General features: G+C 42.4%; 2 protein-coding genes across 2 annotated transcripts; both read right to left on the reverse strand.

The window, feature by feature from the left end:
- Window positions 1-14,704: 14,704 nt before the first annotated feature.
- Window positions 14,705-15,333, reverse strand: LOC6578615 (probable salivary secreted peptide). The gene is made up of 2 exons (XM_002004487.4): window positions 15,093-15,333; window positions 14,705-15,030 (listed from the first exon to the last, which is right to left on the reverse strand). Exons 1-2 carry the CDS (start codon window positions 15,264-15,266, stop codon window positions 14,848-14,850), a joined length of 357 nt encoding a protein of 118 aa, XP_002004523.1. The 5' UTR covers window positions 15,267-15,333; the 3' UTR covers window positions 14,705-14,847.
- An 11,042-nt stretch (window positions 15,334-26,375) lies between these two features.
- LOC6578616 (tyrosine-protein kinase RYK) lies at window positions 26,376-54,923 on the reverse strand. The gene is made up of 11 exons (XM_002004488.4): window positions 54,052-54,923; window positions 46,006-46,973; window positions 41,126-41,253; window positions 40,812-41,049; window positions 40,569-40,737; window positions 40,336-40,493; window positions 40,123-40,265; window positions 29,779-30,200; window positions 29,576-29,716; window positions 29,213-29,509; window positions 26,376-29,122 (listed from the first exon to the last, which is right to left on the reverse strand). Exons 2-11 carry the CDS (start codon window positions 46,127-46,129, stop codon window positions 29,011-29,013), a joined length of 1,932 nt encoding a protein of 643 aa, XP_002004524.1. The 5' UTR covers window positions 46,130-46,973; window positions 54,052-54,923; the 3' UTR covers window positions 26,376-29,010.
- Between the last annotated feature and the right edge of the window lie 17,166 nt (window positions 54,924-72,089).

A 72,089-nucleotide genomic window follows, 5' to 3' on the forward strand; every position in this document is an offset into this window, starting at 1 on the left:
GTTATGAGTCAAGGAAACAATATCAATAAGAAAAGCTTGTTTTTTGGCCAATTTACATATATATTTAATCAATTTCTTTACACCTTCATATAAATTCAGGTGTTGCATGTGGAAAATTTTTGTGAATCTATATTAAGCTCTTATCTCGATACTTTATTACGATATCCACTTACATGACATTCAAATGTTGAATGCACCTTGGCCGCCATTTTGTTTGTAAGTGTTGGAAAAGGCTGTTTTTATAATACATTAAGAGCTTATTAGCATACAGCTTGAAATTTGGCATTGTGGAGTTCATATAGTGAGAGATTGAATTGAGACTTGATGATAAAAAAGTATTTTCTATACAGGTCTATAGGTCTAATTGTTCGATAGTTAGTTAAGGCAGCAAAATCTATTTTATTTATATTATTACAGTTAAGCTATGGCTTCAAGCCTTCAATCAAGTAATTTTAAATGATGAACTAGCCTGGTATTTTTATTATTCTGTAATTTGGCTTCGTAAAAATTATAATTTTGCAATAGGTATGGAGTATGCTTAAAGTATATTTGATATAGGTAATACGAATCAATAGCAGAGACAATCTACCTCTCTCCGTTTATCGTCTTTCCAGCCTATAAGGATATGCTGCAATGAGGTTCAAGATTTATATGGTCTTAGAGATCTGTTAAGATATGCAGTTCAGGCTACAACTTGAGCTGAATGCCTTACCCCTAAGACTATAACTATAGAATGAATTGTTGGCTGTTTGATGGAGTCCTTCGATTAAAGATAATTCAGATAGATAATGCAAAGAATAATCGAGCTCCACAGACAGTAAAGTAAGCTAGAAGCTAAAAAGCTAGACTTCTTAACTCAAAGCGAACTTCAAAAAGTCTTTTATTTAATAGATATCGTATTCGGAAGCTATAGCTACTAAAATATAATTGTACCTTATGACCAAGTTTTACTATAATTAATTTTTTCATATTATAAATAATATCAATAATGTTACTTTCGCTGCAGCTAACTTCTCATCTACCTTTCAATAGTTACTTGAATACCTAACTACCTCTAAAAACTGTCTGGATCATCCATGCCCAATCTGAAACTTTCCATATAGCCAATACTCAATTTTCTTAACTGTACAAAGCAATAAAACTCAAATGCCGTCGAGAAAAATGTTATTTGTGGGCTTTCTAAACTTTTGTGGAAAAGTTGTACGTAAAAGTTAATTGATTTATATTTTTGACATTTTCCATAGAGCTGAAATGGTGCTGGATGGAGTGGCGTGAGGGGCACAATGGAAAAAAGAGAAGGTGCACCATAAAAGTTGCAGCTCCAGAGACCTTTTCGTGACAAATGCCGGAAAGTCGACGTCGGCGTATTTTTTGTGCCTTTTGCTTCGGCTGTAGCTGTGGGACTTGAGAGTTTTGCAAAAGTTACTTAATCATGAGCTTCAATTAGTGCAGCTATGTGGTACAGTGGGTACCCAACAGCGACGAACGGCGGCGGCAGTGGCGGCGGCTGCTGCCGAACGTTTCGTGCCAAGAGCATATTTTGTCGATGAGGCGAAGGCAAAAATAAAAATGGAGTGTCACGGCTGTCGCACACAAGGCAAAGGCAACAGCAGCAACAAAAGAAAAGAAAAAAAAAGCATAAATGAAATATATAAAAAGAGAGGGCGGGTAAAAGAGAGGGTGTGTGCGTGTGTGTGTGTCGTCAGCAGACACAGCATTTGTGCGCTCATTGTTGCTGTTTTTGTACACGCGCGGCAAATTGGCCGCTTGGCTCGCTCTGTCTCAACGAGCCGCTTCCGCCGCTGCCTTTGTACAGAGCGACACCCACTCGCCGACTGCCGACTGGCAAACTGGTGAGACTGTGAGACTGGGCCCCAACCGCTAGCTTAACCGATTGCACTTACTCGCACGCTTGTTCGTGCTCGCGCGCTCGCTCTCGCCCTCGCTCTCACTCATACTCGCTCTCTCGCTCACGCTCTGTCTGGCTGTGAAACTCCACCTCTGGCCCCTTGGGAGCCTCACACTCTGTCTATGCAGCTCTCTGGCATTCGGCTTGCACTCGGGTTGTCTGTTGTGGCTTTGCTTGGCATTCGTGCGGTGCGCTCGCTGCTCGGCGCTCTGTTCGGCGTCTTTCATCAGCATATTTTCGTGTTTATCGCTGAGTGATGAAAATTATGTTGATGACGTTTGCACACACAGCAGACGACGACGACGACGGCTTTGTGGCTGTCTCTCAGTCGCTATGTCTGTCTGGCTGTGTGTGTGTGTGTGCGCTTTGCACGTCGTCACCTCCAGCATTCTGCCCACTCTTCCCTCCTCTCTCCTACTCTTTCTCTCGCTTTGCCCCTAGCGGCGACAACTAGCGAAAGTTTGTGCTAAATTGGAACATCAGCATTTTGCTTCTGTTTATTTTCATGTTTGCTTTGCCTTTGCGTCAACGTCAGCGCCATCAAAAGCAGACACAACTACAAAAAAAAGCAGGCCTATAAACAACGGTTAAATCATTTAAATGCAGTTATTTATTTTGTCTGTACATATGTATGTATATATGCATGTCTGTCTGGTTGTATTTGCATATTTTTATTATTCATATTCTGCTGTTTGACCTTCGGCATTTTCAGTTTTGCCGCTTATCATTTGCGTTCTCTTTTTGCTTTAATTTTGCACTGCATCGCATTGCGTGTGTATTTGTAATTATTTATTTATAGAAGCCTTTACTGTCAATCAACTCTACTTAGTATATTTTATATGTAGGTATTTAGTATACTTAAAATTGTAATTAAATAAGCTTGGATGTTAGTCATGGGTATTTGTACTATACTAAATCCAACAGCTTATTATTATTTATATATAGAAAATGCTATATGTATATAATATGTATAAGTCATACACAAGAATATCTTCATCATCTATCTATAATTCAGTGCACGTTCCTACTAAATTTAGACTGAATATTAGATTTATCCATACACACTTATCGAAAACAACAGGTATAGGGAATAGAAAGTAAGTAATATGCATATTTTCACCCATGAAAAATAATGGAGGCTGTTGGACTTAATACATCTCTCGCTTTATCTATGTTTTCTTTTAGCTTCTGTTCCTGCATAAATCTATTAAGTCTATATAGTTTCTACGATTATTTTACATTCATAGTAAACCAAAACCCCTTATAACATTTCGAGCTAATAATATCTAAATTTAAAGTAATCTATAACAAAATGGCGCTGCGATTGTAATACAGTTATAGCACTCAAATATATGATAAGAGTACAAGAATCAACCAAGAGAATCTAGTTTAGTTAGCTTGAATCGATATCAAATTATGACTTTAGTGTTTCACAGTCCATAAAGTCCATTCAAAATCATAATCTTTAAAGTTTATTTCCATTCGCTGAGTAAATCATTTGCCATAACAAGAACATTATCAGAAGAACGAGTCGCCAATGCCTTGTGGTATGTGTATATAATATTTCGTAGATATATTTAGGGACTACTTGAATACATGTATGTACATATAGTTTCTCTTTTTATAGATTTGTTATCTATGAATAATTTATAGTTTTCAATTATTTATGAGCAATTGTATATCGTGCTATTTTTTGAAATGATGTAAAGGATTACATCATCTGGTTCTTTGAGAATTCTTGGGGTACTATGATATGTTTCGATATTTTTGACTAATTGAAGCTTGATAAAGTCTAAATAGTTCTTCAAAATGACCAATATTATGGAAAAGGATCTCAAAACAATCTCTTATCTTAACTTTGGAATAATTTTAAATTCTTTTCTCCATGAAATTTCTGAGGTATTCTGCGTATATCCCAAAACTTTCACTTGGGAAAAGCGTGAATTTCTAATAGAAACTTAAACTTAATTTCTAATTATCAGGGTTAAAAATAAATAATTTTTAAAGACTTTTTTATTTAACGATGCAAGATTTATACAAGTTAGCTAAAGATGGATAGATAAGAAGATTAGGATCCCAGCTGCAGCTTTTGGTTATCTGCATAGATGGCAGACATTCATTATGTGCGAAACAGCCAAATAAATCAAACGATTTATGGCCCTAACAAAAAGAGTTAGCCAACTTTTCAGACCAGACTAAAAACAATGGAATAAATGCGCCGCAGTTGCCAAACCTTTGATAAAAGCAACAACAACAACAAAACAATAATCGAAAATAATAAAAATAGTTTAGAGGCTTGTTTTTGCGTCTTGCTTTTATTATTATTATTATTATTTGTTCTTGTTTTCGGTTTTGGCTAACTTTCGAGTTTCGTTCAATTACGAACCTGAACGCGAGCCGCAGCGATTGAGAGTGCCGAAAACGTTGGCAATGCGCTGTTGCCGTTTTTCAGTCGCGGCACAGCCAAAATGAAGCAACAACAGTACACACTTTCACACACACACACACATACAGACAGCACAGCAGCGCAGAGCCAAGCATAACAAAAAGTGGCGCGCTTATAAAATTTTCCGCGCTTTTCTGTTTTGAATCAAAATCCGCACTCACACATACACACACACAGCAAGCGAATCCGAAGCAGAAGAACAGTATTCGGGCGCGCAATCGTACGCTCTCGTGCTCACACTCTCTTGCGGCGAATTCGTCAACGACCGCTCTCTCATTCGAAATTCGAATATAATATTGAGTTCGAATGAAGTATCTTGTCAGTCACTGGTGCTGCCGATTGCAACGTCACGAAAAAGGTCACACACAACACATACATTATACACATACACACATCGCTCGAACGTACGAACGCATTTTACTATAATTCAGTTTTGCGTTTGCCGTTTGCGCTGTTGCCAGACTTCATCATTACGCAGCATGGCGAAAATTCAGTCGTCATTTGTAGATTGTTGCTGTTTGCCAGTTTGTTGCCGACAGCGAACGTCGTGGAATGGGAAAAGGTAAGGGTGTCGGAGAAGGATGAGGGGAAGGGGATAGGCAGGAGGATGGCGCGGCGCTGCGTTGCGAATGGCGCCATTTATGGCGATTATTAAGTTAACGCTTCTATTGCTGCTGCTGCTGTTGCTCTTGTTGGAATATTTGATGAGTTTTTTTTTTTATGGTTCCACGCTGCCTCTCCCTAACGGCACTGTGTGTGGTGCACACGCCCACACACACAAGGCGTCATAATGAAAAGTGTCGCCTATCAAAATCGCAATTACGTTCTTGCTTTGGGCCCTTGCCCATTATCGTTAGCTGGCGCTGTTTTTATGACTTTTCATTTAACGTTCTGTGGCTGAAAATGCGTTTGTTTATTACCGACATCTCTGCCTCCCTCCTCGCCCCGCCCTTCGCTTCGACCATGCACTCTCATTTATTTATAATTATTTCAACGAATGCCTTTCGAAAGATTCGTTCGGCTTCGTTTTGCGGTTCGCTAAGTGATAAATTTAATTATAGCATTTTTGCGTGTCGCTGTGGCATTTCGATTCCGAGCGTTTTGTTTTCAATTAAAGGCTGAAACAAATATTTAGCCAAACGGAATGTTAATTAAATTAAGTTTTTCGATTTAAGGTTATTCGCTGTCTGCTGTCAGCTGCCTTGCAGCTGTGACGTCAGTCATTAGCTTGATGCGACGCCATTTTATGTAAGTCGAAAGCATTGAAAGCAGCAAATGATGCGTGTGTGCTACTATTATAACTGTATTTACACAATACACTTTGTGCAGGGGGAGTAGAAAGTGAGCGGCAAGGCGAATTGATGACGCGTCGCAGCTCGCAGTGACAGCGCCGTGACAGCGCAGCGACAGCGAATTATGATTATTGAGTGCGCTCATCCTCATAAGCTGACATCAGTCACAGCGAATCCACTGATCGAAGCGACGCGTCGTTCTGTACAGCTAGGATATGAGGCTGTCTCTGTTGCTCTTAGTTGGTGCGATGAGAGCTTTATAGCTGCAACTGGTTAGATTCTTATAAGAATTTCCAAAGTAGACTTACATTTTTTAAGTTCTTAGAGTTATACAAGATATACAAAGATAGTGATAAATTATATTTACATATGTTTTTAGCATTAAAATTTAGATAATTAACGTAAACACTCTCAATATATTACTCTATTCTTGCCTCTCTTTAAATCTTTCCCACTCTATAGCGATAAGTAGAACCACGCCTAATACGAATTTGTCGAAAAACTCAGTTGCTAATAAAATGCCATGAAATATGCAAACCCAAAAGTATTGAAGGCGAAAAAAGAAGAAGAGAATTTGTAGTTTTTTGCTACCGTGAGCCAGTTGCATAGTTAACGGCACTTTCGACAGCTCATTTCATTAAAAATGGTGATTTGTGTGGCAAGCGAAGTGCCGCCGTGCAATAAACTAAAAAGCCCAGGCGGACGCAGAGCCTCAACGGCAATGGCAACGGCAACGGCAGCTTCAGCTCCGGATTTTGTCTGTCAAGAGCTGTGAGTCACAGCAGCAGGAGGCAAGGGCGTGGCAGGTGTCATGGTTCTGCCGTTGAGGCCATTTTATTGCCAACAAAAACGAGAAAAAATGAGAACGAAAGCGAAGCGGGGAGTGCGAAGCAGGATGAAACACGACTTGCAGCAGTGTCTCTGCTAATGGCTAAATAATTGAGTGATAATTGATTGATTGTAACTCGAATTTGATTTACCTGCACGAAATGTTCTGCCAGCAGAGGTATTTCTTTTGAAAGGGGAATCGGATGTGGGAACTGTTCCATGTGGATGAGTGTGTGGAGGAAGATGTGTAACTAAATATATATATTTCTAATGCTATTCAAATAACAATTAGAGAGAGAAAGAGAGAGGGAGAGAGACAGAATATGCGAGTGATAGAGCGAGGGTAAGAGAGACTTATAGTAAGGATGGATGGGAAGAGAAAGAGAGACAAACAGATGGAAAGAGATGGGTAGAGAAAGATATATACCCATATAAAAAGATAGGCAGTGAGAGTGAGACAAAGAAATATAAATAGAAAGATAGATAGAGAGAGAATAACATACAGTACAAGCTCATATTAGGGAGAGAAAGATTATAAGGCAGAGGGACAGAGTAAAAGAGAAGGAGATAGAGAGAAATGAGACAAATAGAAAGAGAGGTAGAGAAGGAAATATCTTTTTTGAAAGAGAAAGAGACAGAGAGAGAAGGAGAGAGAGAGCGAGAGAATGAAATGATAGAGAAAGGGGCTAACATCTGAAAGTGCATACACAAAGATATAGAGATGAAAATACATTCCTATACGAGCAGAAGTAACAGAGAGAAGATGAGATATATAGAGAAAATAAGAGAGAGAGAGAAAGAGAGAGGGAGGGAGAGAGAACTGGCTGATTTCTGTTGTACATTTTACATTCCATCATTATTTAGTGTTCATTCAGTTCAGGATTTGCAATTCCAGTTGGAATTTGGTGTTTCCAATAAACTTGCCCAACCACAGAGAAGGGAATGGGAGAATAGGTGCGCAAAAAGTGATTACCAAACAATTGAAATGAAAATGTTTATAAATTCAGTCACGTCGCACATCAACGAACGCTTAAATTCATTCGCTCTCTTGCGGCGCAAGAGAGTGAGCTGCTTGCGAACCGAAGAGCCACATTGAATTTTGCTTCGCTTTGCGAGTGAAGAGAGCGTGCTAACCGGTTGCCGAAGGCTTGACGATGACAGACGAACGACCAACAATGCACGATTCGTCGGCAGCTGAACGCAAAACACGACCAATCCGTGGCGAGCCGAATCGTGCGAGCCGAAGCAGGCAAACGGCTGGCGATTGGGCGTTGCCTGCTTTGGGCTGCGATTCGGCCAAACGTTCGGGTTGTTCGGGCGTGGCCAGGGCCCAATGCATTTCGTTCGAGTGCAAAAAGGGGGCGAGTTTCTGTTTTTGTGCAGCGTCGTAACAGGAGTAGCCAGATACGCACACCCATACGCAGGCATGCATACACGAACACACGCACAGACATACATGAGTACACTTAGATTGTTTGTATTGATTGAGAAGTTTGACTGGTTTGACTAAGGAAAAACTAGAGCTAAAGGTAAAGCAAAAAGTTAGTTTGATATGAAATTAATGGCAAAGCGAAGTAAGTGAATGGTATAGATCTGACTTACAGTTACAGCAAGTCAAAGATATCATAGAGCGAAACAGTTGACCAAAGTACAGTCTCGATTTGGCAATTTGAAGCGTTGCCAAAGATTAAAGTTAGCAAAACGGGAACAATAATAGAAAGAAGGAGAGGTAGAGGCAGAGCAAGAGTTGGAGAAACCCTCATTACTCATTATGAAAATGACACAAAGAAGAAGAGGAATCAGCAGAGAAGCAAAAATAACCATTCAAAATCAGCCATATGGAAAGATATCTTTTTCTTTTTTTTCTTTTTCGAAGCGCTGCGCAAACAAATGGAACGTGTTTATGGGCGAGCGGAAAGAGCGGCGCAAAGCAGGGAAGAAAATAACACAGCGCGAACGGGCTGAACAAGGGAAAATTCCAAGTCGCCTAGGCAAGCAAGCGAGTGTGTATGTGCATGGGTGGATTTGCCTGTGTATGTATGTATGTATGTGTGTGTGTGTATTAATATAGCTAGCAGAAACTCGAGAATTCATTTTTATTTGGGGTTGATTCGTTAATGCGTGGGCGCAGTTAGAGGAGAGGTGGGGGGATTGCTCAAGTGGGACTATGTACTCGAACAAATTACGGGTTTGCTTTATGTAAATGCACGCAAGACTTTTGTTTGACTTGTGATTTATAAGCGGCGAGCGCACATGTGTGTGAAAAGCCATAGTGTTTGTTTGCTCAAATTAGCAGAAATGCGCAATAGACCAGCTAACAAGCTGCGCTAACTGTACATAAGTGAGCTGCGACTCTTTTAATTTCGGTGTTGCATTATTTAATTATTTTTGGCTTTAGCATTTTTACAGCCTTAAAATCAACTGACGCCATTTTTGATAGATGAAAAAGTGCAGCGCTGTCTGGTTGAATTTTCGGCTAAGTACTAGGCGCCACCTATCAGGCGAAGCAGGCAGTATGCGCTGTGTAGTTGAGTTGAGCAATTGTGAACAGCGCATATGGGTTTGCGTCTCAGCTAAGTGAGTTGTTGTTTTTCTACGCTAGGTGTAAAGCTTCTTGGGCATGAAGTTGGCTGCGTTTAAGTTTAGTTAAGTTAAGTTGCTGTACAAAAGCGCGGCAATTTGAAATTTCTTGAACTGAACGAATGTAGTGACTAGCTTAAATTTAAGTAAATTTCAGTTGATATTTTTAAATTCTGCATAGAATTTCAGTGTTATGGTCATGTAGGACATTTTAATTCGATATTCAGCTATTCAGTAGCTGTTTTTGTAGCGAATTGAATATTGCATTGTTTTCTCTTCACTTTAAGCTAGTAATTGAAATAGCTTGTGTGTTTGTCTGTTTGCCAGCTTCTGTTGCAACAATTAAATTCACACTAAGCCGCTCCAGCCGCACGACTCGTTCAAATTGCATTCAATTTATGGCCTTCGTGTTGCCAAAGTACTCGAATTTCACGATTTACACATTTATGGCAATTGTATTTCAAAGGCTGTCCCCTCTCTCTATGTGTGTGTGTGTGATTGTGTGTAAAGGTGTTTGTGTGCACACACCTGTAATCCGGGACAATTTATGTTCGGGTATTATCTACAAGTAATTGCCTTTCGATTTTCATAAAATTTCATTTGCAGCCAGCAAAGGCCCAAAATTTCAATGCATATTTTATGCCCAAAAAGGAGAGATGAAAAATCGCTGTTGTTGTTGTTGTTGTTGTTGCTGAGATAAGTTGACTTAATCACTTTTGGCATGCAAATAAGGCTGCATGCAGCATGGCAACTGTGTGGCGATAAATAACGACGATTCTAATGACAGAGTTCAGAGTTCACAAAACGTTTCCCTGGCAAAGTTTCTCTTGTTGCCACTCATCAATATTGATTGCACTATGTGTGTGTGTGTGTGTTTGCTAGTGTATGTGTGTGTGTGAGTGTGTGCAGGTGCCATGCTATTTTACAATTTTCGGCACGAATTTGTTATGCCACAAATCCCCAGCAGCGCTTGTCAAAACTGTGTTGCCTGTTGCCTGTTGCCAGCTTGCCACGCTGGCCAGAAGTGTGGCTGAGAACGGATTGGCCAACGCCCCCGCTTGCAATCAGCCAATCAGCCAATCATAAATAGTTCATTACGTTTGCACCGAGCTGGCAAAGGGGCCAGCGCAGCACAGTGGGGCCAGGCGTGTGTGAAATGCGAGATGAAAATTATAAAAATATATGTTCATAATATAATTGAATTAAGGCTTGAATAAATTTGATATTTTGTTTTATTTTATATTATATTATATATTATTATTGGTTTATAAATGATTTATATATTTTATGTATATTTTATATATTTATATGTTTTTATTTATTTATTTTATTTTATTTTTAAATATTTATGAATTTATATATGACGCTATAATTTATCGTATGAATCATAATTATTTACTTAATTTAATTATAATTTATATAATACTTAATAATTAAAATACTAGCTTAAAATGTATACGATATTTATTAATATATTTAAGAGCTTTCAATTTTCAACATTATTTACAATAATAAATAAATAATAATATATAATATATAATACAAATTCGTTTCTTATTCTAGGTTAATAAGGAGACATCTATAATATTGATATCGATAACAGCAATTTGCTTTATCAAGCATAAATATATACTAAAAATCAAGTTCTAATAGCTTCGATATATTTTTGATGTCTTTTATAATAATCTTATAAAATATACGTTCCTCATAAACTTAAACTAATGTATCAATAGCTAGTGTTATCGATAACAGCAAAATGCTGAAAATTTAAATTTATTTTTTATATATATTTCTAATTCAATTTTAAATATTTAAAAAAAAATTAATTTAAAATTTCTCCATACCATTGTGTTTGTTCCAGTGTGCCGCTGCCAAGTTTTGACGATTACAGTTGTGGGACAGCATAGAATAGTAGAGCAGGAGCAGAGAAAGCTTGTTGGGTGTTTTGGGAATTTGTAGCGCATTAGAGAAACATTTTCGAGTCAGGCCAAGCGATGCGATGCGATGCATTGGCATTAATTTATCCAGTTTTGCAGATTGAACGGCGCAAACTGTTTGGCTTGTTGCATATTTGAAGCGATTGCAAAGGCGGCGGCTGCCCCACGTGAGATGAATTCTGTGGTGGGAGGAGGCGTGGGGACTGGTGGGGGCGCTGGCACGTAAACAGCTGAAAGCAGATTGTGAGAACGTGCTGCGAGTTCAATAATAACAAGTCCGTTATGGCTGATGCCAAATTGCTATTTATTAAAAATCAATGTGGCTGGCAACAAAATCAGCAGAATTTAACCAGGTGGCAAGCTGGCAAGGTGGTGTGACATGCTGGTGGCAACTGTGTGGCATGGTGTTGCTGTCTCTGTCTGCCCCTGTCTGCGTGTGTGTGCGACATCTGCTGAGCCTCGGGGCCGCAGTGCGGTCCGTGTTGCTGCCATGCTCCAATAACTGTTGCAGCAACACCCACACACACACACACACACACTCCCGCACACACACACACATGCAGAGCTGGCCACATATGCCAGTGGTTGTGGAGGCAGCACCGGCATCTGGTCAGCCAGGCGACATTTCCGGGTAGTTTGAAGTAATTGCTTTGCAAGCTGTTGCCCTGGACATGAACGCAACGATGTCGCACAAGTCTGTTGCACAGCTGTAGCCAGACCCCAACCAAGGGGGTGGGGGGACTTTTGGGGGGGTAGAGCTGCAAAGGGAGCGGCGGACGGGTGGTTGGCGTTGTCGTGGTCAGAGCTTAGCCAGCAAGCGGCTTAGGCTGGGCAGTCGAGCCAACTGACTGCGGCCCACGCGGCGTATGAGAAATTTGTCAAGTAAATTGCGCTGCCAAAGCGAATTTGGCAGCCAAGAGCTGGCAGCTTAAGCAGCGAGGGCCAATCGAGCAGTTTGGCGTAATTGATTTGAATTGAATTGAAATGAATTGATATGTTCTCTCTGAAGTATTCTACATAACTTTTGATTAGTGTTATTTATATACGGCATCCATATCAGGAAAGAGCTGACTGCTTGGGTGGCGAGGGACAATCGAAGAGTTTAGCGTGAGTTTGATATTAATACAATCGAATGGATATGTCGGTTGGGAAATTGTGCTCGACTGTGATTTCGGTTATTTTTGATTGAAAGAGCTTGCGGCTCAAGCAGCGAGGGCTGTTTGTTAAGTTTCTCGTTATTCAGATTAATTGATATGTAAATTCGAATTTTCTGCAGAAGTATCATAGAATTTATTGGTGTTTTAGTTAAAAGTTAACAGTAAAAGCTTGGAACGAGGGTTGCTTGTTGAGTTATACGTAATCAATTTGATTGAATATCGAAGTTGACAATTATCGCCTTAGTGCTTTAGCTTAAAGTAGATAGCAACGAGTGCTGGCCTAGGCAGAGAGGGCTGCTTCTTGAGTTTGTCATAATTATAGCTAAATTGCTGTAATAACAATTAACTAATTGTTGTGTTTGCCTTGAATTGATTTTAAAGATTTTAATCTTATCGATTTATCAAACTAGTTTAAGTTAATCTCATACATACATATGTACATAGTAGTGACTCTCTTAAAAATTGTAGATTGTACCACATTTTACTTACTGCCCTCGCCGAATATCTACGTGACTCTGAATGCAATTTTTTGCAGTTGTTACAGCTCGACGGGGCATGCAAGCTGTGCATTTTCTTTGCAGATTTTTTTTTGGCCCAAACTGTTTTTATATTTCCAAAGCCCGCCAACAGATGGCGTGTGTGTGTGTGTATCCGTGGCAGCATCCGTAAACATATCCGGCAACGGCTTTGCATTGCGAGCCGCGCGTTTTGCATATTAACTAAGTGAAACATTTCGTTGACAACTTTTCAAACATTTGTGCGTCCTGTGCAAATATTTACCTACATGCAAGACAAATACCGTTAGACAGAGAGTGAGCGAGACGGGGAGAGTGGGAGATAGAGTTGTCTTCGATTTAGGGTCTGTTTTTTTTTTTGTCGCCTCAAGACGTTCGAAATTGAAATTTAAATTCGATACAAAATACTTTGGCATAGAACATAGCCCAAATAAAAAAAAAAAAAAAAAAAAAAGGAAAAGGAAAAGGACTTCGGGGCGCATCCTTTTGACCGTATCGCTTAACATTTTCCTAAGCAGCATTTTTATTTATCACTCGAGCGGGAGGGGAGGCCGCATACAAATTTCAAATGAAGCAAGGCCAATAAGTCCCTCCCCTTCAGCTCCATCCGCTGCTGCTCCCACTCCTTATGTCTGCTCCAGGATTTGTGCAAAAACAGCTAACTGAAAGAGGGAGAGGGCGAGTGTGAGAGAGAGAGAGAGAGCGAGAGGGAAAATAACGAAATGTGCTATACGCCAACATATTTATTAAATATTGAATGTTTTCCTTTGCCAGCTGCCTGCAGGCGCACCCAGCATATCCTGGCTTCATCCTCGCTTCGTTTTTTTTTTTTTATGTTTCGTCTTCTATTTTCGTGTCCTTTATGCTTGCGGCAAGCAGCGCAGCGCACCCTCAAAGCCAGCTCGACCGAGAGGGGCTTTCATACATATTTCTTGTATGCAAATGTTTGTTGTCGATCAACGTTGTTGTTATTGTTGTTGTTGGCAACCATCATGCCGCATTAGTGAGTCATTTGGGCGAGAGTCTTTATGGCTAGATAATAATACGATGACAATTCGTGGCTAGCCATAAAAGACATCAAATGCGCCCATCATAAGCCATCAGATGGTCCACACAGCAGTCGCAACACTTTGCTATGCTCAGATATCAGTTATAGTTGATGCAATAAAAGATTGCGAGAGAGAGAGAGAGAGAGAGAGAGAGAGAGAGAGAGGGAGAGGGGGAGAGAGAGATAGAGAAAGAGGGAGACAGAGAGACAGAGAGAGAGAGACTGGGAGAAAGAGAGAGACAGTGAGAGATAGAGAGAGAGAGACAGAGACAGAGAGAGAGACAGAGTGACTGGGAGATACTCTGCATTTGCATTTAGAAATTTCTATGGTCTTCCGTAAGCAAAACAAAAGCAGAGCAGAGCACTCGCTCTATCTGGATGTTTCTAGACAGAGATAAAACTGAGGAACTGATAAACTTATGCATATCATATCACTAGAATATATGTATATCAGCTTAAATTTTAGTATATATGTTTGTATATTTACCATATAAATAAATTAAAACATTTCCCTTTAGTTTATGTGCGATATATGTGTATGAGTGTGAGTGTGTGGATGTCGATTTGCGGTATTGCTTTTAAGTAATATGCGGGCCAGAGTATTTTCTAGTCGGGCACTGTTAGGTTAAGCAACCTTCTGTCAGTTAATTATACCCTGGACCCATTTGAAATAGGAAATGAGGGTATAACGGTTTTATCTTTATTTTTTAAGATAGAAGATTTAACGAAAATCAAAATATCGCAAGATTTCTTAATAAACTGATTCTTACGATTTATGCGATCGGTTTTGGTGATAACAATATAGTAAAATATAATATAGAATTCCATTGTGAATGTATTCAGAGTATATATATTACGACTGTGAATTCTCTTGAAACAATCCTCATACAGAAAGCTGAACAAGTATAGTCAAATATATAGCCGAAGAGCGAAAGAGATAGAGAACGAAAGTGAGTGGGATAGAGAGAGAGAGAGTGTGAGACTGAGCCATGTTAAATGCAATTGTAGTTTTATTTTTAGTTTTTAGTTAATTTTTTATTATTTTTTTTTTTTAAATTTGTTTTCTACCTAATATTTTGATTGCGAGTACATGGGAGTTATTTATCGGGAACATCGATCGAGTCACTTGAGACATTTATTTCCTTTTGCCATAGATCTCGACGGTGGAGTCGATGCCACGGCTGACCTGGCTGCGCAGATTGATTTGCGCATAACGGTAGCCGGGGCCGCCGCTCCACAGGCTGGGCGTGGCACCGGAGGTGTTGCGGAAGTTGTCGATCACATTGATGAAGCTGATCGTGTAGTTGTTGCTGGTGCCCTGCATAAAAAGCTCAGGGTTAAAATCGGTTGCACTTAGCATACTCCGGTCGGGCTACTTACGGCACGTGGGTAATCGATATTGACGCTCCAGTAGTTGTTCTTGAGTGGAGCACGCCTCTCGTTCTGGCGGGAGAGTAGGATATCGGTGTTGTTGCGCTTGCCCCAGCTGGAGCTGAAGGCCTGGCTGGCGGCGAAGACGGCCAGCAGTAGAAGGCAGCTGTATAGGAATTTCATTTTGTTTAGTTGTTCGTTTCTAGTTTCTACTTCGAAGACGTTCGATTTGATTCTGTTTCAGGTCTGCCCGGCCAGCTGCTTATATAGTAAACACATGGCGTATGAGTAATATTGTTTACACACGAGTGGGGGGACTTTTAATTAAATTTTTTTTTGCCGTAACTGAGAAGTGTTTCGGCTTTTTTTTGCGCTACACATTTATTGTTGTCTGCGATAAGCCTGGCCGGGCATGGGCGTCGTCGTGGGCAGGTGAACAGGTGAACAGTTGCAGCGCAACAGGCGACTGCCCCTGCGCTCCGTTTAATCAGTTCGTTTTTGATAAGCAATCAGAATATTGTTTTTCTCTTATTACAATTTCTTTGAGTCATGCCACTCGACTGGGCCTTACTTTGGACATGTGTCCGTTGTTGATGGCCGATTCTACTTAGTTAATCGTAGATCAGAATTAAATAGAAAAAAATCACATATATTTTAAAGTGCCATCAAATTCGTGGAAGCTGCTTTTGGCCAATAGAAATTGATAAGCATATCATCACTTGGTGCCTTTTTTGGTACTTTTTCCTCAGGTATTTTTATTGGTATCAGCTGAAAATAGACAGGCCTTATCATACAAACGAAATGTAAAATATGCAAATGCTATCAATTTTGTACATATTTTTTCCATTCATTTTTTAAAGTGTATTTTATTTTTGTCTGCTTACTAAAATAGAATTTTTTCCGTTGCTTTGCCACATTGCTGTGATGCCTAAAGCACTGCTATTATTAAGCCTCACTCAACTCTCAGCTCTCGCTACGCCATTTTTGTTTGTGTTTATGTATTGAATATTTTAGACTTGCTCTCTCCCTTTGCTCTCAATGCCACTCAGCAGTGTAGTTGTTGTTGCTAGCATATGCTGCTCTCGTACAGCATTTCAATGATCCGTTATGCCTTGCTCTTTTTGTTGTTTTTGCATTTGCTAATGCATGCTCTTATTTCTAGTCTGTGTCCCACTTATTTGAAATCTCAGCTCTGCCTTCACGACTTCTTTTCCTTTAAGCATTTAGCTGCCGCTTTTGTTGTTGTATTTTATTGCTCTCGATGCTTCGCTTTGTATTTGTTTGTGCATTTGACGTTGTAGCTCTTCTTACTCTCGGTGCCTTGTTGTGTGTCTCCCTCTCATTCTCGCCGAGTTGCTGTTCTTTGTCGCTGCAATGCTTATGCGAGCCTCTGCTCTCCTCTCGCTGCTTCTGAGCGCTATTTTCATAATCCTTTTTGTATTGCCTTCGCACTTGCAGGTAGCGTTTTCGCTTTTTTCGATTGTTGTGTAATTGATCTTTGATTAGTTTTTGCATGCACACGTTAAGAAGTGGCTGCTAATTTTATCTGACGCGAGTGCATTAATTTTCAGCTTTTGTGTTAAGTGGCATATGCATGTGTATTTGTTCAGTGTAGTAATGAATTGTGAATAAAAAAGTAAATAAAAAAGAAATAATAAGTGTCGTAAATTGTGTTGGCTTTTACAATACATACATATTTGCATATGCTAATTAAGCATTGTTAACATTACACGCACGGTCATAATTGTTGCTGCTGTGGGTAAATACTTTAATTTTTAGTAATTAAAGCGTTGATGTATTTATATGTATAAAGGTATTTATATATACAAACATATACCAGAAAAATAAATTATCTTAAATATCTAATCCTCTGCAGTTTCTAAGCACCGTTATTGGCTTTGCAGCTGAGCGAAAATTCTTGCGCTTTTCTCTTGGCATGCTTGGCGAATTCACGCTCACTTTGCATTCTTATAAGATTTCTTTACATTCGAATTTGGTAAGTTGCATATTAACATTTGCCTAAAATAGTGCTTTTCTGTTAAGTACATTAACAGTGGAATCTGTACACGCTGTTTTTTTTGCTGATGGGTGCAATAACAGCTTATGTTAAGTATGAAGTATTTATTTGAATTTAATTCGTTTATCTTATTTAACAGGAATGTAAAAATGATAAAACCATTTCTGTTGAACTGTTCATATCGTTATCAATACTATCTCTCTATAATTAATTTGAGCACGTACGAATGTGCTGATCAATCAAAAAAAAAAAAAAAAAAAACAATACAAAACTGTTTATTTACTATTTTAGAAATTGCTATGATTGTGTCTAGCCAAGGCCTTAGGTTACGCAAAAAGCAAATATTTCTGTTGAATGCAAAATTTACTTGAATTTATGGCAAAGTTCTTTGGGCAATAGACTTGCTAATCGCCAATAAATAATTGAATATAATGTCTCAAAGGTCATTCACTCACGTTGCTCTGCGTCTTGCATAGGGAATCCATTCTAATAGCACTTAAACAATTGCATATTGATTGCAGCTCTTGCTTAAAGTGGCAAAGCAAACAAGCAAACATACAGGAAATATGCATTTCGTCTACAAACTGCAAATAACAACAAATATTTGCCTGAGGTTAGAGCATCGTTATGTGTGGAATTTGTTTAATTATGCCCGAAAGTTTGTGGGTTCATTAAAATGCTGATTACCAATATATCAAATGCCTGCCTGTCCGTTCATCCGTCTGTCTGTCTATTTGCCCAGCCAATTGAGTTGAATGGAAGAGCTTAAGTGTAAAGTTTTATGTATTTCAGAGATATGGCAGCTGCAGCCAAGCTGAGCATTGCCTGGGGCTTTATGGCTGCCACACGCCACACGCCTCACAGCTCTTATCTAGGCCGCTGACTCTTGGCCTGGTTGGCTGCATATTTATTGCAAATTACAGAAACCCAAGATACTTGGTTTGAAATAAAATCTCATTACTTGCAGCAGCCGCTGCCGCTGCCGTCGCACGCGTCTGATAAGGGCAGCGACTTGCCCCGCCCACTCTCTCGCCCCTGTCTCGCCCCATTGCTGTCTGCCTGTCCGTCGCCCTGTCTGCTCCCAATTGCAGTTCGACAGACATATTTGTCACTTATGAAAGGGATAATTTGCCACGCTTGCCAACGACAACAGCAACAGCAACAACTACAAAAGGAAAACTGCTGGGGCAGGAGTTTCCTTTGGGATTTTGAACAAAAGAAAAATGCCTGCGGCCAGAGCCGTATGTGAAGAGAAGTAAGCAGAGGGAGAGGGAGAGGGAGGGTGGATGTTGGTTGGGCAAGGCAACGCAATTGCAATTGACTGTCGGCATTTTTATGCAAAACTTGTTAATCACATTTTATTGACACATGCAACGGGGCGGGGCACGGGGCACGGGGCACATGCTGTCTGCCTCACTCTGCACTCGGGGGAATCGATTTCCATTTTTAAATTGGGCAAATTAAGGGCGGCTAACGGAATGACTGCTGCAAATGCGGCCTGATAAGCAATTGGCAGCAGGCAAGTACCCTCATTGACACACACACACACACGCACACATATTCATACACAAACACACACACACAGGCGAACGCATGTTAAACTCGACTCGACAATTGCCAAATTTAAAAGCAATAAACGTACGAGCAAATTTCTGGGTTTATGCCACGTTCTTTACTTCTTTTTTTTCCATTATTTTAACTGTTTGACAAGAGGGCGGCGAACGCGTGCCACAGTTTCACCCCCTGTGCACTGCACACCCTGCAGCTCCCCTCACCCCAGCTCTCAGTCACTCTATCGTCTATGTCTGAGCGCTGACTGGCATTCCGGCGCTGACTTTGCCATTGCTGTAGCTCTAGCTATAGCTATAGCTGTAGCTGTAGCTGTGGCTATGGCTGAAACATGCAAAGGCTTCCCTTTCATTTACGCTTTCAATGCCAATTGAAGCGCACCCCAAGAGAGAAATCCTCACACTTGCCCTCTTGCCCCGGCCCAGGGGCAGAGTTCAAAATGCGCTTTGCAAAAATGTCAAGTGCGGAATGTGCACTTTTGACAGTTTCAGTTCATTCGACAGTCACTCACACACACACACACACACACACACACACACACACTCACACACTCACATATACACTCGCCCGCCGCCTGGCGTCTGGGAACCCTGACAGGCTAGTCTTTAACCCTAAAACACCCTCACACACAAACTGGCAGCCAGACACGTACCCATAATAAAACTTGCCGCCTGCTCGGAAACAAAAAAGCAAATCTTCAGAGTGAAGTGAGTTTAAAATACCCTATAATTATAATATATATAATTAAAGCAAATGACAGATATGACAGCTAGATAACTACTATAAGCTATTGTCTATCGATAGTCTGCCTGGTGACTTATAAACCAATCTGATTGAAATACCCTATAATTTAAGTAATGTGACTTAGCTAAGAAAGCCTTACATTTTAAATGGTGCACATAGCTGTTTTATTGTTTATCGATAGATTGTAGTGTGAATAAAAAAATGAAACTGATTTGAATACCCAGTAGTTGAAAAACTGTGACTTTAAGTATAGAATCTGGCTGTGAGTAAACTACACATAGATCGTTTATCGATAGTCGATACCTGCAAAACCTCAGTATTGCAGCCATTATGTTTCAAGGCTTTAACAGGAGATACAAAATTGGTTATTGGCAAGTATATAAGATTTATATATATTATATTATGATCTATCGTTTATCGATAATCGAAATTGTAAATAACTTATTAAAGATATTCTGTAATACAATTAAATGTTGATACAATTAATTGGCTTCTCTCGAGTATTCAGGAATTACAAATGCTTTACTGATGAATATAAATATGTTATCGTTTATCGATAGGCATTAGAAGTGCTCTAGTAATAAAATAAATGTGCTATTGTTTATTGATAGACATTGCAAGTACTTCAGTGATCAATATAAATATGTTATCGATTATCGATAGGCATTACAAATGTGCTGATTTTGCAAATTTATACGCTTCTCTCAAGTCGTAGTAATTCTTCAACTTTTAATGATTATGCAGAGCTTCCCCCTTTCCCCCTTTTTCCTGTCCTGTCTTTAGCAACAGCATACCCTCTTAGGTCAATATCTCACCCAGGGTATAATAAACAAAATCAAATATTAGAAAACCGTCGGGCAACAAGCTCGCTCCCTCTGCTCAGTGCCATTGCCGTTGCTCGATCTCAGTCGCAGCGTGTGTTTTTTATGTTTTTAATGTGTTTTGTTGGTGCCACATTTTGTTGCCTGCTGCGGCGGCTGTTGCCGTTGCTGTTGCTGCCACTGGTGCTGTTGCTGCCCCAGCAATTGGAATTAGTTGCTGCTGCTAACAAAATAACAGTAAAAAAATAGAACTTAATGCGACGGCAAACGACAACAAAGCCAAGGCACAAAACGAGTAAAGCGCTAAAAGAACAGGAAACGCCAGAAGAAAACGAGCAATACACAGTCAAAGCAGAAGGAAAATAAAGGAAAAACCCAACTGGAAAAAAACGTCATATACAAAGCGCTTAGTTGCTTTGGCAAATGCTCAAAGCCCGTTGAAGTTGCCACCAACAGTTGCCATTGTTGTTGCAGCAGCAGCTGCTGCTGTTGCTGTTATTATTGTTGCTGTTGCTGTTGCTGTTGCTGCTATTGTTGTTGTTAATTGCTGACTTAATGGCGTTTTAATTAAATCGCTACACTGCAGGCGGCCGCTCAACTTTAGCTTAGAGTAATGGCACGCCCACACACACATATATGTATGTATGTATGCATGTATATATACTTGGTATATAACAAGTCTCGAGTGCAGCTGCCCCATTGCTGCGTTGCCAAAGTTATAAACTGTTTGCGCAATTTTTATCAATAACAAATAAACAAATATCTGCTGACCGCAGACACGATAAGTTTTTGCTGCCTCTGTCTCAGTCTAGTCTCCTCCTCTCCTCTCAGCGCCCATACTGTTGCAAGTGATTCATTTGGCTGCAACCCCAAAACTATGCAACATTTTATCTGCACCCGCAGCTGTCTGCAATTCTGTTCGATTTGTATCTCAGTCTGCGCTCCATTGTCCATTGTCTCTCTAATTGCCGACTCGAAGTTAAATTGTTGTTAGCCCCTCAGGGCTAAGACGAGCTATGAAAAATGCGCGACTGACGTAAAATCGCATTGAACGCGACTTTCAAATTGCTTTCAATTAAGCCAACAACTAGTGGAAGAAACTTTTACTTTTCAAACTACTTTTTCATAGTTTGCACTCAAATCCAATTTTTCCTCCCTATAATTTTTATGTTTTCATAAGCAGGAGTAAAGTAAAAAAAAAAAAATTATTCTAGAAAAACATTTTCTCTGTAGATTCTGTAACTGACAATTTTCATGTAGTATCTCTTGTGTGCTTACCTGGGCGGCAGGTGCTCAATTTACACGAGCTCCCCACTATTTTGCTTTATTTATAAGCATTAAAGCTAGGCGCACACCGCTTGGATTATAAATATTTCATTTTGCTCTACCTTATAATATTTACGTTTAATCAAAGGGAAAATCGATTGCAATAACTGGAAACTGTAATAAAATTTTAATAAAAACGAGTAAGCGCCCCTTGTGAACTGTATACAAAAATATTATATCTCTGAATATTAATATCTCTGCATATACTCTCCACAATTGCTGTAAATATTAAATAATCATGCATTGGATTTGAATACTCTAACAGAGAGACGTTTTTAATTTGGATAATGGGAATTGTTTATGCATTGGCCAGTAGACTTTCAAGATAGAGAAAGGATATATGAGTGGTTGATAGAGAGGATTATGAGATATTCATATATATGTATATAGAGCAAACTGAGCTCAACGTTTCATAGGAATTAGAATAAATATGTAAGTCTATGTTCTATATAACTGTAACTAATATTATATTAATATTATATGATATAATTATTTTATATTTAAATACTATTATACACTAGAATTAATCTATTGTAAGGCCTTTTTAAATATTTCCTCTTAATACTTTCACAGTTTATGATATATGTAACTCAGTATTATGATGATTTAGCTCAGTTATCATGATTAAAGATTCTCACAATTCTCAGTATAATGATTATAATATTGATGCTTAGTATATCATTTATAAATATTCATATATTCTAGTACACACAACTCAATAATAATCTACCTGATTTCAGCTAGTCACTGCTTTAAGGGCATATCGTAGTCGGCTACTCCCCAGTGTTCAGTTTTGCTTGTTTTCTTATTGCAATGCTTGCAAATGTATTTATTTTGTGGTTGTGAGCTTTTCAGTTCCGCTAAAAATGTATTACACAGACACGCACACACACATACAAAGAGTCACACACAGACACACACACACACACGCTTGCATATATCATTTTAATTAAAGGCCCAAAGGCGTTTAAAAGAATTGAAACTATACACGCCCACACCTACCCAACTACATAAATCCTCATGCACACACAGACACACATACACACATCTACTCACACACACGCAGACGTGCAAAATTGATTATATCCGCCAAATTCCACAATTTGTGTACCAATTCAAAACAATGCCAAAATGATTGCAAATGAAAAACAGTCAACGGGAATGAGCGAGCGTGAAATAAATATGAATTTCATTACATTCATTCCATACACATACATACATACATGTATATAGAAAGAGTGTGCAATAAAAATTAATTTTGCTTAAATTGATTTCAATTTATTTTGATTAAAGCGCTTTGCCCCATAATCCCCGGCACAATCATATGTCAGCGTTGGTAATACGGATTTTAATTGAGCAGCCAAAGAGATAGAAATCGCATTTAATAACTGGAAAAGCTATGGAAAGTTACAAAAATCAAAGCAAATCCAATTCCAAAGAGTTGACATTGCAATTGCATTGAAAGTGATCGATTGCGGCTACGGGGCGTATGAGTGATGCTATGAATAGATAGAATAGAATATTCTTCATTATGATTTAAATGTGTCATAGCCAAAAGATAAATAAAATAATTTATACATTTGGCTGCAGCTCTCTCTGGCTGAAAGGTCAACAGCTTTCAAAATTTTGCTGTTGGCCCGAATTGATTTTGTTTTTCAGTGCAGTTATCTGATCTGTGAAGCCAAAATGGCTGAGGGCAGTCAAAAATGTTCGGCTGTGATAGAACATGAAAAACATTCGACATTATTTATCCATTTATGATTGCTGCTGGGTGCTCTGTGACCGGGTTTTAAGTGTTGTAAATGGCTGCAAAATGCACACACGCGTCATTAGTGTCGACAATTATGAAAGCGCATAAAAACACGTTAGGCAGTGGCAGCGGCGTCTGAGGGGGGAGGGGGCATGATTGGCTGGGCGGGGCAGCAGTACCAGCAGCTGATGTTCAGCGTGTGTGAGTGTGGCGCCTGATTTTGGGGCACGCACAGCAAACAAACAAGCAGCAACAACAGCAGCAGCAGCAGCAACAACAACAACAACAACAACAACGGGCAGCGACACCCGAAAGCCCTTTGGTCAACTGTGCGAGTTGTTCGAGTTTTTGCCAGCTCAGCGAACAAACACACAACGTGGCACTTTTTATTTTTCGCCACTTGCCACTTGCCACTTGCCACGCTTGCCACTTGCCACTCGACAACAAAGTGCTGGCGTTATGAAAACGAAAAGCGAATGTCCTCGCACTAGAAAAAAAAACAACAAAAACACAAAAATAGAAAAAAAAAACACAAGCAAACGCAACACAAAAACAAAAAACTGACAGTGATTTTGTAATTAGAGCGCACAGCTGAAGCAGGGGGAGGAGGCGGAGTAGGGCAGAGGCACGCTGTAAATGCGCCGAGTTCAGCATTTGACACTCACAGCAAATATATCCAACTGTAAGTGTGTGCCCCAGTGTGTGTGTGTGTGTGTGTGTGTGTGTGTGTGTGTGTGTGTGTGTGCAGCTTAACACCCAGCTGGATTTGACTGAAGCGTACCAAATTAAGTAGTTTGTGCAAGCCCAAAGCATTGCTCAGTGAAGTGAAGTTTATGGCTAGCCGGGTATATGACGAAAGCAGTGCTAATGGAAGTGAAGATTTCAGTGGTAGTTGAAGAAGAGATAATACAATAATAAAAGAGTAAATTTCAGTGCAATGAAATTTCTATTCTCCATTTTATAAATAATATAAAAATTAAATGAACAGTGAATCTATCTCCATCTTTATACTCGATGCCAAAAGTCTTGTTTGGGAAAACGAAGCTGAAGGCTTTGCTACCTTAGCTCTCTGTATACAGTAGAAATTCGATAGTTCGAATGGCAAGGGGATCCGTTTTTTTCCAATTTACACAGCAATTAAAATTATTGAGAATTTTTGAGAACAAATTTCTTTCAAGGAAATAGAATTTTTTTTCGATTTATCGCGATTTTCGATTTGGTGAGGTACGAATTATCGAGGCTCGACTGTCTATTCTCTCTTCTTATATATACTCACCTATATACTACGATCAATATATTCTAAAAAGCCTATATAAATGATGTATGACCTATGTATATATTCAAAGTAGATCTTGGCCAGTTGAAGCACTAGATAAAATTTTCAACTGACTTATATATGCCAAAAATACTATAAGAAAATCGAATATCATCATAAAATATCAGCTAAGTCACGACTTTATGTATGCCATAGGCATAGCACATTCCCGTTTTACTCAATGCCAAACTTGGCTGTGTGGTAAAGACATCATCAAGTTCTCTGTTTACGTATTCCAAAGATCACTTGGAGCGGCTCTTCAAGATTTCAGCGTGTTCCACGTTTTACCCATGCCAAAGGTACTTCTTATATAACTGAAAATTTCAGCTAGTTTGGTTCACTTTATAAGATTCTCGCTTCTATCTGTCCCAGTTTTGTTCACATCGTCAAAATTGTCAGCTTGGCTGTCAAATTGACATTTCTATCAGTTAGAGCATGCCAAAAGCAATGAAAAGGGCAAGAAAGCTTTCAGTAGCTGTGCCGTTTGAGTGCTCCATAAAAAATGGACGCGAGCCAAACGAGGTTTTTTGTGCTGCTGTAACGGCAAAATAATGTTTTTGTTTTTGCTTTCTTTATATTCTTTTAACCACGATGTAGCAGCAGTAGTTTTTTTTCCATCATCATTCCTTTTACTTGCCTCGCTGCTACTGTGTGGTACGTGCCGCGGCATGGACATCACGCATACGCCGCATAAGCCAAGACAAGCCAATCAAGTGAGCCAACAGCAACGGCAGCAATGGCAACGCCAACTGACAGCCCCAAACGAGTGCATGCAACAACAAAGTGTTGCAAGTGTTGCCTGCTTCATACTTACTTGTTGTAGCTCTGTTGTGAGAAGGAGTAAAACCCATTGAGAGATAATAATAATAAAGAGAGCTTTGTCAGTTTTGTTGATGATTCAAAAGGAACATTTATTTAATTTGCTTTTTGTTTTTGTTTTTGTTGTTGTTCATTTAGTTTGTTGTCGTTTTTGTTGTTTTTCTTTTGGGCAAAAATTGAATTTCTGCATTTGCTTTTTGCTAGCTTAAATTGCCAACCACCCACAGAGTTTGAGTTTTCCGGAAAACCCAAAAAACTGTCGCACGAATGAAACTACATTAAGTGTGTGTGTTTGTGTGTGTGTGTGTGTTTGTGCATGTGTGTTGGGTGGGCAGGGATGTGTGTGTGTGTGTGTGTGTGTGTGTGTGTGCGAGTGTGTGGGTTAGTTTAGCAAATATTTATCCAATACACATACATAGTATACTAGGGTACACACACATATATCTTAAGTTAGACAGAGACAGTGAGTACATCTATATAAAAATTGGGCAGTGTTAAAGAGTGAGAGATGTTCGGAATCTGAATGTTGATAATATTTAGGTTTTTTTTTTTTTTGCTTTGCTGTGGCTTGTGTGCGTGTGTGAGTGTGAGTGAGTGTGTGAGTGTTGTTTTCTTAAAAATACATAGAGAAAACCTAGTTGATGCATATGTATTAGTCATCGTATCCTTTTGCAAAAGTTTTCGATTTTTCGGTATTTGAAGACGAACACAAAAAAAAAAAAACAACAAACAAATATCCCTCAGGGATATTGTTGGCTATTTGTTTTTGCTTTGCTTTTGAGTTGTTCAATTTGATGACAAAATATGCATACATAGCTGGTACATACATGCACACATACATACATACATACATACATAGAGACATTCAGAAGTTAGAGTATTTTATATAAATATATTTATATATGAAACACATTCAGTTAGTTAAGAGTTCTTAGTGAGTGAGTGCTGTGTGTGTGTGTGTGTTTGTGAATTATCTTTAACTATTTAAAACTGTTTTACACTTAGTTTGGGGTATTTTTTGGTTTTCTTCTGTTTGCCATCTGCCTAGCAGCTTCACTTAGTCTATATATACTACATAGAGTTGAGAGATCAGAATCAGAGAATTATTAGCTAGTTTCTGGTTTTCATTATTCGTTTCTCAAGTTAGTTTTTGTTATTTTTTTTTAGTGAGTATCTAGTAGTAGTAGTAGTATTAGTAACATTCATATTTTGGATACCTTCGAGTGCAAAGTAAAATTCAGTTTGTTCAATTAGTGTGCTTAGAAGGAAAACATATAGATGTATATATATTTATATATATAGTAGAGTGATATAGCTTACATAGTTTGATGAAAAAGCATTTGCTGGTATTTTCAAAGAAAAACGTTTGCTTATACAGTATTTTTGATACTTTTTTGGTATTTCTTTTATTTTACAATATATTGTGTAGTTTTTCTTTCGTCTATTTGGTTTTATTGCACATTTTAACAATTACAACAACATTTAATTATTACTTCGTATCTCGTATTTCATGCCGCATATTCTATGAATTCATTTCTTGTTGTTGTTGTTGTTGTTATTTGGATTTCAAGTTGTTGTTTACTGTTTGCATGACTTGCGAGCAACTTTGAGTTGCTCTTAACTTTTAACAGAAATGCAAATAATAACATAAATAGAAACAGAAACTGGAAACAACGTAACGGAACTTCAACTAAAACTAAAGCTGAAACAACAACAATAATATCTTAAGCTAAGCTAGAAACAGGACGAGCAGTTGCAACAAAAATAGAACATAATCAAGAGCAGTAAAAACATAGAAGATACCCTGTAAAAACCGTGTAGACTTAGCTAAGTACAGCTAAGTAGGCTTAGTGAGTGACGTGAGTTCAAGGAGCAAAAGTTGTGAATCTACCTTAAAGAAGTATAAGAGCTTTGTGCGGATGAAGGGCCTTGAAAGTTCTGTTGCCTGTCGAGCTTAAGTTTCGATGTGAGCTTTAAGTCTAAGCAGCTTTCAAAGCGCATGAATACTCGAATGTAGTTTACTGTCAAGAACTTGACAAGCCAAGTTTCTTATTTGCACTTTGTGTTTAAAGAGCTTTTAAGTTGTTTAAAAGCTCTCTTAGTGCTTAATTTTCATGTGTGCACTATACTTCTTCATTGATCATGGTTTGAAGCTTAGACAGCTCTGAAAGCACATTAGAAATTGGCCTGGCAAGTTTCAGATTTCTCTTTAATTAGCATACACTGCATTTATAGTTAAAGTGCGATTGAGATATTCCCTTGAAGCCGCACAAGCCTCTAATAAAACTTCAGGCAGACTGAGTTAGCTGAATTAGTAGTCAGTTTTATAACTGAATTAGTGTGAAGCTGTGTGTGTGTGTATTTGAATTATGCATGTGTGTGTTTGTGTGTGCGTGAGTGCATTTCATGAGATTTAATTTTGGGTTTGCTCCACTTTGTCTCTAATGGAATTTCGTTGATAACTTTTCTAACTTTGACAATTGATTTGAATTTGCATTGCTACGTTTAACAATTGAAAGCAATTTACATTGTCTACCTTTTCACCTGATTCTGATTCTGATTCTGATTCTGATACCGATTCTGATTCCGTTTCTGATTCTGTTACTAATTTGAACTTCAGCTGCTTCAGTGCCTCATATTGACTCGCAATCAGTCGAGATTTTTGTTATTTCTCTTATAAATATCCATATGTGATAATCATATATAATATAATAATATTTAAATGCTCGTTTGGTAAATAAATAAATAAATATATTTCGTTTTTTTTTATAACAATTGAGGACAACATTTGAGAACAAAAGATTCCGCATTTTGTTGTCGCACATTCAAATCTATTCACTGCTCTTTCTCTTTCTCTCTCTCTCTCTCTCATCTTCCTGCTTAATTTAGCTTTTTTCTCTTGTCATATACACATTCAATAAAATATGCATTCTCATTCGCATTCAAGTATCTCTTTTATTCGTGCTCGAGGTGAATATCGATAAACGTATATCTATATATACAAATACGTATATATTCCTTGTAAGCCTGTGTACTTGTCTGTATTCAATTTCTAGCTACTTAATGCTCAACTGTACTTGAACACTTGCATTCCAGCAAATGTGTTCGCTTCAATTATCAGGAAATCCTATTTTGAAATGCAATTGCCTTTCTCTTAAGGGAGAAAACGTTTCTGGGAACACATCTCGAATGCAATTTTGTCTTTTGTTGCCTTCAAGTGGAGTTGGCTGCAATTGTTATTGACTTAATTGGTTTGTTGTGCCACTCAAACGCCTTAACATTTACTTATATAATAAATTGCTATATACTATATTCACATACATACATACATTCATATACATATACATTCATAGAGAATTTGGTAACAGGTAATTCACATTCAATTCTCACATTTAAAATGTAAAAGTTTTCAATTAATTTATCTCACGTAAATCGTCTCTCTCTCTGTCTCTTTCTCTTTCATTCTCCATCTCCCTAATTCAATTGAATACTTAGCCTGCAGTGCTTATCAGTTAGTCAGTTCATCATCATCGTCATCATCGTCATCGTCATCATCATCGTGTTGCTTAGATATACATGCCCAGATCGACGTGAAAGTCCTGCAGATAGGACAACAGCTGCGAGGGCGTTGGACGCTGTTTGGGCTCACAGTGCCAGCAGCAGTTCATTACCGTAAAGCTGCATTTGTGGTTGAGAGGGTGGGTGTGTTTGGGGTTTGGATAAAGGGTTGCATAATTGGCCAATCAAACAGGCTAAAAGGCTACTCACAATTCATCCGGGCAATTGACGGGCTGCTCCAGACGATAGCCGGCAGCCAAATAATTAGTAAGCTCAAATATGTCCACCTCCTCGTGCGGCATCTGGGCCAGTGTGACCAGCTCCCAGTACAGAACGCCCAGAGACCAGACGTCGCCCTGTGTAGTGTAGATCTTCTTCTGCAGCGACTCCAGCGACAGCCACTTGAGCGGACGATTCTCATTGTCGCCGAGGCAATCGTAGTCATCCGGGAAGAGATCGCGCGAGAGTGCGCTATCGCAGATCTTAACGTATGACTCCTCATCGACGCTGTGTGGGGATGTGTGCAAGGCAGTTAATATGGATACTCTGCCCCTCCTCTTCCCCTTTACTTACTAGCAATTGCGTGTGGCCAGATCCTTGTGCACGATTCCCAGTGAATGCAAGTAGGCCAAAGCCTTGGTAATGTGCAAGCCAAACTCGACCAGCTGGCGAGTGCTGAGCGCTGTGCTAGACTCCCTCGACTTTTGCAAGTAGCTGCAAGGCACGTGGAAAATAGAAGCAATCATAAGACAAAGGAATTTCGTAAGGCAGCTTACATCTTCAGGTTGCCCTTGGACGGATAGGGGTAGGCGATCTCGGGTGGGCCGGGCAGCTCGGTGTTGGCCAGCAGGGGCGCTAGTATATGCTGATGACTGACGCCAATTAGCAGTGAGGCATCCTGCAGCAGGCAGGCCACCTGCGTCAGTGAGGCGCCGTCGATGACAGTCTTTACCAGGGCATCGCACGTTTCGCCCAGCTTGCCAGCGTAGATGCGCCCAAAGGTGCCCTCCTTAATCAGCTGTTCGTAGCTCAAGGCGCCGGGCTGCACGCTGGGTATGCGGCGCAGACGCTCCTTGGTCTTATCGCCGTGGCCGTGACTAGCTACTGTGATGGTGCTGCCGGTAATGCCGGCAATGCCACCAAAGAGGCTGCCGCTGCCGTTGCCCCGACTGCTCTTTGGCGTGGACATGCTGCAGGGCTGTAAATGGGAGAATGAGAGAGAGAAGGAGGATGAGATAAGAAATATTTAAAGGAAGGAATTATGGGTCATGGTTTAAATATTGCCAAGGAATGCCTGTGAAACAAAGTATAGGAGTTTTGAAGAGAGGGTGCTGGTGTATGGTATGTTTTCTTATAAGGAAGTAGTCTGCAATTTACAGAAAAGGTTTAATGGGTAAGTAATACCCAAAATAGCAAAGAGAGAGGGAGAGAGAGATAGAGAGAGAGAGAGAGAGAGAGAGAAAAATATTTCTTTAAAGGGACTTATCTGAGGAAACTTATAGAAAGCTTCACAGCAACCGTCGGGTAGAGTAGAATAGAGTCAGTGATTGCCTGGATGGGCTGCCAAAAGTTCCATGTGATTCCCAGGAGGTTTATCAAAATGATTTATAGAAAGTTCTAATAAAACCCTCTATTAAAGCGAGACTAGAACGAAAGATTCCCCTTTGCTTGCCTTAATTATATTATAATCTTAGATAAAATTTACAAGCGAAACCTTTTCACCTGCTGTATGCCCTAATACCTTAACCCATGTGGTGCAGGTGCTCAGAGTGTTTTCTATTATCATATAAAACGAAACTCTTTTGGGGGCCAATTGATGAACTTGGGGCAGCATAGGATGGGGGCTCACAGTTGGATATTACACATTTCGGGGACTCAATGGAAACGCAATTTCATCAACCGGATTTGCATCTTTCAGTTTGCATCCGTTTACCGTTAGTCATGCACTTGGCTGCGCTTCGTTCATTCATTTTAATGAATTGAGTTCCGTTTCCGCTTGAAGGAACTGCTGATGTTGCCAACTGGCTGGCAGTTGGCGTTGCCAACGCCATCAAACGCCTGCTGCCTGCTGCCTGCGCCATAATTTGTGTGTGGCCCTCGGGGAGGAGTGGCAAAGCGTGGGCTGCCCGTAGTGGGTAGACGGGCCAAAGGGAGGGGATGGGCTGGAGAGGGGAAGACTAGCTCTGTATCCGCCAGGACAAGCCGTAGTTGTCTTACGGCATGAATAATTTATTGGTTGGCAAAAAGCTTTAATTCGTCGAGCATTATGTTTGCATAGCCTTGTGCCAGGAGCCACTAGGGGCCAGGGGGCCAGAGGAGCAGAAGCCAAGCCCTAGACCAACACGAAGAACAACAACACGGCATGAAGGCATGAAGGGCGCAGCTGTAGGAAATTGCGAGATGAGTTGTATAAACAACGTTTTTCCCGGTCGGAAACGAGGGGATAGGGAGCACGACGGGCACTCAAGATGTATAAAGAAGATAGCGCGACAACACAGCAGCAGAGCAGCAGCAGCAGCAGCAGGAGTAGGAGCAGGAGCAGCTCCTTAGCCATTGCCAGCAGCTCATTTATTTTCATAAAATTCACACAGCGAAAATCATTTACCCGCCCGTTGAGCTGCAAGGGAACCTAGGAGTCTAGGAGTCTAGGGGGTTAGGGGCGGCTGCTCTAATAAACTCCAAGAAAAATCTCTTCATTTCTTTCTTAATTTGGTGTGGAAAATTTACATAAATGTTACAGCTGCAGCTGGCTATAGCGGCCGAGCCACCTGAGACAACTGTCCAATCATATTCGTTTATTAAAAGTAACAGCTTTATTTGGAGCAGCAGCGTTACATGTGGTCCGCTCTATGGCAGTGGCAAAGGGAGTTGGACAAGCGACGGGCAAGAGCAACGTTGACAGCAATAAAAACAATAGTTGTTCGCCCATTGTTAGTGAATTTCATTCATTATTGCCTTTATTGCCTTTTCTGGCTGCCCCTAGCTGTCTGCTCTTCCGGCTGTCTGTCCGTCCGTTTGTCTGTCTGTCTACTGGTCTGTGTTGTGTTGTCCTTTATTTTATTTGTTCCTGCTCGTTGTTGCTGTCGCACAAAGAAAATTCAATTAAAACGCAACAGTATCGCACTCCATCATCAAAGCTCCAACTCTAGCTACTGCGAGTGTGACTGCTGCTGCTGCTGCTGTTGGTGCTGCTGTTCCTGCTCCTGCTGCATGTCCTGCTCGCTGGTTCAAGCTCATCAACGCGCTCGATTGTCCCCTCGTCAGCGGCTGCTCGTGAATGCGACGCTGGCGATAAATCCTTGTCGCCCAGCTGGTCCAACGACATGCAAAGCGCTACACACACACAATGCCACTGAGAGAGAAGGGCAGATAAAGAGAGAAGAAGGGGGAGAGAGGAGGAGCTGTGTACTACAGCGACAAGCAACAATGTCACCGACAGGCACAACAAAAGTGTCTGCGGGCTGCACCGGCGTCGCTTTTATGACCCTAACTAAGACAGTGGGAGAGGCTGGAACTTCCTTTGCTTGTTCGGCTTGTAGAAACAAGCTAAAATTCCATATATATACACATAGATGTACATATGTATCCCTATATATATGTGTGTGTCTACATATATCAATTTGCGTGTTTTTATTGCCTTTTGTTGTTCTTAGCATTAGCTGGGCGAAGAAGTTGCCCTCCCTAATGAGCCGAGTTCAAGTGTAATTAGATTTTATGTAAGCAGCTTAACATTAAACGCAGTGTTGGATAATGCAGCAAAGTTTGTGTGAATTGAATCAATGCAGAAAATGAAAGTGGCACAAAAAGCGTGCTAAATTTAATTATAAAAGTAATGCGAGAAAGGTTTTTAAATGCTTTTCTATGCAATTTGCTAGTGAAGATGAAAAGGAATTCTAGGAATGAAGTCGGAAAAAACTTATAGAGCAGAGCTGTTCTATGAATAGGAAAGGAGCAGAGCTGTTCTATGAATAGGAAGGAGAAATTAAAAGAAGTAAGGTAATGTACTACAGAAGTATTAGGTTGGTCGGAAATTGATTTTTAGGCTTGTTCATTTACTTTAGTCTATGCGAGACTGAATTATACTTGAAACTCTCTAGCGATACCGTTGGATAGATGGACAATCCCCATCAGTTCGTGTCGTTGTTCTTATTTGAATCGTGTATTGCTGATTGGGGTTGAGCAGGAAGCGAAGCAGACGAACTGTCAACAATTAGATAAGCACTTCTTATGAGGTGCTGAAATGCCTCCAGATGGCTTGATTCGATGTATCAATATCAACCTATATAGTATTTATAACTGAAAACTACGGCTCTATTCTATAAAAAATATTTTTAGTTATTTCAATATAACAGTAATTGTTCTATGTAAAATTGTATTCTGAATGATAAGGGAAATATGATTATTCGGAGTAAGAAAATGAATTGCAAATGAATGGTGTCTAAGACTCGACTAGACTCAAGATGGAACTACGTGGCTATCTAACCTCCTACATTCACAAATCAATCAAAGAGTTTGACTTCTAGGATACTAGTGCATCCTCATACCTTCTGTCCAGGCTTTATGTGCTTTGAAGCATAAGCCGAATCAGCATATTCAAATTTTGCAATTGGAATCCTTTGACCTTTTCTTCATTAAATGCGAGCCAATAACCGAGAGTTGCTCTGGCAATGGTTCACTCTGGTTTACTTTGGTAAAAGCACATTTAAACTGAATCACATTGCCTTTGTTTTCGATCAAATAACCAGCTGATGCCAATTCGTATGTCAATCGAGCACTTTCGACTGCATGCGTGAGTGTTAGCAGATGAGGAAGAAGAAGAATCAGGGTGCATTAAGCCAACCAGAGCAACAGCAGGAGCTGCAGCTGCAGCACCTGCAAAAGCCCACAAATAGTCAGCTCCAATGACTGGAAAAAGCTAAGCTATTTCTGTGAGAAATATTAAAAGTGCACGTCAAATAGACAATATTGCCATGGCTCTTACTGCTGCAGTTGTTGTTGTTGTTGTTGTTGTTGCTGTTGTCTCTTATTGCTTAAACTGAAAATTGGAAAACATCCGTTTGCTGTCAACTGTCTGACTAGTCGCAGTTCTCTCATCTCGCTTTGCATTGACACTCAGATGAGGCGAGTTGAGCCGAGGGCTATATAGCAGAGTGAGCTAGGGGTTGGGATAGCTTTTTGGGAGGGGTGGGGGGCAGCGCAACTGCTTGTTAGTATAAATTTGCACAAATTTAAACTGGATGTGGCTCGGGTGTCAGAGCAACAACGGCTGGGTGGGTGAGCGGGCTGGGCGTTATTGTTGCCAACAGAGGCGACACTTGGCAACACATAACCAAAAAACAGCAGCAGCAGCAGGAGCAGCAGCAACAGCAGCAGCAGGAGCAGCAGCAACAACAATGTGACTCAAAGCGTTGGCCATGTTGACGTTTGGTTTGCAGCTGTTTGGCTTTGTTGTGACATTTCTAATGACAACACAACACGGCAGTCAGCGGAGGGGTGGCTTGGTTTGTCAGGGGGTTGGCTATGCAGCGTAGCTGCTGGTCTGCAAATGACATGTACACCACACTAACACACACAGACCAAGACACACAAAGACACACACACACACACGCATTAGCAGACATACACAAATTTCGGCTCACACACTTGACAGGCGTCTGATTTGTTTATGTCACTTGCAGCTCTATGGCTGCCCACGCACACACACACACACACACACACTTCCTGCCTCTGCACAACCACAACGTTGAGTGGCGCTCCCTCGCAACTGGCTCGTAATTAAAAACGCTTGATGACAATTTTGCCAACATTTCGTGTTGCTTTTGCAGCGTGTTTGAGCTGCAACCAAAATGCAGCTGAAACTTTCAGCCAGCAATAGCAACAGCTACAGCAACAGCAACAACAACAAACAATGGCGACAGCAGTGACAAGCACAGTGACACGAGAATGCGTAAAAAAAGAAAAGAAACTAAAGCAAGGAATATTTAATTGCTGTTGATTTGATTTGAAATAGTTGGTTTATGCAGCATATTGTATTCGGTATATTTTGAGTATTTTTTGTGTGCTATACATATTTAATTGCTCTATAGCATATTCAGTAATATATTCAGCTGTATTTAAATTATTTCTCAACTGTAACTTTAAGCATGTTCAAATTCATATTAAATTATTTAAATCCTTTGCTCGTTCATATAATGGAAACAAATACTTTTCTTATAAACTCTGTGATTAGGGTCTGAGCCCTGGGGCTCTATTGTATTTGTGGGCCAAGGCTTGCTCGGCGACACATATTAAACTCGAATTAAGGAACAACCCTAGTCAAATTTCGACTACCAAAGTACCCCACTGTGCACACACTTTACCCCCCTGCGTACCACTGTGCATTCTTGAAATTGTTTTAGCTTGCTAGAAAATTGCTGTTGTTGCTGTTGCTGCTGCAGCTGAACACAATTGCCAGAGGCAATGCTGCCAGCAGGGGGCAGGGGCAGAAATTACGTATACGAGCTGTCACCTTGGCATTAGACGTGACGAGCGACGAGCCAGGCATCTTAATGAACTGAAATTAGTCAGTTGACAAAAGTGAACTTTGTGCCCAAGCCCGAAAGAGACTTAGCTCCGTAGCTCAATTATATTTCAATTTACCTGACGGGGGCTGCCTACCTGCCCGTTAACTGAATTCCTATTTGCCAGCTCCTTGGATTGAGCCTTGGAATTTAAAGTTTTTATCATTCTCCCAGTCTCTTTCTTATGCAAACTCGCATTAATTTCGCATTTGTCTGCAGGTTCGAAAGAGAGAGAGAGAGAGAGGTAAAGAGAGAGCGAGAGCGAACGAAATGATTTTCTAATTGGCAGGGAAACTAATTTGAATTTTCGTTTGATTTATGCCTGATCGATTTGATGCATGGCAATTTGATGAGTTACTCGCCTTATTGCTAGACCTTGCCTCTCTCCCCCCCCCTTGTTTGTATTTGAGCATTTAATGGCAGCTCGGAAACTTTTTGAGCTCCTTTTGTTGTGGTCTTAAGCATCTAATGCATAATTAAAGGTAACGAAAGGCCTTTCGGGCCTAATTAAAGCTGCCGCCTAATTAACCCACTTTGCCACCTACACACACCCACACCTACACACATATCTAATTACAGGTAATTGGCTTTCAATTAGGCATCGCGTGCCATTGGTCACGCCCATCACTGAGTAGCTGGGGATTGCTATTCAGTTGTGGTATGGATAGCGTAAAAGCATAATTTTGTTCAAATTAATTTGAATGTTATTTAAAATGTGCCTGATTAAATTGCCTAATTAAATATTTCTTACACAAAAGACATGAATATTTCATAGGAAAATCTACGCAAGGCGTTTTCTTATGTGATGTACATAAATAATGCAAGCAGAGCTTTTAGTTTGAAATGAATTTCAATAAATAATTGATTTTGACTAAAGATATTTTCCTCAAATTTCTAGCTACACTAAAGAAATTCTTGGGCAAATCCGATTTAAAAGTCGAATATAAAATGTGCTTTAAGGCTCTTTGTGTGCGCTGCTGTGCTTTACGGCTCTTTTGCTCTTGTCCCACAGCTTAAGTGAGATTGTAAGCCAAAGTTATTGCTGTCAACAGATGCCAATGCATCATTGAGCCACGTTTCGCGACTTTTCTCTCAATCTCTTTCGAGCTATCCATTTTCAGGCAGTGGCTCAGGTGGTGAACGCAAACTGACCACAATGAAATCAGCCGAGAGCAACAACCAACGCATCCATCTTATCGCATTGCCTACCATTCGCTGTCTGGTCAAGTGTGGGCGGTGTGAAAACCGCAAAAGCCTCCGACACAGTCGGCAACTGACCAAAATCCCACATAAAGCCCATGTCTGACAGCCGAAACTCTTCTACTCTCTCTCACTCTACCTCTCTCTCTCTCTCCTCATCTGTCTGGGTAACTGAGTAACCGGGCAACAGGCAGCAGGCAGCAGGCAACAGGCAACAGGCAACAGGCAACGGGCAACAAAGGCAACATCCGTTGCCGACTTCCGTTTGTCTCTTTCTGCGGCTGACAGGAAGCAATCAATAGTGTAATGGCAGACAAAGGCATTCACCATAGTTTGGCACTAGCCTGCAGAAGAATAGAGCCAAGTCCTTTCCAGGCAACGGCAAAGCAGAATTGGTGCAAAAAAGCAAAGCCAAAGATATGCAAAAAAAACTGAACAAAAATCAACTGACAGTTGCGCAATTTGTCAACCTCTGCCGAGGGCGAGTGCCGTCAGTGGTGGTTCCCTTCATCCGACAAGACTTAAGCCTCGTCGCATATTAAATCATCTCCATATACCCCTCTGGCTGGCCTCGGGCTTTGTCGCAAATGTAAATAATGCGTTTTAATCAAAAGAACAACAGTGAAAAATCCATTAACGGCGTACGTGCCGCACACCCAGTGGCTCCGCTTACCCCAAAGTGGGGGCACAGTGGTCCTCGTACCCCCCTTGGACTTACCCCGTCCACTATTTAACTTGGCTTGTGTCTAGGCTTAGCTTTTCGCATGCTGCGCGCGTCATTTGCAGGTTGATTTACAAATTTCTTTAATGGGGCGACGACAACATTTTTAATTAGCACCTGTTCAGGTTGCACGAATCTCTCTCGTAATCTCCATAAAATACTCTAGCCAGGGCGTGCTCCATGGAAATTAATTTCCAACTTTGTGCCGCTTCTCCTATCTTCCGCATCCCTGCCTCACGCACTTTTACAACTTCGCCTCCCTCAAATAATGCCATTCGAATGCGTGGCGGGGCTTGGAGGTGGAGCTGGAGGTGGAGCTGACTCTGTTGCTGCCTTCTAGTTAACCCATTCGCTTCTGGTGCTTGCTCTCGACATCTTCAACCGCAGCAGCCACTTATGCTATCCTCTCTCTTTCTCTCTTTGATCCCTCTTCCCTAAACCACTTGAGCTTAGTCCTGATCCAATATCCTAATGCCTTTCTATGTTTGTTGCTGCGTGTGCAGCTATCCTAGCAGCGAGCTCCTACTTTGACTCCCCGCAGTCAGTGGTTCCCTTTCCCTTTCCTTCTCCCTCCCCTATTGAAGGCCTTTGTTGTTGCTGTTGCAATAATATTTTGCAAGTGTTTCTAAACAAGCACAAAGTCATGTTTCAGCAGCTGTAGTCTGGCTTCTTCTTCTTCTCGCTGCCGTTTTTATTGTTGTTTACCCTTCGTCCCCTTGGCTTGAGCTGTAATTGTTGTATCTTAGTCCCCGCAGTCGTTAGCTAAACTTTCGCTGAACATTAAAGCAATTTGGCCAACATTTATAGACTGATTTAATAGAATCAAAAGGGAGTCACTGAGAGTGGGGAGCGAGTGGGGTAGAGAGAGGCATGTTGTGGGCAAAGGAGCCCCACACAAATGAGATATTTCCACACAAGTGAGCAGATCAGAGCCGACAACATTTCAGTGTGTGTGTGCACTTGGATATAATTGTTTGACTAAATGAGTGCGTCGCTCCTAGCTCGCCAGCCCCCTCCACCCACCAATTCTCTTTGCCTAGTGCTTCACCAGACACTCGTATGAGTGGGTTTGGAGATATAACAAGAGTACAGCAATAATTATGGCAAACACTCCCTTCACCCACAGCCCCCGCTCTACACACACAAGAGCCATATGCAATTTTGGGGCTCCACTTTTGTATAAATTCACTTAATTCCTCGCCCTCACCCTGAGCAGCAGATAGCCGCAAATGGATATGACTCTTGGTGCTGTGCATTATCCCAGACATCCAGATATGCCAGATATCCATGTGAGGGAATGAGTACGTGTGTGTGAGGCGAGTGCCGAGTGCCGAGTGCCGAGCTGCTCCCCAGCCAAATGGCTCGAAACGGTTGCCATAATGAGGATGAAATTGAAGTCTAAACAAACAGAAATCGTTTGGCCAAATAGCTGAGGCCAGGAACCGTTGGAGGAATGTTGAGGAATAAGCAGCAAATAAAAATCCAAAGGAGTCTCCATGGAAATTGAATATTTAATTATGCGTCGATGGAAATTGCGACTCGAGATGGTGACGAAAATGGCCCAAACAATCATGAGAATAGCGACAGAGTGAGGGAGGAGGTGCCACACTTTGTTGTCTAGGAAAAATGTAAACGCTGCTTGATTTTGCCAGAGAAATGGAAAAGAAGAAGCTGCTAAATAATTTATTCTAATTTGCGACAGATTTGCCAAGGCCAAGAAGTTGAAATGTCAGAGGGATTCCCAGAACAGAATACATAAAAGAGATTCCGAGGAAGGAAGGGAGGTAGAGAGAAATGTGGAAAAAAGTTTTGTGGGGTCTCGTAAAATTAATTCGAGGGGACTCGTAATAGATAATTCTTAAGGTTTGATAGCTGCCACATAAGGATTCATCTGCGGCTTTTGGTTAGTTTAAATTTAGTTCCCTAATTTGCACCCAGCGAGCAGCTCAACTGGAAGAAAAACAAAGGGACGAGTAAGCACAGTCGGCAGCACCTTCCGCTTATCTAAACAGACTCTCACGCTTCTCCACAGCTACTCTTTGCTCACACATATAAACGCGTATCTACATAATTCTCGTCTGCCTTTAGTGTGTGTGGGGCTCGCAGCACGGGCTACGTGAGCGCCAGGCAAAACTTGCCCCAACCCTAAACAACCCCACTGAACACAACTAGAGCTGGCAGCGTGGCAGCCTGGCAGATTGGCACCCCGGTGGGTGGAAAGGAGAGTCCCATATTTATGAATGGCTCTTGTTTCGAGTTTAACGCACTTCGGGAGCTTTATCAGCTCGTAAATATAAATTAGAATTTAATTTTTATCGACGTGGAAAGGTGGCTCGAGTCGGGATTTGTATGTGGATGTGGACGCAGACGTTGCTGCTGCCTTGGGAGCAATCTGGGAGCAGTCTGGTCTGGTGTGGTGTGTGCCACAAATTGGCAATGGAGTGGATCTGGTGGCCTAGGCAACCGAGCGAGAGAGCGAGCGAGCGACCGAACATCAACGGGATTCATATCCATTTGTGCCTGGCACGTGTCGCAACATATCAAAGGCATTGATTTACCTGAGGGCAGTTGGTTGCTCGATGCAACCCCCTTGGAGGTAATTCATGTGGCCACAGAATCAGATGGAGATTGGGACTCACCTGGGTTAGCTGCGAGGAGGCGTAGTAGGAAATCCTCGAGGGACACACCGATTCTGGTTTCGAGTAAATGGTCTCGCCGGCCTGGTCGCCCATGGGCAGCAGGGCGGTGGCGTAGGGTGTGGGCGTGGGTGAGCTGCGGAAGCCTGTAGGGAAATGAATAGTTCGAAGGTCGATGAAAAAGGAAGGGGGTTATTGAAGAGGGGGAAAACTTACGGTCGAATATGCTGCAGGACTTTTTGGTCTCCGTTGGATACTTGTTGAGGCTGGCAATGGTCGCATAGGAGCCGGTGGCACTCGGCGGTCGTCCGAGAGGATCAAGGCGGATAAACACGTTCTGATGGCTGCCATAACCCGCTGTAGTGAAGCTGGTGCTGAGAATGAAATGCGAATGAAGGGTTAACAGTTAGGTAGATAATTAAATTGATGTGCCAATCAATCAGACTTACTGTAGCGAATCCTGGCGTAGCTGCTTGCGAGCCCGAACATACATCATGCTAGCCACGAGGCCTACGGCCAGGACTAGGCCCAAGGCACAGGCAGCGGCGCTCATCAGAGCGGGTCCCTGGGAGGGGGCGTGGGCAGGCGCAGGTGACTGATTCGGTTCTGGGGAGATGCCTGGAATAGTTGTGGTAATGGAAGAGAGATATAAGCGAATGACAATTGGTAATGACAGAGGATTGGGAGCTTACCCTTGGCACAGATCTTGTTGCGCTTGAAGTGGAGTCGGGTGTCGTTAAACCGGGGAGGTCCTTGTACCACCATGTTGACATTGACCGGCAGTTGGAGGCTCACGTTTCCCGTGCACGGGAGGTACACCAGGAACGACTCGATCTCCTGCGGCACTATGCCCTTGTGGGGAATGCTCAGCGTAGGTGTGCCCAGTGCGTCCTGGTCGGTGGCGTACTCGATGCTGATTGTATAGCGCAGCTGTCAGTGAGTTGGCCAGTTAATGGAGTGCAAATCAAATTTTCAAGTCGGGTAGAAGAGGTGGGTAGTGGCTTACCGGGTAGCTGATGAGACTCTGCCAGGAGAACTCCAGCTCGTGAACATCTGCCGGGACGGGAACGGTGAAGTGCATCGCGTATGTGTTAATGGCTCCCTCGTGCACGTAGAACAAATCCGCCTCCAGCCCTATGAATGAGAGTAAAGAGCATAGTGAAGATGAGATTAGGTTTCCGATGCATTGCAGCTATAAAGAGAAAGTTTATTTCACAATTTGCTTTGTTACAGTTTCCCTTCGAGTCCCTTCCCGGGATTTTCTACTGCTGTGCAAACTTTGTGCATTCTCTGTTTACTTTCCTCGCAGTTGATGGCTCTCTTGCTCTACCCTCCCTCTCTGTGTACCTTTCAACTTCAACGGAAATTGATTTCCTCGACGATTCAAGGGGGTGGAAGTAGGTTGGCAGTGGGTGAGCGAAGTTCGGTAAACAAAAACCAAGACACAATAATAATCGAAATCGAATCCGTCACCAGCAGGCGACAATGCAAAGGGCGTCAATTGGTTCTCGCTCTCGATTTCTGCTTCAAATGGTGCGCGACAGACACCCGAGGGGACCGAGAGAACGAAGGGATTCACGTGGGGTGGGACGAGATATTAAAAGGTGTCAAGTGTTGTCTAACTCGATTCGAGACGAGACCAGGCGAGACAGCGAGCAACTCATCATCATGCTTCGCTTTGTGTAACTTTAACTAGCTTCGGGAACGTCCTAATCTCTGACCCCGACCCTGGGAGCTCTAAGCCGCCGTCCCTCACTCTATTGGCAGTGAAGGACGAGCTGTTCAAGTTAAAAAGACGTGAAATTAAATTTCTTCATCCGCTTTCATTGTTGTCTCTGCCTCTGTCTCAGCTCCCGTCTTATGTTGCATCATTTACTTGCTGGGATCAGGCCTTGCTTTGCATTGAAAGTCGCAAATGCTGTTTACTCTCCTTAACTTGACTACCACCAGCCCTCCTCCTCACCTCTTCCTACTCCTAAGTTTGCCATTCATCTTTTGACTATGCGTCTGAGCCGGATGTTGAGTGTTGCGTTTCCGGTGGAGGCAAAGGCAGGGGACGGAGGAGAATGAAAGAAGCGCGTATGTGCGTGCATTTAGGAGAGATGGAACAGCGCTCTCTGCGTTCTTAAAACAATTTCAAATCCAATTATAGAACAAGAAAAGACATTTTTCGTTAGCTTCCTTCTATTCACTACTCGTCTAAGAACTTCCCCAGTTCGTACGCCGTTTTCCTTCACAGTTTCATTTTGTTTTTGAATTCGAAATTGTTATGCACCCCGCTGACTATCCTCCAGGCAGCCAAAGTGTGCTACTTTCCTTTTACATTTTCCGGTTTCCGTTGGCAAACTGCACAGAAAAACAGAAGAGGTAAGGAGAGAGAAGAGGGGCTGCAATTGACTCTACTTTGATCCCTCTTTATTCATCCATTTTGGGAAATACGCCACAGACGAAACGAAAAACACAAACATAACCTCAAAGTGGCTCACATTAAACATGCACAAACACACGAAAAGGACAATGTCACTTAGCTCGAGCTGAGTCCTAGGAAAACAATGACGAAAGGTTAGACAAGGTGATATCAGAGTGGGAAGTGCACCTTGTCCAACCAGAAAGGGAAAAGGGGAGGAAATGCACTTGTGCTGCTTTAATTAATTCAGCTCTGATTGGATACTAATGTGATTCTCTCTCAAAGAGACTTTCAGCTTTTTGATTGTCCTCCTGGGCGAATTTAAGCTACTGCCTGAAACGATTTTAAATTTCGTGAGATTCTCTTCGTTCTGCAACTGGAGATAAAAAGGAGAGCCAACTTGGCTACGGTTGGGTCCAAGTCTTGTTCCGTCGAACTTTGGCCGTCTTTCATATCACGCGCCTTGCACAGCGCCAACTTTGCCGTCGCTTTGCAAAGTTTTTAGCTCGTTCAGGAGTCGTCCCAGTGCCTTGTTCCAGATAGTTCCTCTTTTCGCCCTGCTCTCCACCATAATTATAATACCTGCGATTGTCTGAATGGCTTCGCCACACACACGTGACGCTGCAACCGCAGACGCTCGCTCGCAGAGTTGGAGGAGGGGGATAGAGATAGAGGAAGGATCGGCAGAAGGGCTCCGGCTCGGCTTTGACAATAGCATCACACAATTTGCATAAAAGATTAAGAGGATAATTAGTGTCATTAGCTGAGCAGTGCATTCCCTGAAATTATCATCTCATCTGTCCTCTCTGCCCTCTTCCACTGTCTAGGTGACACCTCGACAGGGCTTATGCCTTTACAATGAATGCAGTTCTCTATAGAATAGCCATCGCCTTCGCTCCTTGAATCAAAGTCGAGCTCGACGTTTAATTGGCACAGTTTAAGAATTGTTCACGCCCTTTCTTTTTGCTTTTCTCGCCTTGCTCAGCAGTAAGTCGAATCGACCCAACTCTATTGAGAGAGAGAGAGAGAATGGGCGTAAAAGGTCGAGGGTTGCTTTATTAATGCGGCGATTTTCGGGCTGTTTTCTATTCATTAAAAATAATTTTCTTTTGCATTAACTTTTAATTTAAAGGGAAATTTTCAGCCAAAAAGGTGGGAGCATGCTCTAGACCTAGAAACAAGTCCTGTTCGGGCCTGGGTTCCTGTTCGCTCTCAAGAAATGTGCACATCAAAGTGAAACTTGTTGAAATTGCATTTTTACGCACCCTTGCACAGCACGGGGGAGGTGGAGTGGGTAGGTGGGGCAACCCTCCCTGACTGGTATATGGAGCTGGTGTCGCTGGCAACTGTGGGTCGAAAATTGCTCGTTGCTGGGACGACGCGACGCAATGGAGGGCAGAGCGGAAAATCTTCAGCAAAAGCGTAAAAAATATTTAATTTTAATGTTGTCGTCTCTCCATCGAATCGAGACACATATATATATACATATACATATATATAACTGTAGTTAGGAGCAGCCAGAAAAGAAATCGTTTAACTCATGTTTACAGCTCGCTGTATGGAACAAACTTACAGATTGCGAGCGGGAGGAACAGGGAGAGGAAGAGGAAGAGGAGAGGACGGCGTTTGAAATAGCAGAGCGAACGCTGTACTCGATTTTTATTGTGGGAATGCATCACGTCAATCACAGTCACGCACTGAAGGAACTGCCAGGGAGTGAAGTTATTCGAGAAATGCGTATGCTGAATAAGGGACGAGGAACTGAAACAGGGAGAGAATCGGCAGCTGGAACGGGATGGGCATTGGAGATGGAGCTGGGCCATGCAGCCGTCATACACATTCCACTTGAACAAATAGCCATAGAGACATATGCAGGGGCAGATGAGGAGCCCTGAAAGTAAATCATGCAATGGCATGTCGCAGTTGTCGGAGAGGGAGGCGGAAGTGAGGAGCGAGCTGGGCGGGTCAGTTTGTTTGATTTCATGCTGCTTGTTAATTTTGAAATGGAAAACAAGCCCAGAGGGTGGCAAATATTATAAGGGAGGGGGTGTTAACTGGTCGTTAAAACATAACGAGCTCTGGGAAAGGGGCGGAGTGGAAGATGAGGAAGAGGCGAGTGAGAAAAGGAATCTATGTGAATCGCGCATAGCACAGGAAATTACACAGAGCAACAAGCAAAGTGGAAGACTCTTTGAGCTGTCGCTAATGAAATCCGATTTGCATTCAAAGACGTGAAGGGGGTGAGGGGCCAGCGCATGCTTTGTGAAGTGTCAATTGCCAGGGCGAGTAGCGAGTAGCGCATGGCTGAGCGAGCTCGAATGCAATCTCAGAGTGAACTAGAGAAGGAATAGATATAAAGAGAGAGAGAGAGAGAGAGGAGGAGAAGGACAGGGGGAGCTGGAGTCGCTGACCCAGTGACGTGGGCGACAGCTGCAGCTCAAAGTTCCTTGGCCATTCATCAATCTCGGATCCGTGTGGCACTTGTGTGGATTATTTTTATGCTGTTCAACTAATTGAAGTGCCGTGATTTGGCGATTAGCAGCGAGTGGACTGGGACAAGGACTGGGTGTACGATTGAGCCTGCATAATGAGATTGAAGCATTTTGCTCCAATTACAGCTAAGTGCCGGAAAATGCTGTGCACAGCTAACGCATGAATGATGGACTCTTGGCTAGAGGGAGGGCGGAGGCAGAGTAAGGGATTCCTAGGAACCGCCTTGGCTCACATTTTGGAGCCATGAACCATTAATCAACGAGAGGCAGCAACACGACGTCATTCCGCCTTGGCACGCCGAATGAATGCCTATTACTGTAACTATTTTCGAGGACATGAATTGGGTAGGAGCTGGGGCTGTGGATGGGGCTGGGATTGGGCCTGGCACAAGGTCGATCTGGAGCCACTTGAATAGCTGGCGCCATCAATAACGAGGCCTCGCGTTGAGCAAAACAGCAAAACAAACAACAAAATGCGCCGCACCGGACTGTGAAGTCGTTAGCAGAGAAAGGGGAGGGGGAGCGGGAGGATGAGAGTGGGGCAACTAGGCGAGAGCAGGAGGCGGACTACTTGCAGCTGTCAACAGGGTGGCAAAGGTGCGAGGGTGGCTCCGTCTACGGCCGGAAATCGATTTGTGTGGATTTGTTTTCTTCCGTGTTTTCGCGTAACTTTTGTGGTCGTCCAACCCCGCGCACTCCTCTTCCTCTTCCTCTTCATCTATATCGTCGTCGTCCTCGTCGTCGTCACGGTCAACAATTATTTCGGAACTATTAATGACTGCGACGTGGTCTGTGCCTAAGCCCCCGCCTCAACTTGTTTTGTTTGTTTCTCCTGCCGAGGAGCAATGAATTTGTCCTGTCGCACTTTGCCATTCAGCTATTAATCATATCAGTGGGGCGGAGCTCTGAGTTGGTTCCGACGATTATTTTCGAATCGAAATGAGATTGCGCTACCCCCAAATATGGGACTCATATGTATAGACTTACCCATCAGCTTCATCACTTCGTGGTGACTGATGAAAATGTTGAGATATCCGCTGACCGGAGGCAGCTGCCAGGAGAGCAGCGCTGTCCAGAGGAGCTGCAGCAGCAGGCAGCAGCTGTTGGCCATGATGGGCAGTAGGAGCTCCTCCTCGCTGCTCTTGTCGGTGTTATTTTGCGGGAGATGCTTATCTGCCTGGGATATGTGCAGTTAATAACTTGTCAGTGCATGTGACGCCGCAATTGGCGCTCATTTCAGGGGGCGTGGAGCTCGCCTTTGGCTTTGTGGCAGCCAATTTCAATGTGTGTCCATTGAAGCGTTCCGCAGGCACAGACGAGACTCTTCCGTTCAGTTTTGATTTGGTTGCCAGCTGCCAGTTGCTGCCAGTTGGCAAACAGGCGACGCGGCTCTAAAAGATGCGTTAAAATCAAATTCCGGCTACGGCTACGGCTACGTCTATGGCAACTGCTGCTAACAGTTCCGGATGCAACCACAAAGCGACGAGCGACGTCGAGCAGAGCTCTACGAAATTTGTGTCTGGTAAATTTTGGAACTTTTCAGCCGCTGCAGCCTCTGTCCCTGCTCAACTTTTCCAGTTTTGTTTTTGTTGCGGTTGCGTCTGTTGCTGTTGTTGTTGTTGTTGCAGTTGTTGTTGTTGTTGCTGTTGTTGCTGAATTCGGCTGTCGACTGCAAGCGCCATCAGCATTTTCGCATCTGACTCTGACTCTGCACGAATTTCGTTAGCTTTTTTATTGGCCAGCTTCTACCCTCTTCTGTGGCTGCTTCTCTCTTGACCAACTGCTACTCCTGCTGGTGGCTTAGCTCGTCACGTTGGCAACGTCTCGCCCAGTGCCAGTGGCAGTTGCTAGTATCGAGCATGTGTCCAGCCTGGCTAGCTTGTCCTGGTGGCCTTTTTGTGTCGTCTGCTCGACTGGTTGTCCGGCTGGCCAGCTGCTGCGTTCGGAGCAGAGTCCTGTTGAATAGAAAGTGATTTAGTTGAGTTTTCGGACAGGAGTCGAGTGGTGACACTGTGTGTGGCGTGTGGCTGGAGAGAGGGGAGTGTGTGGTGCTGTGGTTGAGTGGCTTTGTTGTTTGTTTCAAAAATAATTCGTGCTGCTCAAAGAAAGTTTCTGCCTGCAAAAGTAATTACAAAGTTGAAAAAAGATTAACAGCTTACAGAAACGCGCATCGGAGCTTGTGGAGAAGAGGAGGAGGGTGAGTGTGGGGGGAGTGGCAGGTGGTGTATCCTTTGCTGATTAAAAGTCACACGAGTTGCTTCGACTGGTGTTTTAATAAATTCGTGTTAATATTTTGTGTGCTTTCCACTTTTTAAATTATGCAGAGGGGAGAAGGAGGAGGAGGAAAATAGGAAAAAGTTTTGCGTTGCAGAAATGTTTGTGTGGATTTTGTGGTTCAAGTGGTTCAGTTGACTCTCCCTTCGCCCCTCTTGCTGCTGGTTTCCACCTTCTGCTGCTTGCGTGTGGAATTCCAGGTGCAGTTAGAACCAAAATCAAAACATTCGGCCAGGTGGAAAGTCAAGAGTTGGCATGGAAATGGAAATGTGAGTGGAAAGTGGAGAAGAGAGTCGGAAGAAGGGGCAGGAAGAGGAAGAGTGGGTGCAGCAGTCAAGGGCCTCCAAAATGAAATTGTTGCCAAGAAACCGAACTCCAGTTCCACCTACTTGCACTTTGCGCCCCTCTCACTTCCCTTCATATGCTGCCTGCTCCTGCCACACTATGCAATATCCATGGCTGCATATTGGGAATAGTTGCTCGGTTTTTGGCCGCAATAAAAATCGAAATCAGAAAACTTTGTTGCCTCTGCTGCCTTGCAGCCAACGAAAAGTGCTGAAAGTCTTGCAATGCGCGGTCAAGCCAGTTGTGGGCGTGGCAGCAATGCAGCCATGGAATGTGGAATGCAGAATATGCCAGAGATTTAATTAAACTTATCTGCGATGAAAGCAAATACCACAAGGAAAGGCCGAGCGAGTAATCCCTTGATTAAGATCCGTATCATCAGCCCGTCAACTACCGTTAAGATTCCTGCCACAGCCCAAGCTAAAGTCGATGGCATTCAGCAGATTCATTAATAATTCAAAAGACAAATAACAAAATGAAAGTACACATGTGAATGGGTGAGTGGATGTATGTGTGTGTCTCTTGTGTGTATTTGTGTTGACATTGCGAGCAATGTAACTGATTTAAATGGAGCAGCAGACAAACAGCCAACAGCCAGCAGCCAAGCTGCCAACCAGTCAGGCTGCCAGGCAGCGCGCCGCATCACTCGAGCTGCTGGAGCCGCCAATTCGCGAGCGCGTGACAGAGACTCGCAGTGAGAGACACAGCAGAGACCCTCCGAGTCGAGGGGGAGAAGTGGAAGAGTCGCAAATCATCATCGATAACATATTAACGACGTCAACTCAATCATAATCAAAAGGAAGGATAAGAGGGGGCGAGCGGGGCTGGAAGGTGTTTGTCTTCCAACTGGGGACAGCGAGTTGTCTGTCGTGGAACTGGGGAGCCAATGCTGAAAATTTTCTGCTTAGTCACACGCATCATCTGTCTGGGGATCCACGCCTAGACACATCTTCCTCACCCGCCCACTAGCTTCGGTGACAAATTATGCGCCGGGCTTTGTCTTCGGCAGCTAAAAGATGATGTTCAGAAAAACGTCCGCTGCTGTGGCTGCTGATGATGATGTGAGTCCTGGCAGTTGTGACAAAAAACTTTTCAATTACATAATTTGCCGTCTAATGAATAATCATCTTTCATTTTCTGCTCGGCCCCCCCAACTCCTGCTGCTGCAGCCATTATTATTATCTACGTAGGCTCCCTTTTTGCTAATTTTTGTTGCTCGCAATATTTATTGATGTTCTTTATTGTTTGGCTTTGGTCTATGCCACAGCCGTTTTCCTGTTTATCGTTCATTTCATGGGGCAGACGCCTGCAGGCGTGGCAGGCAGCGAGGCAGGCAAACTCATTTCAATTATAAAATGGCTTTCGCTTCTTAATTGAATCGTGAGTTTGAGTTAAGCAAAGTTAATATTTTATTTCCGCCTCGTTGTTGTTTCAATTGCGCTGCCAACGCCCCACTCTATGTGGCCACCCTTACGCCTCCTGCTCTGGGGGTCCGCCCCTCTGCTCTGTTTGCTCTGAGTACTGCCACTGTTTCCCTGCCATCATTTGGCGACTTTAAATGGCAGGCAAGGCAGGCAGCTTGCTCCCGTTTCCCATTTGGCATTCCTTCTACCCATCCCCATTCCCATCCCCATCCCCATCCACTTCCATTTCTCATTTCTAGACTCATTCCAATTGCTGTGCCAATGTTGCCAAGAGCCGCGAGGCATTTGCTTTTGCTTCAATTGCAGACACAAAACTCTGGGGATTGGGGAAGCTTCAATCGTTGCTGTTGCTGTTGTTGTTGATGATAAACTGGTAACAGATTCGGATTCAGATTTCTATTCACTTGAAAAAGCAAGAGAAGTATCTATCTCATTGCCTTGGCTATTAAGCTTTCTCATAAAAATGGGAAATAAAAATCCCAAATTCAGGCATTTGAGTAATTTGAAGCTTTTCACGTTCGTCAATAAAGTACAATTTCAATGAATTTGGCCTCCAGCAACGTTTTGGCAAATAGTTGCCCTCCATTTGCCCCCATGAAATGACCACTGAATTCCTGTTCCAGCCATTTCCTCATTAACTTTAATGCGACTCGAACAACAAATTTCAATATGCACAAAGCACACACATACACACATACAACACAAACTAAATACAAACAAGCCAAAAGTCAAATGTGCCAAATGGGTTTTTAGGTGGGGTCGTGGTCTGCCTGTCTCTATATGCGCGACTTCATTAAATATTTTACGTGAAAAGAATTGCTGTTGCGCACAATATTAAAATTGGAATGAATTGGCAAATGTTGTTCGGTTGCTTTTCGACAATGTTTCAGATGAATTTAGCAGCTTTACATTTTGATAGCTGATTAAAAATAACGAGCGACATTTGCATCTGTTTACCTGACAATGAACAAATGCTAGAGTGCGAAAGGTAGAGTATGAATGCTGTTCATATAGAATGAGTTTAAGTTCATTAAAGCTCATTCTTGTAAAGCTTCAATATAATATATAAACTGTATCGATGATAGCCTAAGCTTCAAGCTCTACTAGCCGAGTCAATTGTTAAACAGTTTTTTGCTGGATATTATGGGAATATAATAGGAATAGAATAGAGCAGTGTTGATTAATCAATATATACTTATAGAGCAAAGCTTAATAGGGGAAAGCACAGTAAAGCATGCTGTTACTTGCATTAGAATATAAGATGAGTTAAGATCATACGATCTTTTCAAATAAATGAGATAACATATTCCTCATTAAATCTGAATTTATATTGTAGTCAGGGTATATTGTAGTTGAGCATTTCGATGGCAATTATTTTTGCTGGTGATTGTCCAATTATTTCGTATGGGGAAATTAGGGAGAGTTTGCCCATTTATGCCGGCATTTTGTGCGCCTGGGCCTAATGTCCAAAATGTACAAAATGTTCGAAATGTTCGCCGAGTTGGCTAATTTGTACAGGCAATTAATTTACATTTGGGGCGAGGGCATTGGGCAATGGGTAATGGGCATTATGGGTAGGCAAACGCAAATGAAGAGGGGATGTGGTGCAAGCCATTTGTGCGATTTTGTAACATTTCGGCGCTGCGCTTCACTAGGCAAAGGACAGAGAGAAAGAGAGAGACAGAGAGAGAGAGAGAGAGAGAGAGAGAGAGAGCCATAAAGAGCGAGGCAGAGGTTGGGTGAGGCAGTTGGACTTGACATGGATATACATACATATAGTACTATATATACCACTATATAGCATATGTAACCCAGAGCGGCATGAGCTGGGTAGACAATTTGTCGTGTGCACTAAATATCGCAACTCCATGGACACTAATAAAGGCTGCGGCCCAAACTGTGGTTGCCTGTGAGCCTGCCTGAGGGGCCAAACGAGGCGGTGCGCTGGGCGTGACCCGGTGGCTCTGCGTGAGCTGAATTTGTGGCAGTGTAATTTGCTGCGATCTAATTGACAATTTGTGCAATTTTCAATGAACAACGAACAATTTACGTTGAGCTTCAATTGTCTGGGCTGCCATTAAATTAATATGGATACAGTATATAGTTTTGATAATTAAAGTTATATAAGCTTCACTAAATTTAATTTAAAATAATAAAATAATTTAAAAATATATTAGTAGATGTGTGAATATTAAAAAAATAAATAAATAAAATTGAGAAATAGCATAATATAAATATTATACAATATTTGAATAATTAAAAATACATTTATAGTAAACCTAAAATATTAAAATGACAAAAATATTAAATACATTTTTTTAGAAATATATCAAAAATATGTATAAAATAAGTATATCTGAAAAAAAAAAATAAAAAAATTTAATTTGATTATTTATAAGAAACTTTAAAAATTAAGTTTAATCAAATATTAATTTAATAAATTAATGAAGCATTTATAATATACATGTTATACTAAAACTTTTATTAATAAATTTCATTTTTAAAAGAATAATAATAATAATAATAATAATAACAATATTAAAAAAATTTCTAAATTTTTGCTTTGAATTGAACAACAAAAATTACAAATTTTTCTTTATTAATTTAATAAAAGAAGAAAAACGAAAATATTAAAGCATTTAATTTTAAATAAAAATTTTTTATATAAATAAATTTTACTGAGCTCAAATTATAATCTACAACATCCTTTTAGCCCATTTTGGTATAAAAACAATTTCCCATAAATTGTTATGCGACCTTTAAATCAAAGAGACTCAACTCTAAAATAAGAATATGCTTCATAAAATTCCTTAAAGCGAGCTTTATAAGTCAGCTCCGCCATCCATTTGGCATGAAAAACAATCGCAAATTATGTTTTATGTGCTCCTATTGATAAGTCGAACGCCCCGAGCTTGTCTCTGGCCATTTTTCATGTTTATGTGTGGCAAATTTATTGTTGGCAGCTAGAGAGAATGTGACAGAATCGCAGCTAAGCGATGACACTTTTAGGCATCTCTCTCAGACTGGGTCTGGCTGGCTGGCTGGCTGGTTGGCTGTTGCTTTTATCTGTGCAAGTGCCATAAAAAGAAATAACTCGACTCAACGACCCATTTTAAAAATTTGAAATGTTCTTTGACCAATTCCCCGGTTACAATGGCTGGCAATAATCATTGATTTATGATGGCTGTCATTGATGCTTATTAAAATCATATAATATTCTGATTTGAGTGGGAACATCAAAACTCTTGGCCATTGATTCAGCTTACTATTTATAATCCTCGATTGTTTGCTCTTGGCTGCTCTCTAATTGAATCATCGAGTCGCCTCATAAAGTAGGGCGCTAAAAGCATGCCTAATCTATGCATATTTTTCAACTTGCTCACATAATCAAAAGCCCTCCACTTAGCACTTGCCCCAAACTACCAAAAAAAATGGGGAAAAAAAGAAATACCCATAAAAGCACGAGGAGAACAACAAAGGGAGGCAGGCAGGAGAAAAATGTAGCATACATTTCGGGGCAACATTTTGTTGCACTTCGACACTAGCGCCCATTGTTGTCCTTTATGCTTGGCTATTTAATGTGGCAGCGTGTCCTGGCCAGGCACTTAGGCATTCCATCAGCATAGTGGCATAGCGTGCGGAAATGTTCGAGGGGTGGGCTTGGGGGGCATGGCCGACCGACCCCATTCAAAAAAGTTGCTCAAGCGCAGCGCAAGATTTGCATAACTTGACATTTTCTTAAGCTGCTGATTTTGTTGGTGTTGTTGTTGTTGTTGCTGATGTTTTTGATTTGAACGGATTTTGCGGCCATTTACTTTCGCTTGTTGGAAATAGAGAGCAGGCATTAGTTATGTGCCCTAGAAAACTAGAAAACTAGAGCGGGCTATGATGAGCTGGAGATAAGATATGTAACTCTGGGAAACATTTAAGATGAGAGCTGGGATTTACTTGAATGCCCTGTTCTAGAGTGCTTGATATGGGAGACTGGGTGTTGTATTTAAATCTCAGGGTATTCTAGGAATACTGTGAGGGGAAACTGATAGACCATGGATATAGTTTAGAGGTAAGTTTGAGCAATAGATAACTATAGACCGATTGTGATGTAGTTATACGTATACGTATGCCTACTTGAATACCTTATAGGGTAGTCAAATACTCGTATATCTAAATACCCTGTAATATACAATAAAAAAGAGGCCACCAACTTGATAAAGCATTACAGGCATACCTCATCATGTCAGCTCCATGGAAATTTACTCGCTTACTTTAGGGCAGATTAAGATAATTAGCCTGTAATATGCGAGCATGGCCAACTTTTTATGTCAGACCGTTAAGAGACAGTAATAACTACATTTAAGCGTATTTTTTTAATGCGCTTCATTTCAATAAACTCTTCAGCTCTTAAATCGCTTTTTTACGGTCTTTTTTTTTTACAGGGTGCTCGTGCTGTAAGCTGTCGTTCAATTTGCCTTTGATTGCCTACTTTGAAGAGTTGGCCAGAAGCTTTTAATCTGTCGCACGTTGCAATTAGTGTCAGCGCTTAACACAGACACTTCACACACACAGCCCAAAATACACTGAGCGAAAAGGAAGAGGTAAGTGCTTCAGTTAAAAATAAACTGTTTACTTAATTTATTTATACACAGCTACTTAACTGTGAGTGAGTGCTTAAAGTGCTTCAAGTTATTTTAAGATAACATCTGTTTTTCACACTGACTTTGGCATTTCTCAGTTTCGCTCAGTGTACTGACCAGCCACATGTCTAGCAGTGGAAGGGACGCAATGCTTAAATGTGAAAATATTTATTTAGTTTCACTTTGAAGTGGGTCTAGTCTGTTGACGTTCCGTCTCGAACCGAGTTAGTCACGGCTGCTGGCGCTGTGTGGGCCCGAGCCGGATTCGTAAGGACGAAATCGTGAAAAGTGGGTGCTCGAGTTGTTGTCGAGTGTTGAGGGAAAAAAGTGTTTAGCAAAACACATTAAATGCTTACGTATCAAAACGCAATCAGCTTAGGCGTAGAGGCGTCCGTCCTCTGCCCAATGTGCTGTATCCTGCTGTGGCCTGTGCTCCGTGTGTCCTGTGGACTGTCAACTGATATGAAATGTTATGCCTTTAATCCTTTCATTGGCTATGCCACAGAGACGCGCGGCCTTATGGCCAGTTAACACGCACAACACGAGAATACGCACGCACACTCACACACGGAGAGACGGTGTCGGGCACGAAGTGCTTAATCCTTTTTGGCTGAGAGCGTATTCGCACTTTGGACCAACACTTTTATTTGCTTGGGTGTAATATATCATTTCACAGGACACCAGCCAAAACGCTGACAGGCGTTGAGAGGGAGCGCGCGAGCGTAATGAGAGGAAAAGCGCCTTGAAATTTAAGCGCTTAAAAGCCCATTTAAGCCTGTCAACATGGCTCTTTTCAGCGGGTAGAGGGTAACGGGGCAGATACCGACACTTGCGGGCTCAATGTCCTCGCTGCTGGTTTGTCACAGCACGCGCGAGCCGAACCGCTAACCGCGTACAACAATAATTCCGATGACAGCGATAATGATAATGATGCTGGAGCTGGAGCTGAAGCTGGAGCTGGAGCTGGAGCTGGAGCCCTTTGCACGTTTGGTGTAATGATTTGGTTTATTTCTTGGTTTATTTATGTATTTTGCTGGTATTTCGTTAAGGTCGAGGAACAATATTTTGTATTTCTTGGACGGCGTTCACTTCGTCACTTCACGAATTCGTAAGCGAGTCCTGCCGGCGATTCGCTGGCAGCGTTTAACTCTCGTTTTAGTCTTTCGCGTTAGCTTCACGATTCCGACTGACTCTACCGGAAAGCTGTGTGCGACTGAATGCAGCTCGAGCATTGCGACTATCCGAAAGCCCGCGATAAAGCCGAAATTTGACGAAGCTGACTTCGTTCTTGGGCTGTGTGGGCACATGCGCAGTGGGGCAGGATAGATGCCGGCTGGTGGAGTTAGGGTATACGGGGTGTGTTTGGCAACAGCAGAAAGGACAATTGTTTGCTGGTTTGTTGCCGTTGCCACATGCCACATGCCGCTTGCCGCATGCAACTGTTGCGCATTTTTTCCAAATGGCCAAAACCCAAACATTTTGTTATTGTTGCGCTTTTCCTTACACAGGCAGAGGGAGAAAGAGAAAGAAAGAGAGAGGGAGAGCAACTATGGCGATTTCTATTGATGAACCGATAAGCTAATAAGCATATCACATAATTCAATAATAATTATGGAAATGCCTCGTAATGGGAAGACGAAATTAATTGTATCGGGCCTTGAGTGCGATGCTCATATCAATGTTTGTATACCGAACACTCCCCTGGGTCAAGCCATTTATTGTGAATGATATCCAATTATGAAGTATTACTAACGGGCTGATTGGTGGACAGATAGTAGATAGCCAATATATGCATATATATAATATTTGCATCAAATGAAATATTATTAGGCTCGGGGACCTAAGGGATTTGTGGACAGAATTAATTTGTTTATGGAACTAATTTGTAATCATTAAATAGAAAGAGAATCAACTAGAAATAATAGCTCATTTTGGACTGTTACTAACTTGTCTAATTTATGATAGCCCTAAGGCTTGCAACAATATGATATATAAGATAACTATGGAGAGTTGTAAATACAATAATATTCCCTTTCATAATATTTTCAAATGGATCTTAGGGACATTTGTGCTTTAGCAGCTTTGAAATTATAAATAGATTTCATTGTAAAAGCAATTTAATTGGCTTAGCTAACAAATACTTTCGGCTTTGGATAAAGTTTTCAGTACTGTAAATTGAAATTTGAAATGAATAGAGAGAGACAGAGATAGAAAGAGAGAGAGGGAGAGAGAATGTTATGCAATGGAATTGTATGAAACGGTAGTTACACATATGGCACCAACACTTGCATATACTTAATTGTGGAGCATACATGCACTATGTGTGCTCGCATGTGTGTGTGTGTGTGTGTGTGCTTGACTGTGACAAGTAGCCCTATTTGTTGTGCAGCAAATTCAATTTGTCACTCAAAAGCCGTCGAAACGAAGCAATTTCCTGCTGGCTGCCAACAACAGTTGCCCTAGAAGAAGAAGCTGAAGAAAAGAGGCGGAAAATCAGTTCAAGAAGAAGAAGAAGCAGCAACAGCAGCAGCCGAGAATGATGAGCTGCTGGTAGGAACATTTTCCAAACTAATTAAATGAAACGAACTCTCAACGAAGTTGGAACCAAACCGAACTAAGCAAATTGGGCAACTTGTCGCAGTAATTACATCAAAATATCTAAAAAGAGAGGGAAAAAAACAAGTGAAAACGCTGCACAATCAAAAAAGTAAGCAATCTATATAGAAACATATATACATGTGTATATAGGTATATATATATGTAAGTATATATATGTATGTGTGTAAACTGTCAAGTTGATTCATTTGTGGGACCAGAGGCAAAGTTATTTGGCATTTCCTGTCCCAGGATCTGACAGATGGCCAGCGAGACTTGTCGGACACAAAGCTCAATTTAGTAGAAGAAACGAATGTCAATTAAAATTTTTTAATGAAATAACTTTCTTTGATTTGCTATAGAGCAGGAGTCGGGACGTCGGGGCGGCCGTTGGGCTATTTGCCATTTGCCAGCTGCAGAAATTCAATTAAAAAAGGTTGATTAGTTAGCAATTACATTGCCAAACGCCTCAAATATGCCTCATTAACAACAACAACAGCAACAGCAACAAAGAGACGTCCAGAAAAAGAAGGCCAAAAAAGAGGCCAGAAACAGAAAATTCCCTGCTTCTAAAAATTGCTGAGACAGCCGCCCCAGCAGGCAGGACACTTAGAACTTTGGACGACTTTTAATTAAAGCAAACGAGTCCTGAGCTTGTGCAAGCAAAAATATCAAATTGGAAATCATAAGAAAGCTCTTGAAAAATAATTGAAAATATTCAAGCTGTGCGTTGGAAAACCCTTTTCCTCATTTTCCAGCGTCATTTATGTTGTTTACACGTGCAATTGTAGATCTAGAAGAGGAGGAGGAAGATTGCAGAGCTGAAGCCAGCAGGCGCCACGTGTGGCTATTAAGTGTCGGCCAAGTAAATTGCAGGCGATAAGACTGTGATTTAAGAGGAGAAAAGAGAAGGGGGAGGGGGCAGGTACTGCTCTGTAGAGCAACAGCTACTGATAGCTGATAAGCTCATAGGCGGGCAGAACCACACGAGAACCACTAAGCCACCAGACGTGCTCTTATCGGCGAAGCCAACAGGAGGCAACTACCCAGGGACACGCCCACTTTACCATAATGAGTCCAGTCTAACACATAAAAAGGGGAGGAAAGGAAAGGTTAAGCAACAAATGTGAACTAAAAGCTGCACAGAAGGACAACAATAAGCAACAACAGCAACAACAACAACAAGAGCAATTGAGAGACGCTTAAGCAGCTGCAGCAACTGTAAAAAAAAGCTGCAGTGGAGTGTCAAAGTTCACACCAACCCCAGCATGGAGGAGGAAGTGTAAGTGGTAAAGCGGGCTAAGGATAAAGAAAAGGATAATAATGTGAATGCGAGAGCAAAAACAAATATGTGAGACTTGATCTGTGGCTGCAACTGTGTGTGTGTGTGCTGGTGTGTGTGTGTGTGTGTGTGTGTGCTGGGTGTGTGTGGCAGGCGCACGCGAGGACAAAACAAAACAACAAATAGTGAGGAGAAAACAGAAAATAGAATCAAATCGCAATAGAACGAAACGGAATCCTCTTAATGCGCCATGTAAACAAAATGGGCACGTGACCCGCAGGAGGGCAAGCTACCCCCTTAGCGCTCTATATCCTTCCTTATCCCCAACCAAAATTTGTGTCCTGCTGGCGCCGGACAAATTGCCTCGTGAAATAATCTTGCCAGGCAGCAGATGCAGCTGCAGGAGCAGCAGCAGAAGCAGGAGCAGAGGAGACTCTCGTGGCGCCTTCATAAAATGCAGAGAGTCTCAAGAAGTTGTAGAGGATTTATCTTGGGGTCGAGCTGGGAGCTGAGGAATAATTCACAGTTGACCGAACAGTGTGAATGCACTTTCCAGTTGCTCATCCCATTTATCCTGGCGCACAGTTATCAGAGTCCTTGAATGGCTGTCAAGTTGCGGCCGCTTTACAAATCGTTGCAAATTCTCAGATCAAATATCCTAGACTAGAGGAGGAAGAGGAAGAGGAGGAAGCAGAACTGTGCAACAATATAAAAGATGTATCTGATGTGTCTGTTGAGAGTCCGTTGCAATCCTTTGCCGCAGCTCACAACAAAAGCAACGCAAGCTCGGACACTTCCTTCTTCCTCTGCTCCTGCCCCTGCCTCTGCCTCTGCCTGTTGCTGCCACATTTTGGGCCATTTCCTTCATTGCTTCAACACATTGCACTTCCATTGTCAGCTGCTGAGAGGGGGGAAATATTGGAAGAGGAGCAGATGGGCAGCTGCTGTCAGTTACAGTTGGAATGCCTTTCGAGGATACCTAACATGTCCAGTTGAGAGAAGCAGAAGAGGCTCCTCTTGGCCTGTTGCCAAGTTTCTATTGCCACACGTATTCTCATATGTCTCACTCGTTGGTTAATTACCTCGATAAATGGGTAATTGCCTCACTTACTCGCACAGCATCTGGGGCCAACAACCCCAACTGGGACGCCAGCTGCCAACTGCCCACTGCACTTCATTTTGTTTTATTTTATGCGTCACAATTTGCTTTTAGTGGTTCGCTTCCTTGTGGCAGAGCCTTGAATGCCAGGGAATGGAATGGAATCTGTGGAACTATCAAGATTTTACGAGTCAAGTTATGAAGTCCGAAAGATAATAATGGGCCAACACTTTACGCTTGGCACTAATTCAAAATCCGCCAACAAGTTTGGGCGCCCAAGGGCCAAGGCCAAGTCGGCAGCCAAAAACATAACTACACTGAGAGAAATGGGAGCGAAACACGGTTTACGATATTGCTCGTATTATTATTATTGTTGTGAGGGAAAACTATAAGCAAAACTCTAGCCAAAAGTCAGGCGAGTAAATTGTTTGATGCTTTGAGGCACAGACTTAGTTCCAAAGGGGCGGGGCAGTTTGTCGGAAGCGTCGGAAAACTTTCGTTGCCAACAGCAGCAGCAGCAGAAGAAGCTATCAACTGTCGGGCTCCACTTGGATGTCAGCAGTCGGCAATGGGCCAAAAGGATAAGCAGCGTCGCAATATGAAAGATCTGCCCAGCCACAGGAGAAGGGACAGACGGATAGTACTGGGGGATACTGGACCAAGGAGGACTTCTTTGCTCAAAGCTTTTATTGCCTGGCGCTGTCTGGAGGGAGACTGCGGAAAGTAGCGCCAAATTTGTATGATTGGAAAAAGTCAGAGCCAAACTGAAGTCTGTCTGGGCAGGAGGAGCAGAGGACGGGGTATGTGGATGTAACTGTGGGGAGCACGCCGGGTAAATGAAGTGTGACGCTTTGTTTTCCTTTGATTTAGTTTTATGGGTCTACATCGGATGTAATTGAATTATGCAACTTGGCGCCGACACCCGACGGGCCAAGGCAGACCCCGCCCACAAGACACAACAGACAAGAGCCGACTTTATTAGCATTGAATCGTAAAAGCGAGACGAGTCTATATATGGAAACAGGAAATGACATCTATATTCGCAATGACGACGCGAATGATGATAGAAGAGCAGCCTGGGGGCAGATTGCGATGGGGAATACGGATATGGATGCCAGCGGGGATGGGATCACGTTAGAGCTTTTTAGCGTTGGCATTTGAATTTTCGATGCCCAGGTCCGTTTGGGTCGTGCCCAACACCCGGTGAAATGAGTTGGAAAATATGTCTGTGGTTGCCCAACAGGCAGAGCTCGCAACTCCGGCGACATCCTGCGATATCCTGCGAACTCAATGAATCTGCACAATTTCCATAACTCAATAAAGCGACGCATTAACTGATAAGCAGTCGCTGCCAGAGTTGCCACTGCACCCAGTTGATAGACTAGTCGAGTGACGAGTGATAGGAACATAACTCAGCAGTCTGTGATATGGATGGAATCAGCAAACGCCGATGATATGGCAATTGGAGCAGAGAGAACGAGAACAGAGAACAAAACGTTGGACATGGAGAGTGAATGCCCTTAAAGGTTGACTCTGACCCAAAGATGAAACGAAACTGAAACAGAATCCATTTAAAGGGCGAGGCAACACACATTTGCTTTCAGGTCGAATGTCCCAAGGGGGAATAGGAAAACTTGATAGAATTGAAACGGGTTCTGTTTCACTCTTACGGCACAGAGTCTGGGACCAGCCCATAATTAATATGCGAGTTGCCATAGAGTAATCTGTCATATCATATATTGAGTGCAAGCGAAAGTCACCCTAGACTGTGTGACAGTACGACAGAAGGACAGGAGGACAAGAGGACAGGAGGACTGTTTCAGATTCAGACACAGATTCAGACACAGATTCAGACAGCTCGCTTCAGTGGCTTCCAATTACAGTTTCATGTCCTGTCAGAGCATTTCGAGTCTCCATATCCACTTAATGCTCGATGCATGATGCCTGATGCCTGATGCAGTGCTACTCATCGAATCGATGCGAATTAAGAGTCGAGACCAGGGAACCAATTGAAATCAAAGACATCACCTTGAACCCCTCCCTCAACTGGGCAGCGATTCGAGTCCCGATGCAGCGCAATGATTGAGGGCGCAACGATTGAGGGCGGTCCAATCGAGAGCTCTCTGGCATTTGAGTTGCCCCTGTTTGATTGTTGTGCTGTTGTGCTGCTGTGTAGTCCTGTTGGACACGGACTAAGCTGTGTAAACGTCGACTGCAGCAGAGACACCAGCAGCAGCAGCAGCAACAACAACAGCTCACGCATTGACACGGGACTTAAAAGGCTGGACGGATGTTGTAATTCCAATCAACACGAATAGAGGAACAACAACAAGACTTGGGGAGAACAGTGGGTCATGGATTGGCGCAGTCGTCGAGTGTAGAACAATGCAGTTTAGTAGAGCTTGAGGCGAGGGTTTTCCTAGTTTCGAGTTTCTTCCTTAAAGTTTCCCTAAAATGCTCACGTCCTGAGCACGTGACCAAAATGTTTGCACATAAATAAGGAAAATATGAAAATGAAGAGACGAAGTTCGCAAACAGAAGAAGCGACTCGTTTATGCTCAAGTTTTCTTCAGTCTGTTAGAGACTTCATGTGAACTAGCTAACTTCGCACGAAACCTTTGAAATATTCATCAATAGCTCGTGAGTCCCAGCTGAAGGAGGACGCACAGCTCTCCCGTGGAAGCTCTTCCTCCCAAAAGACATTAACCTCAATTGGCTAAATGGCTCATTAGGTCAGTGGAGAAGTCCGTCAGTCTCTGGTATACCTGTCTGTCTATCTGTCTGTCTGTCTTTCTGTGGCTCTTCAATGAGGTAAGCAACAAGAGTCACTCGACTGCCATTCAGAGCAGTTTTCCCCATTCAACCAGTCGGTCGTTGGGGCTTTTCCATTTCTATTCCCATTCATTCAGTCGGAATGAAAGCGGAAAGAAAACGCAACGCAACCGAGTTGCACTACTGCGTGGTCAGTTATAATTAGGAGGCGCTTTTAGGGTTTTATGGGCTAAGCGATTATCGCCAAGCGGAAAGCAAAAATGAGAAGCGAAAGTGAAGAGCTAAGCGGAAAGTGAACGCGACTCGTAAACACTTTCACATTGACCCACGCGAAAGGATTCCACTGGAGCTTCTTCTCTCCTCCTCCCCCTTTGCTCCACTCGGAATTCAATATTGTTAATTGGCGACATGGTTCCAGCACGACTCGAAGAACCCAAGCGACCCATAAACCCATCGCATACAGCTGTACCCCAATTTGAAGCAGCTCTAAGTTATGTTGACTTTCTGTGTTTAGCAGAGGAGTTGGGCGGTGGTGGGAATACAAATGGGTGTGGTCGTACGCATAAGTCGCTGAAAATATGTTTCGGATCTGGTCCTGCTGTAGGGTTGATTAATTGGCCATAAACCAAACGATTATCATACTAATTCTGAGGAAAGGAAGCTAATCTTCACATCAACTTCAACTTCTCAGATGAATCCACTTTGTAAGGGATGACCCAGGGATATGATGAACTGGAGTTCCGTGTGAGAACTGGACCAGGGGAGCATGTAAATGGCAGTTGGAGTTGTTTGAGTTCCGTTTGGCTAGGCAACGTTTACCGTTATGATTGTGGGGTGCAACTTCCTCATCCTCCCCTTCCCCTTCCCCTTCCCCTTTCTCTAGATTCACAGCTCGCAGTTGCACGAAGCTCACAGAACTGCCCCATAATCAAAGGGGATGTGGATTCGGTTTTACTACAGACCTGGCTACCCATGGAAGTGGGGCACTGGCAGGGGGAGGGGGCAGACGCAAGGCAGTAATTGCTTAATTTGATTACGTGCCGCCGTAAAAAGCAGAACAGGAAATTTGCACACACACACGCACACACACACTCAGACACCCTGTGCTCGGTAATGAAGTTGATTCGCTGAATGGATGAATGGATGGATACATGGATAGATGGATAGGCAGTTAGCAGGCACTCGCACACGGGTGACTCGCGCATGCTGCTCGTAGTCCCCGAATCCTGCTCCCAATCTCTTATGCCTCTCTATGGCTGTGCCTCGACTTTAAACTGTTTTCAGATCCGAAACGACTTAATTTATGTTTTCGGCTGGAGCTGAAACCCTTTGCCCAAATGTCGCCAACAACAGTGCGGACAACAACAACAACAACAGCAACAACTACAACAAGGAGAACTGCAAATTCAGAGGCAACAATAGAGCGTCAAAGGCACGAAATGGAAAACCATTTGGTTCGGTTCGTGCGATAATTAGAAGCGACCTCTGCACGCTCAATTAGAAGCTTGTAAGCGTTGCCCCGAGGGGGTCGGAGGAAGAGGCGGAGGGGGAGGCGAATCGGGACAAATACGTATATATAAACACCCTCTAAACTCAGCTGAAACAACAAAGGCAGGCAATATGAAGCGAAGCACGCGACCAACTGCAGCAACAGGAGGAGAGTGTGGAAGAGGAAGGGGGAGGGGCAGGGGCAGGGATTAGGCCGAAACACGAACCGAACGAGGCAAAGAGAATCAAAGAGTGGGACGAACGGCGGCTGGTTGAATGTCTTAATTAACTGTTAGCTGCACTCAGCTAAAACAGCAGGAGGCAGAGGGGTGTGGGTGGGAGAGGGGGAGGGGGAGGGGGAGGGGGAGAGTTACTGCTTCTGCTTGTCGCCGTTGTCGCCACTAAATAATGTCGAGGACAACCGACGCCAGAGCCGTGCCTCAACTTATTTATGATTTGCAATTATTTTAGAGAGAATTTCGCTTCACTAGTGAATAGAAAACAAAAGAGAGAGTGAAAGAGAGAGAGAAAGGGAGAGAGAGAGGGAGAGTGAGTGGAAGGGAGAGGGAAGAGTGAGGCAAGGGAGTGGCTAGGGGGCGTTCCGAGTTAGGTTCGCTTATCTGATTTAGGGATACACGAAGTGTGCATAAACCAGAACACGTCCCCATCATCACACACACACACACACACACACACACACACACACACACACACACAGAGGAGAGTTGGTTGTGGCGTTGTTTCATTTATTTTTTTCAGTTTTTGGCGGCGGCGCCAGACGAAAGTGTTCGCTAGACAAATGCTATGGCCAGGGAGAAAGAGAGTGGGAGAGAGAGAGAGAAGGGGAAATAGTAGGAAGTCAATGGGTTGCTGGTGAAACACATTTAGAGAGCGAGAGAGCGAGAGACTGGGCTGACATGTCACTTGGCCATAAAAAAAGTTTATGTCTGACATGAGCCAAAAACAATTTGCATATTTTTCCACTGGATAACAACTTAATTTAGGATAGGTTCAAGCAACGCCAATGGCACTGTGACTGAGACTATTGCGTAACCCCAGTTGGATGGGGTTGAGGGTCAGTCATATCTGTAGAGAGTAAGGGACTGACATGGAAAATTTCATTTAGTTGAGAGTTGACCAATTATTTGCCAAGTGGCTTAAGGCAGCGCTCGGATGCGAAATGGATTTGCGCAAGATGAAGCTGCAGGAGCTGCAGGAGCTGCAGGAGTTGCAGGAGCTGCTGCAGCGGCTTGGCAGCCGACTTTACCTGAAATGCAATTTATTTGCTGTCGTCGGTCTGACTTTTGACTGACGCCATATTTTCCGCAACATTTGCAATAGCCGTGAGCTCATCCGCCTGCCCATGCAAGCCGAAGCCACTTAGACAGTAAGAGAGAGAGAGAGAGAGAGAGAGAGAGAGAGGGAGAGAGGTAGTAAAAGAGTAGCGACCGCAGACAGTGGAGGCATGCAGCCTGTGGTCGCTCATTGATGCTGTGTGTGTATGTGTGTGTGTGTGTGTGTGTGTGAGTGTGTGTGCGCGCAGCCATTTCTCAAAGTGTCATGACTTCCAGCTGCAATGACTCTCTCGACTGGCTGATAGATTAGCATAATCTGAAACTGAAATAGAACGCGGTTCAGCTGGCAATTAGAAGCGAGACTTATTAGTCATGTGCTAAATATTTAAACTAAAGCTAAGATCTTGAAATATGAAGCAGCAAAAGTCGAACTTAAATTTGACTTGTGACTTGCTGCCTCAATCTATTTTATTAGATTGCCTCGGCAGCAGAAAGTCAATTGTTTGGCCGCTTTGATGTGCGTTTGCCAGGGAATAGCTTCAACTGATATGATTAGAGACAATTTTCGCTGCATTTACAGTTATGAGAGCCAGCCTCTAATCTAATATGGAGTGCACAAAGTCAAAGCGGAAGCAGCTCGACTGCTCCACGCACAAAATGAAATCGCTTTCATTTACTCTCTGTGTGGGTGTGAGTGTGTGTGTACGTGTGTGTGTGTGTGGCACATGAAAGTGGATTTCGCTTTCTCCGACCACTTTGTGTGGCGCTATATAAAAAGTAGCACAAAATAAAATAAAAGAGAAGAGAAGAGTAGAGTAGAGTAGAGTAGAGGTGGAGTGGGAATGGCATAGAGCAAAATCCATTTACTCTATGGCCAGGAGTTTTAGAGAGAAGCTCACCTGAAATTCGTTCGGCCCGCTGGCAACTTTAAATGCATTTGGCGTTGCTTTCAACTTTGGCTTTATGGCCAAACGCTTTGGCGAGTGGCAAATGTCGGTTGCATTTTTGGCCAGCTTTGGCCCGTTGGCTGTTGATTTGCTCTGGTTGTTTTTTTCCGTTTTTTCTCTTGCATGTGCATGCACTTAGCCAACACTGGCCGCCGACACTGCACAACACTGTGGCACGCTAATAAACTTGAAACTTTCGAGAGGGCCCAAAATCGAGTCAGAAACTTTTTCATTGCCTTGTCGCCGCTGGCAATGGCGTGGCTACGTCTGCCTCTGCTGCTGCTTCTTCTTCTTCTGACTCCTGCTTTTTTTTTTTTGTTTTTTTTGCTGGTAGTTGGGCGCCAAAATGGCGCACATTGTGGGGCGCCAAATGAATTTCATTTCACAGACGCAACGCGCACAATTTTATTCACTGTCAAACCAAATTTGCTTCCCAACTTTGCCCTAGCAACCGAGCAGAAGAAGCTAAAAAAAAAAAAAAAATGGGAAAGTAAAAAATAGAATGCCCCAACATTGAAATTAATTTGCCAGCTTCTTTTTCTGTGTATATATTTCGGGTAGCGCTGCCTTTTAAGCTAATTTGGCTTGTAGTCCAACTCGTGCTCATCCATTCCCATTTCCATTTTCATGTCCATTTTCATATCCATTTTCATATCCATTTCGAGCATACGCACACACAGAGAGCATTTTTAATCCATTGCCAAATGCTGCTTTGGCTGTGTAATAAACGTTTGCTCTCCACTAACTTAAATGTCCGATGATGAAGCTATCTATCTCTCTATATCGCTCTCTCGCTCGCACTCGCTCAGTCGAATTTACGACAGGCCAAAAACAGTTTGAAGCCGTTAACAAGCTCTGCCAGCTGCTGCTGCCGGCTGCTGCTGCTGCCGAGTGCTGCTGAAGCTCTGTTGCCTGTTAATGTTGCCCCAGCAACGCGATTGGGATGCGAAACACTTTAGCAATTTGCAATTGGCATATCGAGAGCCGGGGGAGTTGAGTGGACAGCGCTGCATTGGCAGAGATCAAGATGCATTCATGCATGCCAACAATCCACGGCTCAACGCACTTCTATTGCAGCAGCACTCGTTCGCCGTTCGCTGTTCGTCGTTCGCTGTTGGCATGGCTACGGCACAGGTATGCCCAGGTGGGTCAGAGGGGTCACAAATCACGCTACGTTGATTCGTTTTCACGCCAAAACTACAATGTAATATTTATGATTCAACTTAATTCAACATTATTCACAGTTATTTTTCGCTGTAAAAATAAGAAATTGTAACTTGATTTGAATATTTTTTGTGGAAATTTGTGAAAATGTAACAGGCAGAAGTAGCTGTGGCAGAGCCCATAAAGCATATATTCATTTGTGTAAAACAATGAGCTGAGTCGCCTATCCCTACTGCTACTATCAGTTTCTCTTAGAGTTCACTCTATTGTGGTATTTATTTCTTATAAATAAATATACTTCTACATAAAACAGTCAATTACTTAAAGCTTAAACAGCTCCAAGTTCAAGTAAAAGTTGTTAAAGCCCTCGCTTGTTGCCTTTAATATTGTTTCAACTTTTTAATACTCTATTTCCCCATCTGTTCACACTTTACATTCTTTTCAACTTGGCGTTAACTTTTGGCAGCGATTCGAAAATGCTGTTGCGGCTGCTCAGATAAAGGTCGCCGTGGCAGGCATTTGCCACTTCATAATAAAAGTTGGGCCGCTTTGGCCACGTTAGTTTCCAGTAAGTGGCTTTAACCCGCAGTTCAGCAAGGGCAATCGAAATTAATTTCATGGCTCAAAAAGCACAAATCGTAAACAATTAGAAAAAGGGCCAAAAGCCAAAGGCATTTCGCAAAAACCAAAACAAAATAAAGTGCAAATAAATAGAAAGAGAAAACATGTGTAGAACGAGCGCAGAGAAAAAGCCAGAAAAGCCAAAAAAGCCAAAAATAAATCTTGAAGTTTTTGCCCAAGCTGGGCCAATAAATGTCAACTGCCCATTGTCGTGGCTACAGTCAAGACTCATATGAAGCACAGAATAAACCGCAATACTCGCAACTCGCAACACGCAACTGCAACAAGTGCGAATGCTCAACTTGACAATGCCCTGCAAAAGTTGCAAAAGTTGACTAACTCAAGGCATTTTGGGTGTGTGGCCATCCATCCGTTCGTCTGTGTGTGTGTGTGTTGGTGTATTCGTGCGTCCGTCCTGTCGGCCATCTGTGTTATGTACCGTCCGTTTCGTTCTATCTCTCTCTCTCTTTCTCTTCGCTTCTCCACCTATCCGCTGTTGAAGCTAGAGTTTGGAAATTTGGACGAATGGGAGTTGTATGGAGTCCGTATCTTCAGCACTCAACTTGTAGCAGGCCAGTATAATATTTGAGGGACTAGCACTATGCTTAAGCATCGATAGATACACATCTATCGATAGTTAACCATATCGATGGCTGAAGATGTGGATACCACTAACCAGAGAAGTGTGGTTAGTGTGGATACTTAGCGTGCCATTATGAGCAATAGAAGAAGAAGAGTTTTCTTGGCTTGGCAGAGCAATTTAGAACCGGAGAGAGTTAAGTTTGAATTTAAGAAAACCAGAGATGTACAGATAAAGTGAAGAAATAAAGGCCTCCAACACATTCCTACATTTTTTTCAGATCAAGAGAATCAAGAGAATCATATTATGTAACATATGCTTATTAAAGTTTTCTATAGACTGTTCTATCCACATACATATGTATATGTATATGTGAAAGAGCGTGTTAAAGTATTAAACAGTCTATAAGCTCTTCATAAAAATCACATTAGCTATAGTCTGTAATACTATTATAATACAAACAGTTATAGCACAGTCTATACAGTCCCTGTAATACTATATCTATGTTTGTAGCACAGATAATACAGTCTATACCATCCTTATATACACTTCACCTCAATATTCTCCCCTACTCTAAACGTTTACAGGGTATTTTAAGTGTCAGCCAAGTCAGTAAAAACATTTGCTAAAGTTTAGCAATTCGTTTGATTGGGCCAATTGTGCACAGTTTGTTAACACTTTGAGACGGACATGCAATTAAAGTTTGCGGTCGTCTCTGTCAATCTGGCTACGCCTCCACCGCTTGCTTACTTCCTCCCTCTCGCTCTCGCTCTCACCCTTTCTCCCTCTCTCTCAGTCAGGAGTTGCCTTGCATTGATACCTTTAATTGTTGGCCAAGTTTTTCCACTGGCCACGACTTTGTCAAAGATGCCAGCCAACAATGTTTGCTCATGTGGACACGCAACTTGCAACTTGCAACAAGCAACTTGCCCCATGCCACTTGTCTATTGCAACTCACAGGCGCTTAAATGCGACGTCTGCCACGGCGCAGACGTTGTCGATGATTCACTCAGGCAATGTAAATACATGTGCGAATGCGACCACCTGAGAAATCGGCACGCCACGGGGGCATGGCCGTCTGTGGCGTGTGGGCGTGGCAAGCAGCTTAGCATGGCGGGGCATTGGCATTGCTTGGCTTGTTACCAAATCGCGTTATATATTGATCTAAGAATTGAATGTCGAGTGTGGCAGCGGCTGCTGCTGCACACGTGGGTATTCAAACAGCTGCCACATGCCGCATGCCGCATACCACTTGCCACTTGCCACTTGCCACAAGCCGCAACTTTTCTCTATGGAAATGCTTTTTATAGCCATCTTGCTCAAGCGGCTTTTGTTAGCTGTGCGCCAACAAGCCGCAAGAGGCGAACATCAAAGGTAACAAGCAGCAGCGTTTCACTCCCCCGCCTGCTGCCTCCTGCTGCCACTCCCCTGCCTGCTGTGTTTTAATGTCTTCATATGCGCTGTTGTCCTTGCGGCCGTGCCACAGATTTTTATGACATTGCCGCACATTTAATTTAACAGCTTATCAAAACAGTTGACACTTGCACGGCGCTAACTGCTGTCTCTCTCGCACCTATTGCGTATGGCTGTCTCCCTCTCACACTCACACTTGGTGCCTCTTGCAGTTGGAGCTTTTCAGTTTCGGTTTCAGTTTCAGTTTCAGTTTTTGGGCTTTTCGGGCAAACCACATTGACAGCGCGAGCGACAGGCAGACAGAGAGACAGACGGACGGAGGGACGGAGGGACGGACAGACGGACGGAGGGACAGACAGACAGACAGACAGACAGACAGAAAGTCGGGCACAGGTTCAGGCCAGGCGCAGGCATCCCTTGACGCCATTTACATTTTGGTTAACTGTAAATTGGCTTTGTTTTCACTGTGTGTGTGTGTGTGTGAGGGGTGTTTATATCTGTGTCTGTGTGTGTGTCGTAAAGTTTTTTGAAGCTCATTGAGCGCGTTAATTGATTTTCGCGCCAAACAAAGGCAAAGTTTGAAGCCAAAGGAGGGCGGGCGGAGTGGGCGGGCCTGTGGTTGGGCATGTCTATCAGGGACATGCGAGCAGATTGCTGGGTACACAAAAGGACGACGCAGGACCAAAAAGGCCAATTGTTGGCGGCAACAACAACACAATAAAAGCAGCAAATGTAAGGGAAGCAGCACTACGACAAAAAATATGCCAGAGCAGCGAGCAGGGGGACATATATGGAGTGTGTGATGGTGTGTGTGTGTGTTGCTGTGTGGCAACTGAAGCAATTTACAAAATGACATTATTTGAACGCAAAAACATAAAGCGAAAGGAAAAAAAAAAAAAAACAGCATTGGGTAAAAATGACGACAACAACTAAAATAGACAGCGATGCGGCCATTGTGCCACGCCCCCCTCTCGACAGTTGCCATTGTTATTGTTGCTGCTGCTGCTGCTGCTATTGCTTTCTATTTGCTTTCTTTTCGATATTTTTTCAAGCTGCAGCAACAACAACAACAAGCTGCAAGCTTCCATACACTTACATACATATATTGTTGTAAAGCGAGGGCGCAACTATTTCTGTTGCCACTTCATTTTTTTGTTGTTGCTGCCCCTGCCTCGTTTTCTGTCTGTTATCCAGTTGTTGTTTTTGTTTGGCTTCGCTGTCCCTTTGAAAATGAGAAAAAACAACAACATTTTATAGCCTCTTATGCAGCTGGGGCGGGGCAGGGCAAGCCAGGGCAGGGCAGGGGGCTGGGCGTGTGACGGGGTCGGCAGGCAGGTCAATTGCAGGCGTTTCTCGGAAATTTTTTTCGTGCGCTGTTGCATATGTGTGTGGGTGTGTGTGTGTAGGAGGGGTGAGTGGGTGGGGGACAGAAATGATAATAAAAACGAAATAAATTTTATGCAGCAGCAATGCAAGGGGGGAAGGGGGGGGATTGCAGGGAGCCAAGCTAGAGAGTGACTAACCAAGTACATGCACATTTAAAAGGGGGATAAAACGCATAAAATAAATGAAGTGTACAAAGACAACAACAACTAACAATGTGAGAGTGTGTGTGTGTCTCTCTGTGTATGTGTGTGTGTATGTGTGTGGTGTAACTGACGAATATTTGAAGAAAATGCCCCATAAAATAAATGACTCAGCTGTTAATGTGCATAAAGGCATAGCATATATCTCACTCTATCTATCTCTCTCACACTCTCCCTCTCTCTCTCTCTCTCTCTATTGATATTCGTGTAGCCCTTTCAGTTTTTAAAGGAAACAATTTTTGCCTTGTTTATTGATTCGTTTTAAATTTGAGAATATGCCCTCTCTCTCTCTCTCTCTCTCGCTCTCTCCGTCTCTTTCTATATATCCCTTTCAGCTTTTAGCTGTAACAATTTTGGTCCTGTTTATTGATTCGTTTTAAATTTGATAAACTAACCCACAAAATCTGCACAGTCAACAGCATATCTCTCGCTCTCTCCCTCTCTGCCTCTCTCTCCCTTTCTCTTTCAATACACATACATATATCTCGTTTTCTGGTTTGAACAGCATTTTTGCTGTTTCTTCTTCTTTTATTTTTGTGTGGCCGCCCAGCACAAAAGCCTTTTAATTAAAAATGTGAAATCATCTGCAATCTGCATTGCATATTCGGCGGCAATCTCTCTGCACCGACAAATTTACCTTTGTCCAGCCAATATTTACCTGCACTGATTTAACCATTTTCTAGTTTCGCTTTTGGCCTGAGCTCTGTCAGCAAATTTTATTTGCTCATGTTCAGTGTCTGCAGAGTGCGAAAACAAATAGCAATTTATATACACACACACACGCACACACACACACATGTGTGTGTATATATGCAATATGCAGTTACATCCATCATTCGAATGCTCCAAAAATTTGTTTCAAATTATGCAACACTGGCAAATGTAGCTACGCATTTTCCATTTTGCCCAACAACTGGTTGAAGCTTTGATTGATGGATGTATTATATAATGTTTGACTGCTGTGCTACAGCAATACTTGCCACAGTTGAGAGCATTTAACAAGCGTGCTTAAAGACAAATATGTGAAACACTTAAGCATTTTATAAATATTTAAATATTAAATAAATTTAAGCAATTCAAATGTTAATTAATATGTTTATAGGTAAATAATGGGAATGGGGAATACGAACCCCTTTTAAAAACATTCGTTAAATTTAATTTTATGAGCCTTACTTAACTCCTCTTCGTCTATTCTCTGCCCATCCGCTTCTTACATTCTGTATCTCTCACTGTTTATCTCACTAATTCTATCCATATACCCATTAATCTTTTCATTCTCTTCTTTCTTACTCTCTCTATGTATATATATTTCCCTTTCTCTCTCTCTTTCACATTTATCATTAAGATCCTTAACTTTCTGCTTATAAAATATTCTATATATTTATTATATTATTAAATTTATATTTAATATTCATATATATAATATTTATTGAGTTTCATTCATATGCAGTTTCTATAATATATTTATGGGCAACATTAAACCAGCAGCCGTTCGACTGTTTTTATTTGAATGATATCCCATTTTTTTGACCTGCATATTTTCCCTATTTAT

The sequence above is a fragment of the Drosophila mojavensis genome, unplaced genomic scaffold (assembly GCF_018153725.1).
Source record: "Drosophila mojavensis isolate 15081-1352.22 unplaced genomic scaffold, ASM1815372v1 contig_80, whole genome shotgun sequence".
In the NCBI taxonomy this organism is placed as follows: domain Eukaryota; kingdom Metazoa; phylum Arthropoda; class Insecta; order Diptera; family Drosophilidae; genus Drosophila; species Drosophila mojavensis.

Coding starts and splice junctions, on each gene's coding strand:
- LOC6578615 (XM_002004487.4), bottom strand. CDS start 15,266: ATGAAATTCCTATACAGCTGCCTTCTACTGCTGGCCGTCTTCGCCGCC. Junction 15,031..15,092: donor ATATCGATTACCCACGTGCC/GTAAGTAGCCCG, acceptor CTTTTTATGCAG/GGCACCAGCAACAACTACAC.
- LOC6578616 (XM_002004488.4), bottom strand. CDS start 46,129: ATGGCCAACAGCTGCTGCCTGCTGCTGCAGCTCCTCTGGACAGCGCTG. Junction 40,738..40,811: donor CAACAAGATCTGTGCCAAGG/GTAAGCTCCCAA, acceptor CAACTATTCCAG/GCATCTCCCCAGAACCGAAT. Junction 40,266..40,335: donor GTCCTGCAGCATATTCGACC/GTAAGTTTTCCC, acceptor ATTTCCCTACAG/GCTTCCGCAGCTCACCCACG.